Raw genomic sequence first — 53,641 nt, forward strand, 5'->3', positions numbered from 1 at the left:
GCAAGGCTGGCCCTGGTGCTGAGGAGACAGGCCAACAGAGACTAAGGGGGCGATGAAGTGTCGGCCCGGAAGCCGCCAAACTGAGGGAGGGGTTGTCTGCTCCAGTTTCCTTTCCACAGCTGGCTGGCAAGGTCGGGATGAAGCTCTAAGTGTTGGTCCTAGGTATCACCCACCGGACTAACTGAAGAAGCGGGCCAGCCAGAGCGCAGCTGCTCACACGGGTCCCCTCCTGGTCTCCACCAGACTCGCGCTCCTGCCGTCCCCCCGACGCCCCTCTCCCCGGGGTCCCCCCACCCTCCCCGGGAGCCTCTGCAGCCGCCACCCCACCCCCCGCCCCGCGTGGGGACTGCGGCAGCCCCGCCCTCGGCCGGTGGGGGCGAGAGCTGGGTACCGGCCGAAGGTGAGATACCCGCTTGCCAGCTTCCTTGGGGTGGACCACGAGCCCCACTCCGTGTGCCCAGGTAGGCGCAGACCCCGCCGCAGCCTGCGGCGCACCGCTCAGGAACACCGGCCCCGCCCCCGAACGGCGCCCGCCGAGCACAGACCTCCAGCGCCCCCAGCACAGCCCCCGGAAACGGCCAACATCCCCGAGGGACAAAATCCCCAGAAGGCCCCTAGAGGCTCCAGGCGCCCCCAGCTGCCCGCCAAAGTGAGCGCCGGGAGCCCTAGTCCGGAGTCCAGGTGTCCCCACCCCCGCCCTGCTCTGGAGACACTGCGGCAGCGCGCGGGCGGGGCGCCGGGGGCGGCGGGGCGGGGGCGCGGGGCGGGGGGGTGCGGGCGCGTTGCCATGGCGGCCTGGCGCGTGTAGCAGCCCTGAGCGCCGAGCCAGCCCTGGAGCGCGGAGTCAGGCCGGGAGCGCGGAGCCAGCCCGGAGCGCAGGGCCAGCCCCCGAGCAGAGCCGGCCCGGCGCGCGGAGCCTGCCCGGAGCGCAGAACCAGCCCGGAGCGCGGAACCAGCCCGGCGCGCGGAGCCAGCCCCGGAGTAGAGCCTGCGGCCGGGGAGCCGGGACCGCGGGCGGCTAGGACAGGCTGGGAGGGGCGCCGGCCGCGCGGACCTCGGGCGGCGGGGACGCGGCGGCTCCGGCGGCGGCGCGCCCAAGGATGCAGACCATGGATCGGGCCGCGGCGGCTTTTTATGAGGAGGACGGCAAGGACCTGGACTTCTACGACTTCGAGCCACTCCCCACTCTGCCAGAAGACGAGGTGAGCCCCTGCCACACGGCGGGCCCCCCACCGCCCCCACCGAGGGGTTCGCAGAGAGACCCCCCCAGGCCCCCGGCCCCCGCGGGCCAGGTCCCGGCTGCAGGGGACCCCGCAGCTGTTCTCACCTCCCCAACCCGCAGAGGGGCCAGGACCCCGCGCCACCGGACAGCAGCTGTGGGCCGTAGGTGCGGATGCCCTGCAGGGGTGGGCCCGGGGTTACAGATGTTGGGGGGATGAGCGCGAGGCGCTTTGGCCCCAGGCCCAGCCCGGTGTTTCCCCTCACCGCGGTCCTAGGAGGTGAGCGGGGCCTCCGGGCAGAGAGCCCAGTCAGGCCTGTTCGGAGCTGGTGGTGTGGGGGCTGGGGGCCCTGTGACTGATGACCGACTCAGGGCCTTCAATCAGGAGCCCAAGTCTTGAACCTCCAGCCGGGGGTCCCCCCAGCCTGGAGGCTGTCCCATGGGGCTTCTGGCCACTAACCCGGCGATGCACCTCTAGAGCCGGTTTGCCTGCGACCCTGTTGGAGAAGCTGCCCCTGGGCCTGGTTTTGTGCGGTAGCTCTGTAGGTCGGGGTCGAATGGAGACCCCGCGGCCCTTGAAGAGGCCAGTGCCGGCCACAGGAGAGGTGGCGCCGGAGGGCTCAGCTGCTCCCCAGGCTTTGGGTCTTTGCAGAGCCTCCATTCCAGCACATGCCCGTCTGTGGGGTCTGCAGACCCACCTGCCCTCCTGAACTGGAGGGTCACAGCAACGTCGCTGCGGGCCTTGGGGCCCCTGCCCCCGCCTGGCCCCTGCCCACGTCCTTAGCCGAGCTGCTTCTGAGGACAGAGGGGCTCATGCCCTAGAAACAGTCTTTCAGAGTCTGTGGGGGCGGGGGGCAGTGCCTGGGTTGGGGGGGTGCCTCCCTACCCCACCCCCACCTGCCATGGCCTGGATTTGGTGAGAGAGAGAGGGCTGCGGAGGGAACTGCAAGGGAATAAATAACTGTGGGTATTTCCACGGCTTTATGGCGGAGTGAAGGGTGCTCTTGGAACACAGCCTGCAGATGCTCCTGGAGGGGGGATTCCTAAAGCATCTGCTGGAAGCCTCATGTCCCCCGAACCACCCTCGAGGCAGACACAGAACGTGGTTCTCCACGCGGCCTCTCTGCACCGACCGCCCCGCGCCTCCAGGGCCTCCTCTGTGACGGGTGCCCAGTAACCAGGGCAGAAGAGTGGGGTTTGGACCTGCAGCCTCCACCCCGAGTCCGCCGTCCGTCCCACTGCAGATCCCTGATGCCCTCTGGTAGCTGTTGCAGCGCCCTGGGGATGGAGCAGCCCCCCGAGCCCAGTGTGTGGGCCAGGGGTCCCCGCTGTCCGTGGCTGTGACCCCCAGATGTTGTGGGAGGCCGCGGTGGTGGTCTGTCCAGCAAGGAAGTCCAGACAACTGGCCTCTCTCGCCACAGCCTCTCCTGATGGGAGGCACTGCCCCGGGTGTGTTCTAAGCCGAGAGGTCTGTCCCTGGGGCTCCAGCCGATGTCCTGTCCGTGCTCCAGACTCTGGTGCCTGCACACAGTGGGTGTGGTCCGTGTTAAAGGCTTTAAGTCCCCGCCAGGGACGTGGGACTGCCCACGACAGGACTTTGCTGTCAGGGCGATTCCCCATAGCCGTCCCATCTGAGAGGACAGAGGGCCGGGCTGCGGGAGCCCCTGGAGGGAACCCCGGGTGGGGACGTGCAGGAGACGCGGGCGTTCGCTGCTTACACAGCTCACTGTATCAGCTGACTCCCGTGAGCAGGATACCCCAGCAGGAGCCTCTGGACAGTCCCTCCCCCACTGTGACCGAGGACAAAATTCAAATTGCTGGTGAATATATGAGAAAACGTTCGACTTCATTAGACTCAGGGAACACAAGATACACCGCCATGACTACCTTCCTGCCAGCGCCAGGTTGAGAAGTAGAAAGCGGGCGGTGGCCGCTTGGTGGGGGGTGGGGGGTGGCAGAACGCCCTCCCTGTGGGTGGGGGGCGTGGAGCAGACCGACCGCTTTGGAAAACAGTTAGGGGTCTGGTACTGGAGTGTGGGTGCCCCCCCGTCCCAGCAGCTTCTCTCTGGGCACCTTCCCTGGGGACCTGTGGGGTCACGGGGGCATGAGAGCTCAGGGCTGGCCCCACCCAGCAGGGTCCTGGTCCCCAGCCCCTGGCCACCGGCAGGCAATGCCCCTGCCCTGGGACCCGCAGAGGCCAGAGAAGAGCAGGCAGAGCTGCCCGGAGGGGCAGATGTCAGCCACCAGGCGGCCCTGGTCTTCGGGGACCTTGGGGGGCAGGGTGTCCCGGTCCCAAGGCTCCCCTGAGGGAGTGTTCTTACTGGCCCCCCAAGTCCAGCAGGACGTCTGTCTCCCCGGCGCCTGTGGGTCGGGAGCTGGGCTGGGCCCGAGGGGTCTGCAGGCAGAGGAGCAGTGTTTGAAACGCGCATAATGAAAAAAAAAAAAGAAACGCGCACCATGGCCCGTGGAGCGGTCCTGTGGCCCAGGCAGCCTGGCCCACAGCCCACCCTGGAGGGACAGATGCCCCGCTGGCCAGCACCTCGCTGTGACCGGCCGGCGGCAGGAGACGCCCGTCTGGGACCCAGCGTGGCAACAGGGGGCTGCCTGGGAAGACTGCGTCCCCTGCCTCCCCGGCCCTCCTCCCAGCCGGGACAGACGCTGAGCCTCTGCCCACACAGCTGCCAGGGGGCCCACTCGAACCGCCCCGGGAGGCCCGCCCGCAGATCTCCCCGTGCCCACCGGGCAGCGTCCTGCTGGGCAGTGTCCAAGTCCATCAGCCAGAGCCTCACTGGCTTGTCTGTTCCTAATATGTCACTGCCCCCCGCCTCCACCGCCCACAAATGTCTGCCTTGGCTGTGATGCCCCTACCAGCCTCCAAGCCCCGCTGCCTTGGGTGTGGACGGGGGCCTGCTTGACCCGAGGCTCAGGGTCCACGGGTCCCTCGTCACGTGGCAGGACCTCCCCTGGGTGTGCCGGAACCTGCTTCAGCTGAATGCCACCTCCCGCTGCAGTAGCAGGGTTTCGGGGGGTCTGAGACCATCCGCCTGGGGGGCCGGGCTCCTCTGAGTGGAAGCACTGACTCGGGGCCTGTGGGAGTCACCCCACAGAGCCACACAGAGACCCCGCAGGGGCTCCCCCGTCCGTGGGTGTGGTCTCCGGCTTCCCTGAGGGCCTGCCCTGGGCAGGACAGCAGAGGACTGGCCCTGAGCCGGAAGCCGTGAGCCTGCCCTGGGCACCTTCTCCTGGCAGCACGTCTGTTTGTGTGAGCAGGCGAGCCCGGTGCCCGCGTGGCCACGGCCAGTGGGAGTCCGCGAGGCCCCCGCAGTGGCACTGGCTCAGATGTGTCCTCCTTACAGCCTCCTTACACGGGGTCCTCGGGCTGTGGACTGTGCGTGTCTGCGTGTGTGTGCATGGGCCTCTCGGTGTGCGGGCATGCGTCTGTGGGCACACAGTGCCCGGCACCTTTCTAGCCAGGCCCCGTGACACCCCCTGGCGCTCAGGCTGTGAGTCCTCCCTGCACGAGGCGAATGTGGACGACCTCGTACGGGAGAACCGGGCACAGCCGGCGGGTTCGGAAGCCGAGGTTTCGGGTTCACTCTCTGCTGGCCCTGTCTGACCGCGTGCTCCGCTCTTTGCTCAGGATTCTCCTTTTAGGACTCCCGTCCACCTGCTCTGGGAGCCGTGAGCCCTGTGGCCATCTTGTCCTCACCCACCTTAATGCCACACCCAACAGAAAGAGCAGGGCAGGCACCGGAGGAGGCACCGAGCCCCTCCCTGAGCTGAGAAGGTCGTGGACAGTGGGAGAAGCCAAGTCACCCGAGCAGACCTGCCCCATCCACCTCCGTCCCCCAGCACCGCACGCGCATCGCCACCCAGCCTGCTGTCCTTCCCTTTAAACTCATCATCTCCTTGGCCGTGCCTCTGGGGACCCCGTGCAGGGAGGGAAAGTTTACAGGCAGGAGGTGGAGGCTCCTTTCAGGACCTGAGCTTGGCTGCACCTGAGAACACCCAGCACGCTGGGGGTGGGGCATTGGAGGCTGGAGGCAGAAGCTTGGTAGGGATAGGAAGCTGGGGACCTCTCTTCTGTACCACCCTACTCAGCCCTGCTCCCCACCCCCCTCACCCCTACTCCCCACCCCACTCACCCTGCTCCCCACCCCACTCACCCCTGCTCCCCATCCCACTCACCCCTACTCCCCACCCCTGCTCCCCACCCCTACTCCCCACCCCACTCACCCCTGCTCCCCACCCCTACTCCCCACCCCACTCAGCCCTACTCCCCACCCCTACTCCCCACCCCACTCACCCCTACTCCCCACCCCTGCTCCCCACCCCACTCACCCCTGCTCCCCACCCCACTCACCCCTACTCCCCACCCCCACTCATCCCTACTCTCCACCCCCACTCACTCCTACTCCCCACCCCCACTCACCCCTACTCCCTACCCCTACTCTCCACCCCCACTCACCCCCACTCCTCACCCCCACTCACCCCACTCTCCACTCCCACTTCGAGGCTGGGTGTCCAGGCCCTTTCCTGACCACTGCCCGCATGCTCCCCCCTCAGCTCCCAGTCTGGCTCCCTCTCTGCCCCCTCCTCTCTTTAGGTGGGTGGTGTGTGAACACAGACTCACAGGGCTGACCAGGGCATCAAACAATGGCCTGGAAGAGGGCGGTGAGGTACAGGGTGTCTGATGTGTGCACCTGTGTATTGTGAGCGCCTGCTGATGAACGTGCTCATGCAGGTGTGACTTGCGTGGACACATGGGCACAAGCTTGTGGATGTGCATGTTTTGCGTGCCTGTGCCTCTGATAACTAAGTAAATGTCTGAGAGTTTAAGTAAATGTGTGAGAGTTGTGTGTGTGTGTGTGTAGGGGGACAGCGTGTGGCTGTGCATGCACATACACATGACAGTGTGTTAGTGTGTTGGGTGCACACACGTGAGTGCATGTGTGAGTGAGTGTGGGTGCCAGGACCACAGTTGCATCAGATCCAGACGTGGGGGCAGTCACGGGGTCTCGTCCCCAGGCCCCCCGCTCCTCCGCTGGCACCCAGGGCTCAGCCCAGACTGTCTCGGCAGGAGAACGTGTCCCTGGCCGACATCCTCTCCCTGCGGGACAGCGGCCTGAGTGAGCAGGAGGCCTGGGCCGTGTGCCTGGAGTGCAGCCTAGCGATGCGGAGCGTCGCCCACTCAGCCATCTTCCAGACCCTGTGCATCACGCCCGACACGCTGGCCTTCAACACCAGCGGGAACGTGTGCTTCATGGAGCAGCTCAGCGGTGAGGCCCGTGTGGGAACGTGAGCACAGAGGTGCCCGCGGGGGTGCGGGCCCTGCCCTGGGTGCTGTGGTCTGGAGCCCGGTTTCCACAGCAACCTGCCTGGGCCTGGGTGAGGGGAGGCAGGGGGGCTGGGCCCCGCTGGTGGGTGGTCCTGGCTAGGCCCCAGGTGCACATAGCCCCCCATCCAAGAAGAGCCTAGTGGCCCGTCTCACCTGACGTGTGTTGGGGGGTCACCGTGTGAGCGGCACCTTCTCTTCCCTCCCCAGATGACCCGGAGGGAGCTTTTGTGCCCCCAGAGTTTGACGTGACGGGGAACACCTTTGAGGTAAGTGGCAGCGAGGAGGCCACCACCTGGCCCCCTCCGCAAGCAGCGGGGTCCCCCCCCCGCGAGGGGCTGCGTGGGGCACTCACCCCGCGGCTGGGCTCCGGCGACAGCGTGCATCTGGCCACCGGCTCCTCACTGCGCCCCTGGCATGTTGTCTGAGTGTGAACTGACTATATTTAAGATGTTAAAAGCACCTAAAATTACCAGCGGTGGCTGGCAGGAGTCACAGCTCCTCTAAAGGACTGGCGGGGGCTGCTTGTGGGAGGCTTGTGGCCTGGAGAATCCCCCCAAGTGTGAGCCACGGCCACACCAGGGACACCCGGGCCAAGGTCACTGAGGCCGCCGGGCCCCGCCCAGTGAGGTGAACCCCTGGGCGCCCCCAGTGCAGCGAGGCAGGCGGAGACCTAGAGGGCAAGGGTCCACCTGTGCCAGTTCTGCTTCCTGAAAAGAGCCTGCCGCTTGCATCTCAGCTCCTGGAACTTCCCTTTCTGCGCTGGGTGTCACGTCCTTCGTTGGGCAGGGGTCCGGGCCTGCTGGGGTCAGTGCTGCTCTGCGCAGCTTCGGAGTGTCCAGCATGAGCTCCCAGCCCGGGCACTGCAGAGCCGGGAGGGCCCGGGGGCACGCTTCCCCCGCTCGGAGGGACCAGCACCTCCACAGGCCTGCCTCCCCAGGGTGGCCCCGGACGATGGTCGATGGTCGATGGTCATGTAGGTGGGGTGGGGCCTGCCCGCGGGCGGGCCCATCTCTCTCCAGCTCTCTCCAGCTCTTCTACACTTTTCTGCCCGTATTTTCCTCCGTTTTGTCAGGATTGCAAATGTCATATTGACTGTGGAATGTGACGTCTCACTTCCTTGAGGCAGCAGTTCTCAAACTCTTTGGTTCTTGGAACCCTAATACTCCTAAAAATCAAGTACCCAAAGAGCTTTGTGTGTATACCTGCCAGTACTCACTGTGTTACAGGTAAAATGGAGAAATACGGAAAAGTCCACCTACTAACTCATTTAATAATAACGATCATAAACCCATTCAATGTTAACACGTATAACATGTGTTCATGAAAAGTGACAGTATTCTCCCCACAAAAACAGTGAGGACAGTGGCATTGTTTCCGTGTTTGTAACCCTCTCGAAGGCCCGGCTCTCACCGCGGCGCTGCAGTCAGTCTGCCGTGCCCGCGCCCGGCCCACAGCCCTAGGAGCCCCCGCAGCCTTCCGCTGTGAAGCTGTGTGGCCTCTGGAACCATGCTTTGAGAAAAGCTGCCTGAAGGCATCCTCTGATGAAAAAAAAGAAAAAGTTTATCAGTCCGTCTTTTTCTAGAAACTTTTTTCTGGATTTATTTACTTATTTATTGCGCTGAGTCTTCCTTGCCTTGTGCTGGCTTTCTCTAGGTGCGCAGGCTTCTCACTGCAGTGGCTTTCCTGGTTGCCACGCACAGGCTCCAGGCGTGTGGGCTCCGTCGCTGTAGCTTGCAGGCTGGGGGAGTGCAGGCTCGGTCGCCGCTTGCCCAGGGAACTGCAGGCTCAGTAGCTGCGGCTTCCAGCTGCAGAACTCAGTAGTGGCGGTACACAGGCTTAGTTGCTCTCCGGCATATGGAGTCTTCCCAGCCCAGGGGTCACACCCATGTCCCCTGCATTGGCAGGCGGATTCTTAGCCACTGTACCACCAAGGGAGCCTTGTCATTTGTAATAGAGTCAAATTATTGGTGTCGTTGACTTAAAAAAAATGCACAATGTGAGAGTTGCGAGTTAAGTTTTATTTAGGACAAAATGAGACGATAGCCCAGGAGACAGCATTTCAGATATGTCTGAGAAACTGCTCCAAAGGGGCGGGGGAGGTCAGCACGCATGTGATTTGGTGAAGGGGACGTGGCATGGGTGCGTGCTCAACCGTTCAGTCGTGTCCGACTCTGTGACCCCGTGGACCAGGTCCCCCAGGCTCCTCTGTCCGTGGGATTCTCCAGGCAGGAATACCAGAGCGGGTAGTCATTTCCTCCTCCAGGGGATCGTCCCGACCCAGGGATGGAACCCGTGTCTCTTGCATTTCCTGCATTGGCAGGCAGATTCTTTACCACTGCACCACCTATGTGTAGTCAAGCTCCTATTCTTTTTTTAAATTTTTTAGATGTTATTATTTATTCATGTATTCATCAGATGTGCAGGCTTTCCACTAGCTGTGGCCAGCAGGAGCTGCTCTCTCGTTGCAGTCTGCGGGCTCCTCACTGCAGGGTCTTCTCTTGATGCAGAGCACGGGCTCTAGGGCGGTGGGCTCAGCAACTGCAGCCCCCAGGCCCCGTGCACAGGCCCCGAAGTCGTGGCTCACGGGCTTCGTTGTTCCACCACTGGTGCGCTCTTCTTGAACCAAGGATCGAATTTGTGTCTCCTGCATCAGCAGGCAGATTCTTCACCGCTGAGCTACCAGGGAAGCCCAAGCACATATCCTTGCAGGAGGTCTGCTAGTCGCAGGGAGCAGACATCACCGTGCAGGGTTTCAGTGCTTTTCTGGAAATGAGGAGATGCAGAAACTGGGCTCATAAAGTTGGGTCCTGACGGCGTCTAAATGTCTGAAGACCTGTCCTGCCAGCTTCCCCAGAGCAGAGGGCCTCACTCCTGCTCTCCACCCTGAGCGCCTTCAGGAGTGCTGAAAGTCGGCAGCTGCAGCGGCGCCTGATTTAATCCCTGTAGAGGTGGACGGCAGGTGCCAGTCTGTAGTTGACAGTGTTTTCTCTCACTGTTAGTGGCTTGTTTTGTTTTTTGCCTTAAGAAACCTTCCCAACCTCAAGGTCCAACAGATATTTGCTGACATTTTCTACCAAGAGTTTTAAAGGTTTTGTTGTTCACATTAAACCCACCCGAGGTGGGTTTTTTTATGTAATGTGAGGCAAGGATCCAAGTTCATCTTTTTCTGTGTAGAAAAGTCTTTCCAGCTGTTTACTGGCTAGCCTTGGGCACACTCCAGCGAAGCCACACACCCCCCCCCCCCAGTCCGGACAAAAGTGGGTCTACTTCCCGGACCTCTGCTCTCGTCCAGGAGGGTCTGCACCCTGCATTTATTAGCAATCCCAGCTCCACAAGGAGCCTGGTGTCTCACAGGGAAAGGGCTCACTCCCTGTTCCTTTCAGAGGCATCCTGGCTGTTCTGAAGTCTCTCTTCTTCCACAGAGGGCTTGGATTTAGTATCAAGTTCCATGAGAAGCTCTGTTGGCATTTTGACTAGAATGGCTCTGAATCTGTACCTCAGTTTGGGGAGAACTCACACCCTTATAGTATGTGGTCTCCTCTAGAAGCACATTATTCCTCTTTGTTTATTTAGCTCTTATTTACTGTCTCAGGAACAGTTTAAAACCTCTCCTGTGTTTTACTTGAATGTCCTTTACTAAATTATTCTCAGGAATGAGATTCTTCTGATTTTATGTAAACAGATGGTCATCTCTGTAATCACATTTTCCTGCTTTTTGTATCAAGTCTACAGAAATGCAGTTCACTTTAACATCTTAATTTCATATCAGCCCTTGTGGTAAATTACTTAATTATTTCTGATAACTTTCTATTTAACTGATCAAAGTGTTAGTCGTTCAGTCGTGTCCAACTCTTTGCAACCCCATGGACCGCATGCAGCACGCCAGGCTCCTCTGTCCATGGGGTTCTCCAGGCAAGAACACTGGAGTGGATAGCCATTCCCTTCTCCAGGGGATCTTCCTGACCCGGGGATTGAACCTGTATCGCCTACGTTGCTGGCAGATTCTTTAGAGTCTGAGCACCAGGGAAGCTCCCCAGGCAGCTCAGTGGTGAGAAGTCTGCCTGCTGTTGATCGAGTCACCAGCAGAAGGTGCCAGGCTGCGTTGCTGCCACGTCCACCGCCCCAAGTGTCCCGGGTGGGCTGGAGCCAGGGTGAGCAGGGCAGTGATTCTCCACCATCCTGAGAGCGCCTCCCACCTTCCTAGCAGGACGGCTTCTGCCTGAGGCCCCTGCTGTGCAGAGGCATCGTGTTCTATTGTGCAGTGCTTCTGCACTTTTGAAATGATTATTAAGATGTCAGTATCTCCCAATTTATTTTCTAACATTAAATCAACCTTTCCGACTTAGAAATACCTAAACGGGCAGCATCCTGTGTTTTCTTTACGCCTTTGCGTTTGATCGACTGATGCCTGCTTTGCATCTCTGCATATTTTCAAGAGTGGCTGGTGGTTTTCCATTCTGTTGATGTTTCTGACGGCGAGTATCTTTGTCATGTGCAAACGCCCCCGCTTCCTTTGCTGTGTTACAGCTTACATAAGAATGGAATGGACTGGTCCTTGAAAGTCTGGTCAGACTTAGGAAGCCATCTATTTCCTTGGAGCAAAGAGTTTTAATTGCTGTTCTATTTTTAATAATTATAGGACTTTTGAATTTCTTATTGACTCAGCTTTTGATAAACCATATATTTCTAAAAATTTACCCATTTTTATCTGTGTTTTTAAAGTTGCAGGGGAGATCCTTTCTTAATGAATGCCTTATTCTAGGTGTCCCCTTCCACTCCTTGGATGATTTATCTGTGCCTTCTCTTACCAGTCTTGCGGGAAGGAGTACATCCCTTCTATACCCAATATTTTCTTAGTTTTGTCAACAGAAATAATAACAATCCATAATAGAAATGCAAAGGCTGCTATTTGAGCCAAACAGAGGACTGCAGCCTGAAAGACACAGAGTTGAGAAGCACCTGCATCGTGTCCCCAGAATACAAAATGCGGAGGCTCTAAAAGGCAAAACCCATAAAATTTCTTAGGTTGTCTGTCAAGAATTAGGGTTGGAGCTGCAAGAAGGAAGGGTGCTGGTTAAGCAGGATTTGTTGGGGTCTGAAATGGCTGCATAGTCACAGGGGGAGGCTTGAGACCTAAGGTTGCAGGTGGCAGCTGCTGGCAGATACTGTTTTGAGAATGGCTGGTGGTGTCCCTGAGTCTAATAGCAGCATCCCGAAATCCAAGTTCTCAGGGATGCAGGAATGTGTCTGAACCCTCAGCCACCTGGATCCACCCTGGATGCCTGAACCACAGCAACTCCATTCTGATTTTTAAAGGCATCCTCTTCTCTAATGGTTAAAGCAGTCATACGATGTGTGTTCAACAGGCCATAAGTCAAGCTGCTGTAGATGAATGAATAACAAAGATGTAGGGATGTCCCTGTGGTCCAGTGCTTAGGATTCAGCACTTTCACTGCTGTGACCTAGGTTCATCCCTGGTTTGAGAACTGAGACCCTGAAAGCCTCATGGCATGGCCAAAAAAGAAAAGAAAGTGATGTGGTGTGTATATACAACAGAATACTACTCAGTCATGAAGAAGAATGAAATAATGTCCTTTGCAGAAACATGAATGGACCCAGAGATGATCATACTAAGTGAAGTAAGTCAGACAGACAAAGCCCGTATGATAGCACTTACATGTGGAATATAAAATATGACACAAATGAACTTATCTACAAAACAGAAACAGACTCATAGCCATAGAGATCAGACCTGCGGTTACCAAGAGGGATGAGAAGATTGGCAGTTTGGGGTTAGTGGATGCAAACTGTTACGTCTAAGGTGGTAAACAAGGTCCTACTGCGCAGTCGGGGAGCCACATTCAGTATCCTGTGATAAACCATAATGAAAAGGATTTTTTTGAAGTATATATATATATGTATAAATGAGTCACTTTGCTGCATAGCAGAAGTTAACACATAAATCAATTGTACTTCAATAAAATAAATTGTTTAAAAACGCAGGCTTCTCTGGTCAGTACAAAGTTCAAGCCAAACCATGTGTGAGCCGGAGCGACCTCCCCTACAGGGAAGTTTCTCCCATCAGCTTTTCAGAGAGCCCGCTTGCATCCTGCGATGCTTCCTGTGCCATCTGCTCCACCATCGGTCCTGCTCTTCCGTTGCAGTCTCTTTGTTCTTGTGCTTGTTTCAAGTTAATGAGTCGGACACTCAGCTCATTAGTCTGAGCTCTTCTTCTTTCCTAACGTTAGGGTCAATGCCTAAAGCTAAGACTTTCCATCCGAACATGAATTTTGCCTCATAGCGTTTTCAGTATCATTCACTTCTAAGTGTTATGGCCAGGGATTGAACCCACATTACATTTCAAGGCAGATTCTTTAGTCACTGGACCACCAGGGAAGCTCCTGATTGTCTTATTTCTTTTTTAGATATTTCATTGTTAACGTATAAAAATGTAACTGATTTATGTATGCTGATATTGTATCCTGAAATTTTATTTCATTTGTTAATTAGTTCTAAAAGTTTTTTGATGGAATCTAAGATTTTCCAGATGTAAGATCATACCATGCACAGAGACAATTTTATCTCTTCCCTTCTAGTTTGGATGCCTTTTATTTCTTTTTCTTGCCTAATCGCTCTGGCTATCAACAACTTCCAGTGTGTTGAAAAGGAATTGTGAGAATGGGCATCCTTGTCTTGTTCTAAAAAGAGAGAGTTCAGCATTTCACCATTGGGTGTGATGTTAGCTGTGAGCTTGTCGTATGTGGCCTTTGTTATGTTGAAGTACATCCCTTCCATACCCAACTTATTGCAAGTTCTTATCATGAAAAGATGCTGAATTTTTCCAAATGCTTTTTCTGCTTCTATTGAGATGATCATATGATTTTAACTTTTATTCTTTTAATATGGTGAATTACATTTATTGATTTGCTTATGTTGAACCATCTTTGCATCCCAGGGACAAATTCCAGTTGACCATGGCATATGATCTTTTAATGTACTTTTGAATTTAGTTTGCTAATGTTTTGTTGAGGATTTTTACATCTGTATTCATCAGGGATGTTGGTCTGTAGTCTTCTTGTATTGCCTTATCTAACTCTGATGCCAGGGTAATGCTGGCCTCATAAAATGAGTTTGGGAGAGTTCCCTCTCATTTGATTTTTGGAAGAATTTGAGAAGGATTGGCATTAATTCTTCTCTAAATAAATGTTTGGAAAAAGTCACCAGTGAAGTCATCTAGTCCTGAGCTTTTCTTTGTTGTGAGGTTTTTGATTTCTGATTCGATCTCCTTATTAGTAACAGTTCAGTTTATTTCTTCGTGATTCAGTCTTAGTACACTGTATGTTTCTAGGGATGTATCCATTTTTTTCTAGGTCATCCAGTTTGGTGTATACGTAATGGTCTCCTATGATCCTTTGTTTCTGTGGCATCACTTGTAGTATGTCCTCTCTCATTTCTGATTTTACTTGAGTCCTCTCTTGTTTCCCTGGTCGGTATAGCTAAGGGGTCCACAACCAAGCCAGAGGCATGTCTGCCTCTCACCTGAGGAACAGGTGGGCATGACCCCTGCCAGGTCCCTTGGCAAATGTTGCCGGATCCCACAGCTCTCACAGGGGAACTTTGTCCACAGGTGGACCAAAGTGCTGCTGATGGTACAATCTAGAGACAGCCATCCTGCCCACATCCAGGTGTTTTATCTTGCATGATGCAGGTCCTCCCAAATTCTGTAGCATCAGTGCTGTTACACTAAAATCCCAACCATTCTGGGTTTCTTTTTTAAATGGGAATGGTGGAACTTTATATATAAACTTGACAAATGTGAAAATAATCTGCCCCGGGTGCGGGGGGGAAATGGAGAGCAATTTGTCCTCAGGTGTGAGGGTGCACTCTGAAGCTACCATGATTAAAAGAGCACAGTCTGGACAGAGGGAGACACAGAATAAGAGGAGGGGAGGCCAGAGCGCAGGCCCTGGGAGCGAGGGCAGCAGGATGAGGTTCAGGCCGGCAGAGGGTGGGCTCTTACTCAGCTGCGCTCGTGGCTGTCCACCAGGAAACAAACCCCCATCCCTGCAGTGCCCAGCAAAAGGACACATCCCAGATGGGTCAGAGTTCTATGCTTCACAATTACAAATGTATTGGAAAAACACAGAAGCAGTTTTTATTGTCCTGGGCTAGGGAAGGTCCTCCAAGGAAGCCAATAAAAAAGAATTATCTCACTCATGAGCGAAGGTCCTTAGCAGCTGGCCATGACCCTGAACGGCAGGCCCACTTGTAGGGCCTGAGCCTTTGTGAACGTGGTGTGGTTGCATGAAGACATCCACGTGAGGATGGTCACTGCAGTGCTGGTCACAGTAGCAGATTTCACAAATGAAAAATAAACAGTAGAATTTTTGAATGAATGTCAAAGGCACATGAACAAAGTTAAAAGATCAGTGACAGAGAGAACATATATGTGACACAGAGACCAAGATCAGTCCCTTCATGTGAAAAGGGAAAGTGTTCCTCAGTGGTGTCTGTTTGCGACCCAGTGGACCATAGCCCGCCAGGCTCCTCTGTCCATGGGATTCTCCAGGCGAGAATACTGGAGTGGGTTGCCATGCCCTCCTCCAGGGGATCTTCCTGACCCAGGAATCAAACACGCGTCTTTTGTGTCTCCTGCATTGGGAGGCAGATTCTTTACCATCTGAGCCACCAGGAGTGCACCCAAAACAGGCAACCCCTCAGCAGAGAAATAGCGAAGTCCATGAGTGGGCATAGAGAGGAAAAGTTAGGGCGGGAATAGAGATGTCTGGGGGGTGGGGGATGGGGCGGGGAGCTGCCCTGGAAAGATCAGGGGTGCTCCTGGCCCGGAAGAGCAACACCGTGTGCGACAGGTGCTGTGCGCGGACCTGCACGACCGCGACCCCACGGCCCCGCCCCCAGGTCCGCTCCACAGCCCCGTCCACGGCCACGGCCACAGCCCCGCCCATGACTCCACGGCCACGGCCCCCACAGCCCCGCCCATAGCCTCACTGCCATGGCCCCGCCCCACCACGGCCCCGCTCCCAGGCCCGCCCACGGCCCCGCCCCGCCCCCAGGGCCCACACGACCCCACCCCCGGCCCCAGCGGGTCTTTGGTGCTGCAGGCTCACATCTACTCTCTGGGGGCCACGCTGAAGGCTGCCCTCGACTACGTGCCGGAGCCCGAGCCCCAGCCCAGGCTGAGCCAGGAGCTGGAGGCGCTGCTGGGCCAGATGCAGGCAGAGGACCCCGGGGACCGGCCCGACCTCCAGGTAAGCGCTCAGTCCTGCTCCGCTTCACCCCAGGAAATACCCTGAGCCCTGCGCCCCCGGCCCACGCGCCCGCGCTCGCACACCCGGCAAGCACGCGGGTACGCCACCACCCGGTCATCCGGGCTCCTGACTTTTACTCTGCACTTCGGCGATGAAGGGTGCGCCATGTAACGGTCATGGGCGGGACAGAATCTGCGGGTTTGCGTAAGCGCCCCCAGCCCCGACCCGTGACCCCAGAGCCTGGAAGGCTTAGCGGGCGGGGGTGGGGGCCGCCCCGAGGCGGGGGCGCGGGCTGAGCGCCCACCCGCCGCAGAGCATCATCGCCCTGTGTGAGGAGAAGATGCAGCTCACGTCGTCCTGCCGCCTGTGCCGGAGCCTGTCGGCCGCCGGGAGGAAGGTGCTCTCCATTGAGTCCTTCGTGGCCTTCCAAGGTAAGCACGCCCGTCAGCCCGCCAGCACGCGTGCCCAGGCACTACCGCGCACACAGCCGTGCACATGTGGGTGTGCACACATCAGCACCAGCGTACTCACCGTGGAAGCACCCACACTCACATGCACGCGTATCCAAACAGATCACATGTGCCCCACCCCAGCACACACAGAAACATACATGTCCATGCAAACTCGGACACACTTATTTAGACCACTCAGACAGCAGGCCGAGCCCCGCACACACGCAGCGCACGCCCACAAGCTCACACACGCACACATACACACACCCAAGCAGAGGTGAGAGGCAGGTCATCTGGGAAGTGGGTGCCCAGGACCCCTCACCTCTGTCCTGCTCGTGGGCCTTGGGGCCATGGACCCAGCGCAGTCCTCTGGCGCCCACCTGGTTCCTGCCGCACACGCTGTTGCTGAAGAATCTAGGATTTTCACGGCTCTGGGGTGTAATCTCGAGTGGCACTTTGAACTAGTGCCAGCGTCTGCTCTGAGCTGTGCTCGAAGCACGGAGCCTGGGAGGGCCCTGGGGGAAGCAAGGCCTCTGGGGGCGGCAGGGCCCCTTTCCCAGCCAAGCAGCAGCTTTTCCCACCAAGTCTGCATTTGTGGCGCTGCAGTGGCACCAGGCCCGCTGGCGGCTCTAACAGCGGGGAGGCTTCGGGGTGGGGGCTGCAGGCCCCCAGGAGTAGGGGGGCGAGTGTCTCTAGAGCAGTTCACACAGACACATGTGCGCGGAAGATTTTGCGTGAAGACGAGGCGGGGCTGCAGCCAGGTTTAATTTATTCCTTTGGGGAGGATCGCTTGTGTAATTGTAGTAGTAAAACGATGGGCTTTTTGGATGAAGTGATTAGACAGGCCTTAGGAAACGTTTCCCCCATAGGAAGCTCATCCTGGGTGGGGGTGGGGTGGGGGGCGGGGCACTGTAGCCTTGGAGACTCATTAATTAGCCAGGATGGTGCGATTAAGGAGGCAGGCCAGGGCGTTTCTGGGCCAGTACCGGGGTGTTGGGGGGTGCGGTCCGGCGGTCCTGCAGCAGTGCGTTCACTGGTGGCCGTAGGCAGGGAGAGGCCCACCCAGGCCGCCGCCCTCCGCAGTGACTATGCTCTGCTCTCCGCCAGATGTCAGCGACATCACCTGGAGGGGGCGACTGGCTCCCAGAAGTGCAGGGCCCAAAAGGCAGCTGGGGGACCGTTCTGCTTACCCCGAGGCCATGCCTGCCCTGGAGGGCTGGCCCCCGAGTCCCACCAGAGAAGGCCCAGAGCACCCCGGAACCCCGCCCTCCAAGGCTCTGCTGTCTTCTCCTGTGAAGAATGGAGAGAGCCCGGGTCAGGAGGGGCTGGCGCCCGAGAAGCTGGCCTGCCTCCTCCTGGATGCCCAGCGGCCCCCGGCTGACCTGGACAGAGGCTTCCTGGACAGGAGCCGCCTGAGAAAGGTGCGGACGTTCCCCCGGCTCCCGCCGGACGGCCCCGAGTCCGGCGCCCTCTGCCTGTCGCTGACCAGCGTGAAAACCCAGCTGCCTGCATCGGAATTTTTCCCTCCAGACCCCAAGAAGGCCTTTCCAGAGGGGAAGCATGGCCTTTCCAGCTTCCAGGCACAGCCTGCATCCAGACTGTGGCTGGAGCGAGAGCTCGAGCTCCATTGCGGAGGGGACAAGTGGGTGGGCTGCGGCAGCCCCACGCGGGAAAGTCCCCCGCCTGGTTCCAAGGGCCCTCGAGATGCGGGTGGAGACCTAGGGACTCCGGAGCCTGACGAGGGGACTGTGGCCGGAGCTCGGGAGCCCGACAGGGCGGCCGCTGAGCAGGTGGGTGACCGGGTCCCACATGCACTCACGGGCGCCCTCTGAGTGCTGGGCATTTACCCCAAGGAAGGAGGGCAGCCTCAGCTTCACTTCGGCTCAATCTCCAAGCTTTAAGATGGGGAACCAGGCACGCCTTTGCGGGGTTAGTTTTTCTCTCGAAGACGCACAGGGAGCAGCCTTTCCAGAAGGCCCAAGGGCTGTCTCTGGGCTCTGCTTTGCCAGTCTTGGCACTCAGGAGTGTCTCTAAGTTAGAAATTAAAAATGTAGGTTGAGGTTACTTACCTGTCAAGCTTGGTTGGAAAGGTGATAGTCGCTCAGTCATGTCCAACTCTGTGCGACCCTGTGGACTGTAGCCCACCAGGCTCCTCTGTCCATGGGATTCTCCAGGCAAGAACACTGGAGTGGGTTGCCACACCCTCCTCCAAGGAATCTTCCTGACCCAGGGATCAAACCTGGGTCTCCTGCGCTGCAGGTGGATTTTCTACCATCGGAACCTGAGCAGCGTGCTGTGTTTTCCTACTGGGTTCTGAGCATCTGCCCTGACCAGGAGGCAGGGCGTCCCGGGGGTGGGGTCTCCCCAAGGAGGTGGGGTCTTCCGGGTGAAGGGTGGGGCCTCCCTAGGGCGGTTGTTGTGGGGGGGGGGGGGGATGGGGCACGGTGCAGCGATCTTCCAGACCTGGCCTGCGTCCCTTCAGTCGTGTCCGACTCATTGCGACCTTACAAATGTAGTCCACCAGGCTCCTCTGGCCCTGGCACTGGCTGTTTATAAGCTGGGAAGGATGGAGCACTCCTTTAGAGGCAATGTCCGGGAGGTCAGTGTGTTTTTAGCATGACTGCGGGTGATCTGAGTGGCCTGCAGCAGCCATCAGCCCTCTTGTGGGCGGAAGTCTTGGCCCCAGGAAGTCACTCCCCCAAGGTGGGTCCCCGTGAGCGTCTCGGGACAAAGCCAGCTGGGGGTCTGTGGGGCACACACCTGGGGGTCTGTGGGCAAACACCTGGGGGTCTGTGGGGCACACACCTGGGGGTCTGTGGGGCAGTGCCGTGTCCCCAGCCTCACGCCACCACCTCTGCTGACCCAGGGCTTCCCTGGGGGCTCAGACTCCCTGGAATCTGCCTGCAATGTGGGAGACCCAGGTTCAATCCCTGGGTCAGAAGATCCCCTGGAGAAGGAAATTGCAACCCACTCCAGTGTTCTGGCCTGGAGAATCCCATGGACAGAGGAGCCTGGTGGGCTACAGTCCATGGGGTCCCAAAGAGTCGGACACGACTGAGCAACTTCACTGCTGACCCAGAGGTTCAAGGGGAGGGCTGACTGAGTTATAGTTTTATTCATATTCTGACAAGCACCTGAGGGTAATTTACATGAAAAATATGGTTACTTTAAAATGGAAATCTCTCCTGGAGACCCCAGCAGGCACTGACACGCTGGCCACTCCATGCACACTGTCCCACTGCCCCGCCCCACAGTGTCTGCCCACACGGCCACACTCGTGTACGCAGAGCCAGGCTCCGGGGTGAAAACCTCAGGCCTGAGCCAGGGGCCCCACTCCCCTTCAAATGCTCAACAGCCTCACGACAGCCCGCGTCCCAGATGGGTAAACAGAGGCTGGGGACCACGTGCAGAGGGTTGGTGGCGTTGGGGCAGAGCTGACGGGGAGCCCAGCCATCGTCTCAGCCACCAGCTTTTCCACCCCAAAGGCCTCCCGTGACTAAGCCCCAGACCTCTGTAGAGCACGTCCCAGGGGCAAAGCTGGCTGCTCCAGTCCCACAAGCAGCAGGAGGCTTGGGGAGCCCTGTGCCCCAGAACCCAGACAGCCTAGGTGAGGCAGGCAGGGAAGCTGCAGGACCAGAGCGGCTGCACCCTGGGCGTGGAGTGGGGTCCGGGAGCAGTGAAGCCACTACCTCCGGAACCTTCCTCTAAACACGCACATCTGTGTCCGAGGGTGGCAGCTCGGCCTAGCTCCTCCTGTGGCCCCAAAGCAGAGAACTCCCTCCCAGCTGAGCTCAGTCTTCTGATTCTGGGACTTTTATGGGGTCGGGGTCGCAAGGAAAGGGGGACACACGTAACATGAAATCACCGTCTTACCATCTCAAGTGTGCAGGTCGGTGGCATTAGGTTCTCACACTGCTGTGCAGACATCACCACCACCACCTCTAGAACTTTCTCATCTTCCCAAACTTAAACTGCCTGCTTGGAGCATGGACCGCTGTTCCCCTCGCCCAGCCCTGATACCCTCCCATCCGCTTCCTGCCTCTGGCTGTGACCCCTCAGTCCATGATGTGTGAGGAGTCAACGTCCCTTTGTGGCTGGCATGTCACTGACCTGTGTCCCCAGGCTTCATCCGCGTTGTCGTTGTGTCAGGATTCCCTTCCTTGTGGGGCTCAGTGATGTCCCTCGTGTGGATGGACCAAGCATGCTTGTCCGCTCATCGCCCAGAGGCACTGGGCTCTCCCAATTCTCTGCTCTTGTGAATCGCGCTGTTTTAACATGGGTGTGCAACCACATCCTCAAGACCCCGCTTCTAAGTGGGATTGCCAGAGCAGATGGTAATTCCACGTCTGCTTCTCTGAGGGGCCTCCATGCAGTTTTTCCACACTGTTGCACGTTTTATGTTTCTGCTGGCCATGCACAGGGGTCTGGACTCTCCACTCGCACCCCCATACCTGCTGTGCAGACGCGGGGACTCCCCAGCCTGTCGTGTAGGGGGAGGGGCACACCCACCGTGTTGGAGGTGGTCCTTGCTCCATAACCCCTTCCTAGGTTGCCTCACCCTGAATGCGACTCCCCCACCCCCAGGGTGTCTCCCTACAGGACCTCCTGACCAAGCTGGGCCGGCCCTTCAAGGAGTACGAGCTCTGGGCTCTGTCCCACGCGTGCCTCAGCACCCTGCGGACGCTCGGCCAGCACCCAGGTGACCCCCCCCCCGCGGGTCCTCGCCCAGCCGCCCACCCCAGCACGTCTGGCCCGGGCCCGGGGGGCCGCGTGGCTTCCCTTGCCCGTGTGCTGTGTGCATAGCCTGGGGCGGGAGGCCGTGTCCACCCTGTGAGCCGGGGGCAGCCTGGGGTGTCACAGGACCGAGGGGGTCAGAGCGCAGCTTAAAACTTGGGCCTTAGAGCAGGGACCCTGCAGCAGAGCTGGAGCCGTGTGGCGGGCTCAGCCCATGCCCTCTCAGCAGGGCTGACTCTGTCCCCACTGGCCGGTGGGGAGTGGTCTTGGATGTTGTGATGGTGTGTGGCCCCCGAAGCTCAGCCCTGCCAGGCAGAGAGACGGTCTCTGGCCCCACTGTGGTTCTGGCACGTGATGGACGGGGCAGTTGCTGCAGTCTGGCTTCCCCTGGCCTGTGAGCCTCGGCTGCGGGTACATAGGGCCGGTCCCCAGCCTCCCATGAAGCCCCTCCCTGGCAGCACTCAGCAGGCGGGCCGCGTTCCTCTGTCCCCCCTCTTCCCGCAGCACCTGCACCCCAGCAGCCGCCCTGCCCGGGGCCCCTGGAAGGCTGCATCCGGAGGGGAGGGCTGTCCTGCCCTGACTGCGGCTCTGCCAGCCCTCGGGGGCCCTGACCCACCCTCCCCCCGCAGCCTACCTGTGTCTGGACTCCGTGCTGGTGGCCGAGGATGGAGCTGTGTGTTTCGGGCCACCTCCTGCCAATGGTGCGTGAGCGGGCTCACCTGGGGCTGCACCAGCACCCACGGCCGGGCTGAGGAGGCTCATTGGGGTTTGGGGTCTTCTCTCTCAGGCGCTTACAATGCGTTCTTCCTGGCTCCCGAGGTCGCAGAGCAGAAGCTGACGACTGAGAAGGTACCGGGCTCTTCCACCCCTCCCCAGCCCTCCCCGTGGTGTCCACACCCCTCCCCCAGCCTCCCGCACCCTCCTGTGTCCTCCCGCACCCCTCCCCCGACCTCCCGCACCCCCTCCCCCTAGTGCCCACACCTCCCCCCGAGAGGTGGGGGACGAGGAGAGGACGGGCCAAGTGTGAGGACCATGGGGAGCTCAGGCGGCCCCCCCAGCGCAGCCCCTGGGTCGGGAGGCGCTGCGGGGCCGGGGAGCATCCACCTGGTCAGTGCCTCCCGGAAGGTGACAGGATCGCCCAGCCTGCACTTCTCCATGGACCCCAGGACCCCATGGGTTTGCAAGGCACTTGTCAAACATACCCATTATTAAAAATTAACTTGTACAAACTTATAATCAAGTAAATTATGTTCAAAACCAAGGTAGAACTTCTGCTTCTGGGAGCATGGGGGAGGGGTTAGTTCCTGCTCCCCCAAGCACACGGTTCCTAAAGCGGGAGTGGATGGCAGGCAGGTGGGAAGCAGAGACTGCCCAGGGGGGTCCTTGGTCAGGAGCGGTGGTCACCAGAGCCCAGGGGCACCTGCCTCACACGTGGAGGATGAAGGGCATCTGGGAAACCCCAGCGGGCACAGCTCAAGTGCAGGGGAAGCCCACACTCTGGAACCAGAGCGGCAGGACAAGGGGAAGGCAGCCCACTCCGTCCGGGTGCTGGGAGAAGGGTGAGCAGCCAGCCTGTGACCCCCCGCCCTCCTGCCAGCAAGAAGGGCACCCCCACAGCAGGGATGGTCTCCAAGGAGGCCTCAGGAAGAGCTGGGACTTGGCCATTGTCCACCTCCCCTCCAATAATCACTAAAAAATGAAATAGTTTAAGTCTAACAAAGCATGTACAGGACTTGTATGCTGAAAGCTTGAAAAGGAGTGAAGTCTCAACTCAGTAATCTAAGCTTGCACCTCAAGAACCACGGAAATGAAGAGTGAAATAGACCCAAAGCATAAAGAAGGAAACAGGGAACATGAGAGCAGAAGTCAATGAAATGAAAATGGAAAAACAGCAGAGGAAACCAACGAGAAAAGGACCAGTTCTTGGAAAAGACCAATAAAACTAATAAACTTACTGACGGAGCAAAAAGTGAAGGGAGGCACAAACTGCCAACATCAGGAATGACTCGGGACATTCCCGGAGACCCCGGAGGCGTCAAAAGGACAATGGAACAGCACAGATGACTCCACACACATACACGCAACGACTTAGACGGAATGGACCAGTTCTTCAAAAGACATCAACTACCTCAACTCACCCATGATGAAACAGACCTTGAATAGCCCCGTAACTGTTGAGGTGATTGAATTTGCATTTTTAAGCTCTCAAAAATTAATTTCCAGGCCCAGATGGTTTTACCTGGGTGCTCTACTGAATGTTTAAAGAAGAATTAATGCCAATTCTACAGTCTTTTCCAGAAAACAGAAGTGAACACTTCCCAAACCATTTTATGAAGCTGTTATTACCCTGATGCCAAAACCAAAGATAGTGCAACAAATATGCATATAGGTCAATATCCCTCATGAATATAAAGGCAAAAACCCTTAACAAAACATATGCAAATAGAATTCACTGATGTGTAAAAACAGTACACACCATAACCAAGTTGGGTTATTCCACAGATGTGAGTTCAGGGATATATGGTTCAGTGTTTGAAAACCAATCAGTGCGCCCCAACATATAACCAGCTGAAGAGAAACCCCACGATCACATTAATTGATGCATAAAAAGAATTTGGCAAAATTTGACACCCATTTATTAAAAAAAAAAAAGAAACCGAAAAATAGGAATAGAAGAAACTGCCTCAAAGAGCGTCTACCAAAAGAACCATACAGTTAGCACCATGCTTGGTGGAAAGGCCACAGTCCAGAACAAAGTGAGGGCGCCCACTGACTCCGCCCCGTTCAACGTTGCACTGGAATTTCCAGCCACCGCGACGATGCAAGAAAAGCAGGTGAGAACCGTAAACCCAGGAAGGAAGAAATAGTACTGTCTGCAGATGACATGGTTGTGTACATAGAAAATTCAAAGGCATTCCAAAGAATCTACAAAAAAGAAAAAAAAAAGCCTCCCAGAACTTAGAAGTGAGTTCTGAAAGATCACAGGATATACGATAAACATTCAGAGATCAATCGTATTTCTATATACTAGCAATAAACATGTGGACACTAAAATTAAAAACATAATACATTTATAGTCAAAAAAGTGAAATACTTAGATGTAAATCAAACAAAGAATGTACATCCTTTGTATGCTGAAGGCCACAAAATGCTGATTAAAAAAAAAATTAAAGAAAATTTTTGGGATGGAGGGCTAGGCAAAGAGTTGTTAGACTTGACACCAACAGCACTATCCACAAATTTTTCCATAGAAGGAAAAATGGGTAAATTGAACTTTTCATCAAAACTTAAAACTGGCAAAGTGACATTTATTCCATGTGTGGAAGGCTGACTCAACAACTGAAAATCAGTGTAATACATCACATAAACTAAAGATGAAAAATCGTATGTTTGTATCAGTAGATACTAAGCTTTTGACAAAATTCAACACTCATTCATAATAAAAATTCCCAGAAAACTAGGAATAGAAGAAAATTTCCTCAACTTGATAAAGAATATATACAAAAATAGCCAACAGATAATTAACAGTGAGACGCTAGATAATTCACCCCTAAGACTGGGGAAAAGGCAAGAAGGTCCCTTCTCGTCACTCCTATTCAATATCGTGCATTGATTTCAGCCTTTCCACTGAGTGTGTGGTGGTAGCTCATTGTTTTAACTTGCATTCCCCAAATGCCATATGAAGTAGAACATCTTTCACACATGTATAAATGTGTTCATCTACACGTGTACAGATTTGTAGTAGCTCAGGTAATGCAGCATAAGACAAGAAAAGGAAATAAAGTGTATGTTGATTGAGAAAGAAGACTGTCCTTGTTTACAGCTGAGATGATTGAAATCATGTCAGAAAGACCCAGATAATTAACAGAAATCTGGAACCGAGTAGTTATAGGAAGAGTGCAGGGTAGAAGAGGAATGATAGAAACATCCCTTGCTTTCCTGTTTACCAGCAATGAACAATTAGGATTTGAAATTTAAAGAATACCATTTATGCTAGCACCACAAAAATCATTTATGTATAAATATGTGTATGAGAAGGGCTTCCCAGGTGTCACTAGTAGTAAAGACCTTGCCTGCCGATGCAGGAGACGTAAAAGACACGGGTTCAATCGCTGGGTGGGAAAAATACTCTTGAGGAGGGCATGGCAACCCACTCCAGTCTTCTTGCCTGGAGAATCCCATGGACAAAGGAGCCTGGCAGCCTACAGTCCATAGGATCACAAAGAGTCAGATATGCTGAAGTGACTCAGTATGCATGCATGTGTATTAGAAACATATAAGGAAAACTACAAAACTAATATGAAAGAAACCAAAAAAGAACTAAAAAAATGGAAAGGTAGTCCATGTGCATAGATTGAAAGATCAGTGTTATTACTGTGTTAGTTCTTCCCAATTTGATCTACAGATCCAGAAAGTTATTTTGTAGCTATTGGTTTATATGAAGAAGCAGGAGGCCCAGAATAGCGGACACAATATTGAAAAAGAACAGTCAGAGGCCTCATGTCACCCAGTTCTATTGTAAGCGACAGTAATCAAGTGTGGGCTTGGCAAAAGGAAAGATGAATAATAATGGAACAAATAAATGGAACAAGACTGCCCAGAAACACCCTCACAATACAGTCAGTTGGTCTTCAGCAAAGCAGCAAAGGCAGTGCTAGAGAAACAATGGTCTTCTCAACAAGCGGTGCTAGAGCAGGACATCCACACGCAAAAAAAGTCTCTACACAGATCTTGCACTTTTCACAAAAATTAACTCAAAATGGGTCATAGACCTCGAAGCTATAAAACTTCTAGAAGATAATGAAGGAGAAAATCTAGACAAAACTTTAGACAAAATCTAAGCAAAGATTTAGAAACAAAACCAAAAGCATGATCTATGAAAGAAACAATCCATGTTAGACTTCATCAAAATTAGATGCTTCTGCTCCATAAAAGATGCAGTTAAGAGAATGAGAAGTCAGGCCACAGATGGGAGCAAAACCTATATCTGACAAAGGACTTGTATCCCAAATATGCTAAGAACTCTTAAAAGTCAACAACAGAGTGCCTAAAGAAGTATGAACAGAGGTTCTTAAAACTGTACAGAAGGCAGTGATCAAAACCATCCCCAAGAAAAAGGAATGCAAAAAGGCAAAATAGTTGTCGAGTAGGCCTTACAAATAGCTGAGAAAAGAAGAGAAGCAAAAGGCAAAGGAGAAAAGGAAAGATATTCCCATCTGAATGCAGAGTTCTAAAGAACAGCAAGGAGAGATAAGAAAGCCGTCCTCAGTGATCAGTGCAAAGAAATAGATGAAAACAATAGAATGGAAAGACTAGAGATCTCTTCAAGAAAATTAGAGATACCAAGGGAACACTTCATGCAAAGACGGGCTCAATAAAGGATATGGGCCTAACAGAAGCAGAAGAAATCAAGAAGCGGTGCCAAAAAAATACACAGAAGAACTATACAAAAAAGGTCTTAATGACCCAGATAATCACAATGGTGTGATCACTCACCTAAAGCCGGACATCCTGTAGTCCGAAGTCAAGAGGGCCTAAGGAAGCATCACTACAAACAAAGCTAGTGGAGGTGATGGAATTCCAGCTGAGCTATTTCAGATCCTAAAAGATGATGCTGTGAAAGTGCTGCACTCAATATGCCAGCAAATTTAGAAAACTCAGCAGTGGCAACAAGACTGGAAAAGATCAGTTTTCATTCCAATCCCAAAGAAGGGCGATGCCAAAAAATATTCAAACTACCACACAAGTGCACTCATTTCACATTTCTAGCAAGGACATGCTCAAAATTCTCCAAGCTAGGCTTCAACAGTATGTGAACCGAGAACTTCCAGATGTTCAAGCTGGATCTAGAAAAGGCAGAGGAACCAGACATCAAATCACCAACATCCATTGGATCATAGAAAAAGCAAGAGAGTTTCAGATAAACATCTACTTCTGCTTCATTGACTACACTAATGCCTTTGACTGTGTGACTATGTGGATCACAACAAACTGTGGAAAATTCTTAAAAGAGATGGAAATGCCAGACCACCTGACCTCCCTCTTGAGAAACCTGTATAGGGGTCAAGAAGCAACAGTTAGAACTGGACATGGAACAGCAGACTGGCTCAAAATTGGGAAAGGAGTACATCAAGGCTGTATATTATCACAATAATTTTGAACAGACACCTCACCAAAGAAGATACCAGATGGCAAGTAAGCACATGAAAGATGTCGCACTTCGTATGGCACTTGCGAATGCAAAGTAGAGCAGTGAATTCCCACCACACGCTCAGCAGACAGGCTAAAATCAAAACCCTGACAGCGGCAAAGGCCGACAAGGGTGAGGAACAATGGGAACTCTCATCCATTGCTATGGGGACCGAGACAACCCAGACATGTTTCTTAGAGAGATGAAACTTGTGTTCACATGAAGTCCTACACACGACTGTTCACGGCAGCTTTGTCGGCCACAGCCACGGCCTGGAGGTCTTTTGGCTCAGATGTCTTCCCCAGAGCAGCAGAGCCGCGGCAGCAGTGACGGAGCCGAGAGGAAAACGTCAGCCCCGAAGGCTGCATAGCGTGAGGTCCCATTTATGTGAAGTGACACGCTTAAGAAATGGAGAACAGATGAATCGTTGCCAGCAACCAAGGCTGGAGGGGACAGGTCGGATCCTGGTGATGGCAAAGCCCCACATCTCTCAGGGTCCACACCGGGGGCCTGGCTGTAACACTGCACCCAACCTGGCTGGGCGTCCCCGCTGAGGCTGAGGCTGAGTGAGGGCGCCTGGGCCTCTCTGGGTCATCCCCTACAACTGTGTGCATCTAGTTACCTCAAAATTAAAAGTTGATAAGTACTCAAAATTAGCAACTTCCTAGTGATCCAAACTAAATTAGGAACTAAAGAGCCTCTTGAGGAGGGTGAAAGAGGAGAGTGGAAAAGCTGGCTTAAAACTCAGCATTCAAAAGACTAGGATCAGGGCATCAGGTCATGGCAAACAGATGGGGAAAAGTGGATGAAGTGACAGACTTCATTTTCTGGGCTCCAAAATCACTGCAGACGGTGACTGCAGCCATGAATTTAAAAGACTCTTGCTCCTTAGAAGAAAAGCTATGACCAACCTAGACAGCATATTGAAAAGCAGACATATCACTTTGCCAACAAAGGTCCGCCTAGTCAAAGCTATGGCTTTTCCAGTGGTCATGTATGGATGTGAAAAGGCTGAGCACCAAAGAACAAATTATGGTGCTGGAGAAGACTCTTGAGAGTCCCTTGGACTACAAGGAGATCCAACCATTCAGTCCTAAAGGAAATCAACTCTGAATATTCATTGGAAGGACTGATAGTGAAGCTGAAGCTTCAACACTTTGGCCACCTGATGTGAAAAGCCGATTAACTGGAAAAGACCCTGATGCTGGGAAAGGCTGAAGGAGGAGAAGGGGTGACTGAGGATGAGATGGTTGGATGGCATCACCGACTCGATGGACATGAGTTTGAGCAAACCCCGGTAGATAGTGAAGGACAGGGAGGCCTGGCGTGCTGCAGTCTATGGGGTCGCAAAGACTCGGACACAATTGAGCGACTGGACAACAATGACTTGACATAGTTGGCTGTGTCTGTGCTTCGGGGTGGGAGCCCCATAGGAAGAGGCCCCCCGTCTCCCCCCACCGCTCCACGGCACCACCTTGATGGCTGGGACCCGGCCACTCGCGAGTCTTCATGCCATGGAAATCCACCAGTGCCGAACTCAGGGCTTGATTCCTTGGCTTATCAGTTGACTAGACTTAATGACGGGTGTGGTGGAGGAGTCTGACAAGATCGAACTGAAGAGTGCGTCAGGTCTGGGAACGACCCCGGGGGGACTTGGCCACAGTCACCTGACTCGGCAGGTCTGTGGTGTGTCTCTGGTTTCGCTTTCACTTTTCAAGAGAAACAAAGGTATCAGCCACGTGTAGGTCGGAAGCTCTTGTTGGTCACAGGTCGGCTGCAGACACAAGAGCTGGATACAGATCGGAGGGCGCCCTTGGGGAGAAGCGGCCGACCCCACGAGCTCACAGAGGAGCAGCGGCCCTCCAGCGGCACTCTGCAGTGTGTGTGACGCACCTTTGTGTCAGCACGTTCTAGGACAGACCTCTGTGGGCCCCGGGAGGACATGTTTTTGTTCAGACAGCCTGTTTTCAGCATTTAACAGCACAGTAGGGTCTCAGGGGACTCCGGGCCTCGAGCCCCCGTGGGGCCACCTTCCCCTTGTGGAAAGCAAGCTGGAAGGTGTGGCCGGGGCCCAGGTCCTCCTGCTCACGCTAAGGCTCTGACGCCTGTGGGTATTGGTCAGGCTCTGACGCCTGTGGGTATTGGTCAAGCCTGGCTTGCAGCTCAGGGTCTGTGGTGAGACCTCCAGGCTCTGAGGACGCCCCCCACTTGGGGGCAGTTCTGAGCCCACGGCCCGCCCCTCTCCCCACCCAGGCCTCCGTATACTGTGTGGCCGCGGTCCTGTGGACGGCCGCCAAGTTCAGCGTCCCCCGAGACCGCAAGCTGGCCCTGCCACGCAGGCTCAAGACACTCCTCCTGCACATGGCCAGACGCAGCGCCCAGGAGCGGCCTTCTGCCGCGGAGGCCATCGAGGTACCTGCCCCGCGGGGGCCCCGGCTCGAGGCCCGGGGCCGGGACGTGCTCTCGTCTCGGGCAGGGCGGGGTCAGACGGGGAGGGCGCAGGTTCACTTGGGCATGGGGCCTCTGCTGCTCACCTCCTGACCTTCCCCCAGCTTGTCCCCATCTCCAGTGCATCCACCAGCCAGGTGGAAGGGGGTAGCCTGGGCCCGAGCATGGACCCCTGATCCCCTACAGCCCCCCCCACGCCCGACTTCCCCATCCTCTTCCATGGGTCCAGCAGGCTGGGTGTGGCCCCTCGTTCCGTGGCGTCCCAGCTGACCATGGCCAGGACAGCCAGGGATACAGAATCGCAGCCCAGGCCCCAGGCTCTCCCCATGAAGGGGTGCCATGGGGTCTTCCTGCTGAGAAGCTCCCAGGCCTCCGGCTGCCACCGCATGCTCCAACAGGCGTTGCCCCGGGAGTGCCGGGCATGGCCGTGTGTCTGGACGCTGGGCTGTGCTTGCTTTCAGACCTGCAGTGGCTACCTCCTGCAGCGGGGCATGGACAGCCGTAAGATCCTGGCCCACCTGAGGGCGCTGACCTGCCGGGTAAGCCGGGCGCCACAGACCCCACAGACCCTCTGTGCTACCCCGGGCCACAGGGGGAGGCTCCCCCTCTTCCCATTCAGGGAGGTGGAGACCCCGAGCCAGGGTGGCAGGTCACGCCCCATCCTCTGGCCTTACTGTGCCATTGTCGGGGGGCCAGGCCCCCACCCTGGTCTCTGCTGAACCCCTGGCATGTCATGGGGATCACAGAGTGATCCTCAGCCTCCAGGCCTGCTGACCGGGCAGGGCCACATCAAGTGGCAACACTGTCCTTCAGATGTGGACACGAACTGGCTACCTTCGTCCACGTGAGGCCTGGCGGCCCCGGGCATGACCAGCCCCCACCCCAGGAACCAGAGGAACCCACTGCTCCGGGAAGCCCGTGTGCCCCGGGGGCTCCCGCTCCAGAGAGACCGAAGCCAGGCCCGTCAGCACTGGGGGGAGCTTGGGCTCCGGAGGCCATGCCCCCGAGGCCTCACGTTCATCTCAGCAGAGCTCGCCGTGTCCTTCCGTCCCAGGTTTACCAGGAAGAGGAGACCATCGGTCTGCAGCACGCTTTCTCGGTGGCTGAGCTGGCCCCCAGCCTGGCGGCTGCACCCAATCCTCACTCAGGTAGGACTTGGGACTGGCCCTCCCCGCCTCCCCTGCCTCCAGGAGTCCAGCCCTGCGAGGATGCTGGATGTGGCCGAGGACCCCAGATGGCGAGTCCAGAGCTGGCCCCCGGCCGCCCTGCCTCACTACCCCCGGCTCCTCTGACCCTGTCATTCAGGCCTCCCAGTGTCCAGCGGCTGGAGCAGGGACTCGCCCCCCTTCGTGGCCCGTGTCTCCCAGCGCACCCCCCACAGGACCCGCAGAGCCTGCCGTCTGCAGCTGGGTCTCTGGCCTGTTCCAACCTTCCAGCCACTCAGCCAAGCACTGCGCCCTCCCTCCCAGCTCAGGGCAGCCCTGGACGCTCCTCCTTCAGGCTCTCTCCTTGGACTCTCCCTTGCGGCGGCCCTGGGCTTGCTGGCCCATCCAGGCAGCACCCACGCAGGCCCGCACTCCCGATGGCCGGCACCCCCTACGGCCGGCCCCCAGGAAGGCAGCGCCCACGCAGGCCCGCACTCCCGATGGCCGGCACCCCCTACGGCCGGCCCCCAGGAAGGCAGCGCCCACGCAGGCCCTCACCCACCCGAGTCGCCCTGTGTCTGTCCCCAGACCTCGTGTGGCTCGCTGGCAACGGCAGGCTCACGGCTGCGCAGGGGCCAGTGCCCGGTCAGCCCCCTGGCCTCCACGGGGCCGAGCTGCTGCCAGAGGCGCTCGCCTCCCCGGACACTCACTCCAGGCCCGTCGTCCCTGCTGCGGACACAGGTGTCTGCAGGTGAGTGCCGCTCCCGGGGGCTGTTGGGGTCCCAGGCACCCCCTGAGTGTCGTCTGCTCCGCTCACAGGGAGAGGCCCACCCTGACCTCAGGGCCAGCCGAGGGGCCAGAGGACGGAGGCCAGCTGGACCTGCAGGGCGATGGGAAGCAGGCCCCCGGCCCAGAGACAGCTGTGCAGCCGGCGCCCAGCCCCTCAGGGCCCCTCAGGGAGTCAGCACCAAGAGGCTCTGCCCAGGGGTGCCCCTGGCCCCCAGCCCCCACCAGCCCACCAGAGGGGCCCTCAGTGCTGACGCCAGAATCTCTAGCCCCAGCCCTGCCCCTAGAGACACAGGAGTCCTCCCAGGATCAAGGGGCAGATGAGCCTGTCCCAATTCGAGCATCTTCTGTTGGGCTTCGGCCCCAGCCCCCCAGGACCCCCACAGCGCCCCCCAGCCCTCACCACCCAGCTGAGCCACCTAGAAGCAAGACCACCCAGGAGGCAGGCCAGGAACCTGAGGGCCCCCGGTCAGCCCCACAGGGCCCCTCCCCGGCCACAGGGAATCCAGACAGTCCCGGGGACGCCCCAGGACGCCAGTCCGAGTCGCCCCAGCCAGCAGACCGCAAGCTCAGTCCATCCGGCGTGGACGCTCTGCCCCTCCCGGAGGGGGTGGCCTGCCCGTCACTGCAGGAGGCCACGCGCCTCATCCAGGAAGAGTTCGCCTTCGACGGCTACCTGGACCGCGGGCTGGAGGCTCTGATCATGGGTACGAGGGGTCACAGGGCCCAGGAGCAGGGGCGGGCACGCGGGCACGGGGGAGGTCACCACGGGAGCCCGCCGCCACGACGCGGCCCAGCACGAGCGGAGCAGAGCCCTTCCGCGGCCGCGGGAGGAGGGTCCCAGACGCGCCCGCCCCTCCCCTGGCTGTGCGCCCAGCCCCGCAAGCCCCCGGGACCAGGGGGACCCGGAAAATCGCTCACCACATCCTGACTCGTTCCTCCGCCAACGCAGGGGAGTACATTTACGCCCTGAAAGACCTCACCTACGCCACGTTCTGCGGGGCCATATCGGAGAAGTTCTGCGACCTCTACTGGGGCGAGAAGCTGCTGCAGAACCTCTTCAAGGTGGTGAACGGACGGACACCGCCCTCGGGGAAGTAAGACCCCCCCTGGCGCGGACCCCGGCTCCTCTCCCGGGCCCCCGCCTCCACCTGCCCCTGGGGCTCGCCTCCAGCCCGCGTCCAGCTCGGCGGTGCCCGGGGCAGCCACCGCGGGCCCCCTTCCGGGTGAAGTGCTCCCTGCGCAACCGCTCCTCGGGCAGGAAGGGGAGTTGGGCCCCTATGGGGTTGGGCGGGTGCTCCTGCAGGGACACGTCCCGCTGCCCAGCTCCCTCCTGGGTCGGAGGTGAGGCAGCAGCTGCGGGAGTCAGGGCTGGCAGGCTCCCCTCCCGGCCCTCCCCAGCGCTCCCGGCACTCCCCCGACCCCCCCCCCCCCCCGGCGCTCCGGGCCCCCATCCTTCACAGGAGAGGCCGGGTGCCTGTGGCCCAACCCCTCCTGGGGGCTCCAGAGGGCAACGTGGGCGGGGTCCCGGCAGGCCTGTGCCTGGAGCAGCCGGGTGCCCTGATTCCCAAGCCAGCCGGAGCCCCATCTCAGCCCCAGCCCTGTTTTCGCAGCAGCCCCTCTCCCTGGGGGGAGGCAGATGCCCAGAAGGCCCGCTGTCAAAGGGCCCATGTCCACAATGCCTGCAGCCAGGCTCTCCCACAGGTGTGGGCAGGGCCTCCGTCCTGAGGCCCCTACCTCCCACCCGGGGACACCTCTGGTCAGCCTGGGGAGGGGCCCTGGGGGGGCGCCTGCAGGGTTCTCCGTTCTGATGGCAGTGCTTCCGAAGAGACCGGGTCACAGCCCGAGGACAGCGGGATCCGCGCTCCGAGCAGCTGCTCGCCATCGAGCAGAAGGGCCTCACGTCTTGGGTCGGGTGAGACAGGGCTCTGGGGTGAGACCCTCCTCCAGGGGGTCCGTTCTGTGGGGGGCGGGTGGGGAGAGTGCTCCCCAGGCCCGCAGTGGGCAGCAAGGGCGAGGGCTGGGTCAGCAGTGTGGTGATGGTGTGACAATGGCATCTTTCCTGGGCACGAGCCACTTAAGACCCCAAGGCCTTTCCTGCAGCTGGAGTCCCGGGCTCCTGACAGCTGAAGTCTCGGTCATGTCCCCAAACACCGTCTGACGCGTCAGGGCCCTAGGGGCCAGGCAGTGTGGCTGCGCTCACGCCCAGGATGGCCCCCGTACCACGCACACACTTGGATGTGCGCTGGGTGGAGGTGCCCGAGAACAGCCCGCTGCTCGCTGGGACCCCGGGTTCCCAGGTCCCTCTACCTCGTCTGAGAACAGTCCCAGGTTCCCTGGGATCTCCTCCCTGACTCCGCCCTGCACAGTGGCCCACTCAGGGGACCCAGGGACCCCGACCCTGAGGACCCTCCCAGCCCCTCCTCGGGACCTGACGCCTCTCCCAACAGTCAGGGCTGAACTGTCTCCTGGAACCAGCGTCGCCATGCGTGACCCCCTTTCCTTTGTTCAGGGAAGGAGAAGCCGGGTGTGGACTCAGACGAACTCTCTCAGGGCAACTTCGAAGTGGGGTTCCGGCCTCAGCAGTCAGTCAAAGCCGGGAGGGAGCGGCAGCCGGAGGCCCAGCCGCAGGGCGGAGGCCTGGCTAGGGGCACCGAGGCTGAGTCCCGGCCCCCCTGGCCCCCTGAGCACAGCCTGGCTGTGAGCCCCACCCCAGCAGGCGCCCCGAGCTGCAGCCCCGGCTGGTGCAGTGCCTTCTACGAGGCTGACTGTTTCGGTGCCGACGTGCACAGCTACGTGCAGGAGCTGGCCGGGCAGAAGGGCCCCAGGGATCCTGCGGCCGACGCCCAGAGCCCGGTGAGCCCCGTGCTTGTCTTGGCCCGGGGGGCGGTGCTGGCCCCGCACTTGCCCTTGGCTGGGGAATGGGGGGTGGTGCTCGGGCCGGCGTGCCGTGGGCCACGAGGCCGTGTTCCAGACAGGGCTCCCAGGTCCCACCTGCTCCCGCGGCCACCATGCTGGGTGGGGCTCCCACTGTTTGTCTTCCAAGGGGGGTTGTGCTCATCTGCGTGCACCCCCCACCTCGGGGCAGGAACCAGCTTTCCTCTCTTTGGGCTCTTGGTCACCAGGGGCCGGCTGGCAGGAGGTCACCTTGCCCTGGGGACCACAGCCGGGTTTGGGCTGCAGGGCCAGCATCATGAGGTGAGGAGCACCTGGCCTGTGGTGGTCAGCTCGGCCAGGCCCCAGGGTGGCTTCTCTGGTGGGCAGCACACTCTGTGTGCCCCTCCGGGTCAGGGGCAACCCCGGCTCTTCCCAGGTCAGCAGGGTGACGGCAGGCCCTGGACTGGAGTGTCCAGGCCTGGCCAGCCTGCATGCAGGGCAACCCCCCAGAGCTCCAAACCCAAGGTCTCTGCCTGGCCACTGGGGGTCTGCCTCTTCGTGACCAGGAGCCCTGACCTGGACTGCAGCCTCCCCTCCCAAGTGACCAGGGCTCCCACCTGGGCCACAGCCACGCGGGGTGCGGTCGCGGGGGACAGACAGGATGGAGCAGTCAGCAGTCAGGCGCCCCACTCCCACCCGCCCCCCCGCAGCCCCACACCTCAGCACCATCCAGCCACACCTTCCCGGTGTCCTCACCTGGCCACTCAGCCCCAGGAGAGAGCGAGCCTCAGGCTCAGTCCTGGAGAGCCAGCAGCCTCCTGTGCTCTTGGCGACCACGGGTCGTGTGTGTGCTCAGTTGTGCCCGGCTGTGACAGCCAGGCCCCTCTGTCCATGGGACTGTAGGCAAGAACACTGGGGTGGGCGGCCACACCCTCTCCCAGGGATCTTCACACCCAGGGACTGAGCCCACGTCTCCTGTCTCGTGCACCAGCGGGCGGGTTCTTTACTGCTGCACCACCCAGAAGCCCAGACGCACTGTAACTCAATCGAATAGAGAAGAAGCCCTGGGGTGGGGTCCCCGAACCCTGGCGGGCTTCCTTGGCAGCCCCTCAACTCTGAGCCCAGGCACCCACAGCGTCCCACCGACGCACTGCTGTCACACTGATCTCAGCTGGACCGAGAGATGGGGCCCCTGGGCGGTGGGGCCAGGAGGACGTGGCCCCTGCAGAGGCAGCTCACGCCGACCTGCCAACAGCCCCTGCTCGACGGTGCTGGGCAGCGCAGCGAGCCGACCTGAGTGTCCTCTGATGGCACAGGTCACATGCTCCAATGTCACAGGTCATGACCTCTGACACAGGTCACGACCTTGGATGTCACAGTCACAATCGCTGGTGGCATATCAGTGTGGACAGGCAGCCTGTTTCCAGCCTGCGCCGTGCTCAGGGCCAGGGAGGGTGCTGCCTGTTGCTTCCTGGGCAGGTGCCTCGTGGGGTCCGAGGGGCCCTTGTCCTGGATCCCGGGCTCTCCAGGTGTGGCAGCTTCTGGAGGGAGACTGGACCGTGGATGAGCCCAGCTGCCCCCTGCGTCCCATGAAGGTGGTCCTTAAAGGTGGACGCGGAGACCAGCTTGGGTCCCAGACGCGCTGGGCCCCGTCTGTGGCTTGCTGGCAACCCCACGGCTGGGACAAGGCTCCCACGCCGGGTCCCCCAGCGGCTCTGCCGGCAGTGCACACGGGGGACGGTCCCAAGGGGCACGGTGGGCTGGGAAACGCTGGGCGGACGACTGGTGACCGTGTCTTGCCCTTCTTCCTGCCCCTGGAAGGCGTGTCCCCTGGAACCTGAGTGCAGGCAGGTGAGTGCCTGCGCGCCTCTGCTCTTGGCCCGGGTGACCCTGGCCCCAGCTCCACACTCGCAGACCCACCGTGTCTGTTACAGACAGGGGTCTCAGGAAAACACAAAAGGCATAAAAAACCCGTGGACACGTTTCATGTCTGCCACCCAGCAGGCGCGCGTTCATGAGTCTGGGGTGGGCCGAGCCGCAGGAAGGCGCCTGGTCACTCCCGCCGCTGACCACGCGGGGGCGCCGTCCGCCCGGCTGCGTCGCGGCCTGTGGTCTCTCGGTCACCTCCCGCCGCTGACCACGCGGGGGCGCCGTCCGCCCGGCTGCGTCGCGGCCTGTGGTCTCTCGGTCACCTCCCGCCGCTGACCACGCGGGGGCGCCGTCCGCCCGGCTGCGTCGCGGCCTGTGGTCTCTCGGTCACCTCCCGCCGCTGACCACGCGGGGGCGCCGTCCGCCCGGCTGCGTCGCGGCCTGTGGTCTCTCGGTCACCTCCCGCCGCTGACCACGCGGGGGCGCCGTCCGCCCGGCTGCGTCGCGGCCTGTGGTCTCTCGGTCACCTCCCGCCGCTGACCACGCGGGGGCGCCGTCCGCCCGGCTGCGTCGCGGCCTGTGGTCTCTCGGTCACGTCCCGCCGCTGACCACACGGGGGCGCCGTCCGCCCGGCTGCGTCGCGGCCTGTGGTCGGGCGCGTCTCCACTCAGCTGGCTGTCCTAACAAGGCTTTGCTCCGCGTTTGAGTGGGAGGCACTGGTTGCCTTTTCTCTTTGTCCACACTTTCTGGGGTTCCCACCTTGTGCGTCCTGCTTTATTTATTGTCTACCTCAGGTCCACGTAAATCCAGTGGCCAGCAGGCCTAAATTGTGCCTCAGGTCATCCTCGTTTATCTGTCTAATGAACGGATGCTCCTTTAGTTCCATGAGAACAACCCTTGGTCGGGTGGGCAGGAGGAAATAACCTAAATTCAACAGACCCAGTGTTAAACGTGGACCCCTCGCCCGAGCCCGCCTGGGGCCAAGCCCACCAGTGTGGCTGCCAGGCTGTGCCCACGGGGCTGACGCCCGCTCACACCGACCGCCCTGCGAATCCTCATTCACGCATTTATCCCTAAGGTCTCAGCCTGGCTGACGCCCCTGCTGTCCTTGGGGCTCTGCGTGGAAGCGCAGTGCCGGGCTCCTTCCTGGGGGCTGCGTGTGGCTCCAGGCAGGACTGGCTTGGGGGGCCTGCCGGGATCTGCGCTGCTGGGTGTATCCAAGCTTCATGCAAAGCCGGCGGCTGAGCACATGGTGGGGGGCCTCCAGCCCACATCGCACAGGGGTCCTGAGGGGCGGCAAGCGTGGGGTGGGGGCCTTAGTGGATGGGTCTGGGGCCACAGAGGGGCCTCGTGGGACCACAGGTGCCCGTGGACCCTCACTTACGGCCAATCCCCGAGACCGAGGAAACCATGAGAGGCGTGGCCCCAGGTCCCCCCAGCCGGGGACGCGACACCTGGAGTTCTCTCCGGAAGGCCGCCCCTCTGACCTGGATACGCCCACCCTGCTCTCCCTGCCTTTCCTCCTGGGCGGCTGCGGGGAGGCCGGGCGGCCTGGTGGGGAGGGCTGCCGTTCACCGACTCCACACACGTTTGGCTGCCTTGTTTCGAGCGAGTCCATCGAATCTGGTTTTTTCCACTCTACTGAAATGTCTCCCAGTTCCGCTGTCCAGACTCAGACGTCCCGAAGGCCCGCCTCGGCCCTGTGGGCGAGTCTGCCTCCCCTGAACCCCCGAGGGCGGGCGCCAGGGGCTCACGACTCTTCCCTCTCCAGGAGCTGGAGCAGCAGCTCATGATTGAGAAGAGGAACTTCCGAAAGACCCTCAAGTTCTACCAGAAGCTCCTACAGAAGGAGAAGCGGAACAAAGGTAGCTTCACGGGACCAGGGCCGGGCTGGGGTCAGGCGTCCTGAGAGGGTCGGGCACTTCGTGCTGAGTCCGTCCACCCCCAGGCTCCGAGGTGAAGACCATGCTGTCCAAGCTGAAAGGGCAGCTGGAGGAGATGCGGTCCAAGGTGCAGTTCCTCGGGCTGGCCAAGAAGTACCTCCAGGCAAGGCCCCGCCCCTCCCTCCAGAGGCTCCTCCCACTAAACCCTCGGAAACACACCCGCCTCTGAGCGGCCGCCCCAGGTCAGGGACGGGGTGAGTGGACTGCCGGGCAGGCAAACAGCTCTGACTCACACCCCAGGTCATGTACGCGGAGCAGTGGGGCCTGGAGCCGTGCGCGCTGCCCGTGATCGTGAACATCGCGGCCGCCCACTGTGACACGCTAGACTTCAGCCCCCTGGACGAGTCCTCGTCCCTCATCTTCTACAACGTCAGCAAGCACCCGCGCGGCAGCCGGCAGCCCAAGGCGCGCGTCCTGCAGGCCGGCACCCCGCTGGGTCTCATGGCCTACCTCTACTCCAGGTGAGGCCTGGGGGACGCTGGGACCCCTGCACCCCCCCAGGCTCCCGGAGACCAGGGCAGAGCAGGCCCAGGGCGGGGTGGAGGAGGTGGGGCGTCTCCCTGCGCACCTGAGAGGCTCTGCACGTTTCTGTGTAGTTTCCATCAGAAATCTAAGTTTGTGTCAGTGCCCACTGGCCTCCTTGGCCAGGCTCCCGGCTGAGGGGCCCAGACCCGACCGCACGGGTCTGGGGGTCTGGGTCAGGTGTGCAGGGGGCACTTTGAAGGAGACCCCAGGAACCCGGCCGCCATGGCTGACAGCCTGGCGGACTCCTGACTCCACACAGGTGGGACCCCTGAGGCACTGTGACCCCCAAGGCACCGTGACCGCACCCAGCTTCCTAGGTCGGATGCCCCTTAACTAACATGGGGCTCCGGGGCTGCGGGCAGCTTGCACCCAGCCAGCTCTCCACAGCACTGCTGGGCGTAGGCAGGGTTTAGGCTCACGTGCACGCATGCTAAGTCACTTGAGTCGCAATAACTCTACGCGACCCCAGGGACTGAAGCCCACTGGGCTCCTCTGTCCGTGGGATTCTCCAGGCAAGAAAACTGGAGTAGGTTACCATGCCCTCCTCCAGGGGATCCTCCTAACCCAGGGATCGAACCCAGATCTCTTATGGTTCCTACACTGCAGGCGGCTTCTTGACCGCTGAGCCACCGGGGAAGCCCCTTAGGCTCATGCGACCCCAAATAATAACACAGGCGCAAGGGCTCGCCTGCAGTAGGGAGGGGCCAGGCCGCTCTCTCCCAGGGGCCCCCAGGCACCCCTGACCTCCCCTTCTCTCCATGCACCCACGAGCCCCACCTGGGGCTCAGGCTGTGGGCAGCTTCCTCAAGGGTCCACCCCTCCCAGCCCCAACCAGGTTGGACATGGACCTCCTCTCACGCGACGGTGGGAGCGTCACCCCAGGGTGGCTTCCGGGGGCTCAGCACGCCGCTCTGGAACCCCTGGGCTCTTCTCTGGGCTGGAGGCTGTGGCAGCCCCGGAACTGGAGGCTGTTGACAGTCAGTGGGGGACAGGACCCTCTGGGGGCAGCTGCCTCTGCCCCACTAGCCGCCCTCCCGAGGTGGGCTGGCGGGGGCCTCTTCCTCCGCCTCCCCCGCGGCATGGGGTGTCAGCCCCTCAGCCCTCTGACCTGCTCCAGGAGACGTCATGTGTGGCGTGGGGCGTGCGTGTCACGCGTGAGCACAGCGCTCCTGAGAGGGTGTCCCTTCTGTGGGCAGTCAGACATGGCTGCCCAGTCCCACCTGCACCTGGCTGGTGTACGGCAGGGGACCAGTGGGCCCTGGGGCCCTCAGTCCTGGACCCTCATCTCCTTCCCACTCTCCTGGCCCCGGGGGCACCCCGAGGGGGACCCTGCCTGAGGTCGAGGACCCAAAGCCCCCCTGCCTCTTTCCTGACAGTTTGCGGCTGGGGAAGGGCCCCTGCACGCGCGCAGCTTTCTGAATTAGCGGTTTCTACGAGGAGACACGGGGAGAGCCTCAAAAACTGAGATTAAGAAAGTCTTCAGGGACCTCCCTGGCATCCAGTGGTGGAGACCCTGAGCTTCCAATGCAGGGGATGCAGGGCTCGCTCCCTGCTCAGGGAACTAGGTCCCACAAGCCACATAGTGCGGCCAAAAAAAAACCTTTAAAAAAATAAAATTTAAAAAAAGTCTTCAGACTAAAAATGTTAAGGGATTTCTAATGTGATCAGTACCCTCTACCCCCCGGCTCATTGGTTCTGAATGGTGGTCCAGCCAGTGCCTCCAGCACAGGGCTCTCATGTTCACATGCAAGCACTCACACACACACACACGTGCACACAGCCGCACACACTAACACCCGCACACACAGCCACATACCTACCTGCACACACAGCGGTACACTCACACACCCACACCTACACTCACACCCATACACACTCACACCCACACACACCCACACACACCTGCACTTATGCTCACGCTCACACCTGCACACACAGCTGCACTCACACACGCTCACACCTGCACACACGTGCACATAGATGCACACACCCATACACACACCCACACCTGTGCACTCATTGCACACACCACGTGCACACACACACACACCCCCCTGCACACACATCTGCACACTCACACGCTCACACACACCTGCACTCATGCTCACGCTCACACCTGCACACACAGCTGCACTCACACACGCTCACACCTGCACACACACACGTGCACACAGATGCACACACCCATACACACACCCACACCTGTGCACTCATTGCACACACCACCTGCACACACACACCCCTGCACACACATCTGCACACTCACACGCTCACACACATACCTGCACTCAACACCCATACACACCTGCACACACACACGAGTGCACATGGCTGCACTCACCCGCACACACCTGCACACATTTGCACACTCACACCCATACACACCCACACACACCTGCGCGCTCATCTGTGCACACAGCTGCACACTCACATCCATACACACACCCGCACCACACTCATCTGCACACTCACTCACACACCAGGACCCGGTGTTGGCCGGCCCACACTGACCGCCGCCCCACCCCGCAGCGGCGCCTTCCTGGAGGGCTACGTGCAGCAGTTTCTGTACACCTTCCGCTACTTCTGCAGCCCCCACGACTTCCTGCACTTCCTGCTGGACCGCATCAGTAGCACCCTGTCCAGGTACCCCGGGGGCCGGCACCAAGGGCCAGGGCGAAGACAGAGGCAGAAGGGGGCTGCAGACGGGCCAGGAGCAGCCACTGATGCCCACGGTGGGGAGAAGCAGGGTGGGGACAAGGAAGGTGGGACCCCCATGGACTGGGGGATGTAGAGGGATCCCAAGGGCCTCGGCCAGCAGGCAGGCTCAGCACGGGAGAGGGTGGTGGGCAGTGCTGGACGTGCTCTCGCCCTCTCTGAGCTGGCTTGTCCTTGCCCCCAGATTCCCGCACAAGGTCAGGCTGGGCGCCCCAGGAGGGGACTCAGAGACCCTGCCCCCATCTTCTCTACCCACAGAGCCCACCCCACCACTCCGAATGCCTTCCCAACCTCGGGGCAGGCTGGAAGGGACAGTGGTTGCAGCGGCCCCTCTCCTGCCCAGGTGGGAAGGCGGGTGGGGTGGGGCTTAGGTGCCCCCAAAAGACAGAGCCACGCTCCCCCCACCCCCATCCCTTCTAGGGGTGGCGCAGGGGGCCCTGCCCGGCTCAGGACTCCTCTGCCTCCAGGGCCCACCAGGAGCCCACCTCCACCTTCACTAAGATCTACAGGCGGAGCTTCTGCCTCCTGCAGGCCTGGCTGGAGGACTGCTACACCGTGGACTTCGTGAGGAACGCCGGGCTCCTGGGGAGGCTCCGGGACTACCTCTCCTCCCAGGTGAGGCGGGGGGCAGGGGGGGACGCAACCCCCGGGAGGCAGCAGGTGACCCCACGTGCTTCTGTCCAGATCCTGCCTCTGGACGGCTCCGCGGAGCACCTACTGGGCCTGCTGGAGGTGGGCACCGAGCGGCGGGCTGAGGGCACCCTGCGTGGCACAGACCTGGAAGACCCCAAGGAGGTGGAGGAGGACGCCAGGCCCCTCAACGCCCTGTGTAAGAGGCTCTCGGAGGACGCCGTCTCCCGGAAGGTGCGGCCTCTCCCGGGAAGATAGACACTCACACACAGGCACATACATGCATACCTTTATACGCAAGCACAGACAAGCAGAGGTGCGCGCATGCAGTACACAGCCCGTCCTGCGGTTCCAGGGCACTAGCCCTGTGAGGCTGGCACTTCCTGTCAGCCCCGGACAAGGACAACAGAGGACCAGGGCCTCAGACCGCCCCACTTCCCTGACCCGTGGGCCAAGGGCAGGATCGGGATGTGGCCAGGAACAGGGGCAGGGTCTCGGGGGACCTCAGCATGACTCATGCAGACGGCACCAAAGCGCACAGCTCCGTCCGCAGGGGAGCCGCTGAAATCCTGGGGTCAGTGTGGCCGCAGGAGGAGGCAGGGCTCTGCCCTGCGGCTCTCGGCTGCCCGGGCCCACCCTGACCGGGGGGCCCTGCCCTGCAGAGCTTCCCCTGGCGGCTCTCCCGGGGCAGCGGGCCGGCGCTGCCCCACAAGGAGCGACAGTACAGCATCGCGTCGGCCCTGCCCAAGCCCTGCTTCCTCGAGGATTTCTACGGGCCCTACACCAAGGCCGGCGAGAAGGGGCCCTACTTCCTGACCGAGTACAGCACCCAGCAGCTCTTCAGCCAGCTGACGCTGCTGCAGCAGGTGGGGCGCCAGGTCCTCCCTGCTGGAACCGGGCAGGTGGTCAGCCCCCAGGTGCCCCTTCCCGGGCCCCGTCACGCGACGGCAGGGACAACGACCCAGGAACCCCCACCCCCTGCCGCCGTCTGGGTGAACATGGAGAGCCCCCACCCAGAGACCCGGCCCTGAGATGGGGCGCTGCCCGCCCTCTCTGTCCTTGTCCCTGGCAGGAGCTGTTTCAGAAGTGCCACCCCGTCCACTTCCTAAATTCGCGGGCCCTGGGCGTCACGGACAAAAGTGCAGCGGTCCCCAAGTGAGTGTCCGCCGAGGTCTGCGGAGCCTGAGACGCTGGGGTGGCCGAGGGTCTTGAGGCTCCACCCTGTTATTTCTGCTGGGTGGAAATGCCTTTCTGGACACTTTGGCTGACGGGCAGTGCCTTGTGGTTCTGGGCTGGACACCAACCCCTCCTCGGGGTCCCAGCGCCACCCTGTGTCCTGGCTGGGACATGCTGGACCCGTACCTGCATCTCTTGCAGGGCCAGCTCTTCTGAGTCTCTGTCAGCAAAAACCTGCAGCTTATTTCTGCCCAACTACGTCCAGGACAAATACCTGTTACAGCTTTTAAGAAGCGCAGATGACGTCAGCACCTGGGTGGCCGCCGAGATCGTGACCAGTCACACCTCCAAGGTCGGTGCCCAAGGCTGGCCCCAGCACAGGTCAGGGGTGCCAGTGGTGAGGGCACCTCCCTGTGTGAGCCCTCCTGTTGGGGGGGTTGGGCACGGAGGCATCCCGAGCTGAAGCCCCTGGAGCAGGTGTGCGTGAAGGGCACTCACAGCAGGGGACCCCGTGGTCCCCGGCCTCCACCCCACCGATGATGACGAAGCCTGCCGTGCACAGGCCGCACCAAGAGCCTCTGCAGCGTCTCCTCTCCCGAGTCCTGAGCTGTCTGAGCCCTAGGAAGCCCCGAGGCCCACCAGCGCATGCAGAGTTCCCCAGTCTTTCCTCTTTTAGGGAGACTCTTCCAACCTCAGGGGTTTATTAGCTGACAGACTGACCCCCTCCTCACTTGTGCCGGGATGCGGGCACTGGGAGCCTGCCCTCGCCCCCATCTGCTCCAATCCTCAATATCCTTCGAGCAACACCAATGTGCAGCTTTCCCCTCACCCCGTGAGGGGTGTCACACAGGCCTCCAAGCGCTTTGGGGGGACGCAGAGGGGCATTGGCGCCCCGGTAGCAGGCCAGAGCCGACTCCAGACCCACCTGGGCGATGGCCAGGGGACGGAGCCAGCATCACTGTGAGCAGAGGATGCAGGGAGGGCCGTCCCTGGGGCGGTGTGGCCCCTGCAGGGACCGGACGGGGCAGGGACGAGGGCAGGAAGCGCCCTGGGCGGACGTGGTGATTGAGCCTGAAACACACACGGTCCCCGTCAGAACGACCCGGAGACGACGTCTACACGCGTAAGCTCTGGTCTCAGAAAACAGTCAAAACTCAAAAGTTGGGCCAGAGGATGTAGCAGGAAGACTCTACACATGGACATCACCAGATGGTCAATACCGAAATCAGATTGACTATATTCTTTGCAGCCAAGGATGGAGAAGCTCTATCCAGTCAGCAAAAACAAGACTGGGAGCTGACTGTGGCTCAGATCATGAACTCCTTATTGCCAAATTCAGACTTAAATTCAGAAGAAAGTAGGGAAAACCACTAGACCATTCAGGTATGACCTAAATCAAATCCCTTATGACTATACAGTGGAAGTGAGAAATAGATTCAAGGGATTAGATCTGGTAGACAGAGAGCCTGATGAACTATGGATGGAGGTTCGTGACCTTGTACAGGAGGCGGTGATCAAAACCATCCCCAAGAATAAGAAATGCAAAAAAGCAAAATGGCTGTCTGAAGAGACCTTACAAATAGCTGTTAAAAAAAGAGAAGCAAAAACCAAAGGAGAAAAGGAAAAATGGACCCATCTGAATGCAGAGTTCCAAAGAATAGCAAGCAGAGATAAGAAAGCCTTCCTCAGTGATTAGTGCAAAGAAATAGAGGAAAACAATAGAATGGGAAAGACTAGAGATCTCTTCAAGAAAATTAGAGATACCAAGGGAATATTTCATGCAAAGATGGGCTTAATAAAGGACAGAAATGCTATGGACCTAACAGAAGCAGAAGATACTAAGAAGAGGTGGCAAGAATACACAGAAGAACTGTACAAAAAAGATCTTCACGACCCAGATAATCACAATGGTGTGATAACTCACCTAGAGCCAGACATCCTGGAGTGTGAAATCAAGTGGGCCTTAGGAAGCATCACTATGAACAAAGCTAGTGGAGGTGATGGAATTCCAGTTGAGCTATTTCAAGTCCTAAAAGATGATGCTGTGAAAGTGCTGCACTCAATATGCCAACAAATTTGGAAAACTCAGCAGTGGCCACAGGACTGGAAAAGGTCAGTTTTCATTCCAATCTCAAAGGCAGTGCCAAAGAATGCTCAAACTACTGCACAACTGCACTCATCTCACACACTAGTAAAGTAAAGCTAAAAATTCTCCAAGCCAGGTTTCAACAATACATGAACCTTGAACTTCCAGATGTCCAAGCTGGATTTAGAAAAGGCAGAGGAACCAGAGATCAAATTGCCAACACTCTCTGGATCATTGAAAAAGTAAGAGATTCAGAAAAAACATCTATTTCTGTTTTATTGACTATGCCAAAGCCTTTGACTGTGTGGGTCACAATAAAGTGTGGGAAATTCTGAAAGCGATGAGAATATCAGACCCCCTGACCTGCCTCTTGAGAAATCTGTATGCAGGTCAGGAAGCAAGTTAGAACTGGACATGGAACAACAGACTGGTTCCAAATAGGGAAAGGAGTAGGTCAAGGCTATATATTGTCACCCTGCTTATTTAACTTATATGCAGAGTACATCATGAGAAATGCTGGGCTGGATGAAGCACAAGCTGGAATTAAGATTGCCGGGAGAAATATGAATATCCTCAGATATGCAGATGACACCTCATGGCAGAAAGTGAAGAACTAAAGAGCCTCATGATGAAAGTGAAAGAGGAGTGAAAAAGTTGACTTAAAGCTCAACTTTCAGAAAACTAAGATCATGGCATCCAGTCCCATCACTTCATGGTAAATAGATGTGGAAACAGTGGCTGACGTTATTTTTCTGGGCTCCAAAATCACTGCAGAGGGTGACTGCAGCCATGAAATTAAAAGATCCTTACTCCTTGGAAGGAAAGTTATGACCAACCTAGATAGCTTATTAAAAAGCAGAGACATTACTTTGCCAGCAAAAGTCAATCTGGTCAAGGCTATGGTTTTTCCAGTAGTCATGTATGGATGTGAGAGTTAGGACTATAAAGAAAGCTGAGTGCTGAAGAATTGATGCTTTTGAACTGTGGTGTTGGAGAAGACTCTTGAGAGTCCCTTGGACTGCAAGAAGATCCAACCAGTCCATCCTGAAGGAAATCAGTCCTGGGTGTTCATTGGAAGGACTAATGTTGAAGCTGAAACTCCAATACTTTGGCCACCTGATGCGAAGAACCGACTCATTTGAAAAGACCCTGATGCTGGGAAAGATTGAAGGCAGGAGAAGGGGACGACAGAGGATGAGATGGCTGGATGGCATCACCAACTCGATGGACATGAGTTTGAGCAAGCTCTGGGAGTTGGTGATGGACAGGGAGGCCTGGTGTGCTGCAGCCCATGGGGTCACAAAGAGTCGGACACGACTGAGCGACTGAACTGAACAAAAGCCTTAGAGGTAATAGCGCATCCCGTTCGGATCACATCCCTGGGAACGTGGAAACACAAGGTCACAAAGAAAAAGAAACGACGTGATATGTCTGAAAGTAGAAGTGAAAGTCACTCAGTCGTGTCTGACTCTGCAACCCCAGGGACTATACAGTCCGTGGACTTCTCCAGGCCAGAATACTGGAGTGGACAGCCTTTCCCTTCTCCAGGGGATCTTCCCGACCCAGGGATCGAGCCCAGGTCTCCCGCACTGCAGGCGGATTCTTCACCACCCGAGCCACCAGGGAAGCCCTTGTTTTAGATGAGCAACGGTAGGAACAAAGGGAAATGAGGACTCTGGCTTCAGCAGAGGGTGCAGAAGTCACGGGACACAGCAGCTGAGATGAGGACGCCGCCGTTTCCACCGACGGCAAAGGATCAAGCATGCAGCGCACCAGCCATCCCGGGAAGTGTCTCAGCCCCACGTGGGGACAGCGGGGGACAGAGGCCACAGTGCTGAGCCTGGGGCGGAGGCCGGTCACCACAGGAGCCCACCACGGGACTCCAGCGTACGAGCCAGCCCCCGTATGGGGACAGCTCTGCCTGCACTGGCTGGAGACCTCCTGATTTGCATCTGTTCAGACCTGTGAAGAAAACAGACATCAATGGGATAAGCAGGCGTGTAAACGTCCTCCCACCAGGCAGGGGGACGGCCACGTGCTGAGTGACCCCCCAGGCCGTCCCGGGACCCAGGCGCCGGCCAAGCCCAGGAGCAGGGCGTGTGGTGGGTTGCAGGTGGTGTCCCCCCCGGAAGGGCGGCGCTGGCTGTGGCGACAGTCCGCAGGATGCAGCACCTCTGAAAGGAGGGGTCAAGTGAACCCTCCAGAATCTTCCAGAAGTCACTGGAGTCATGTGAAATCCAAGCACTGACTGAGGGGCCGTGCACTGGGTCGTGGGCAGAGACTCCCTCCGGAGTGAGGGGCAGTGCTGGGGGCTCCCAGCCAACCCAGCGCTCTGCCCTGCAGACCAGTGGCCCCGTGGAAGCAGGCGCCACAACCCCGTCCCGCCCGCCAGGCAGACGAGAAGCTGCCGGGCTCCCTGTGGGCCCCACTCCCAGAGGGATGTTCCCTGCTGCCCCATCTGTCCCGAGCCAAGGTTTGTCCAGGGATCACTGAGGGCCCCTGGCCTGCCTCTGTGCCTCTCTCCGTCCCCATCCCTCTCCACCCACTCCGCCCACCCCATCAGCGACCCTGCCCCTCGACCCTCGGAGCTCAGGATGAGTGTCTCTTCCTCTGGTTTCAGCTGCAGGTGAACCTGCTTTCCAAGTTTCTGCTGATCGCGAAGTCTTGCTACGAGCAGAGGAACTTCGCCACAGCCATGCAGATCCTGGGCGGCCTGGAGCACACAGCTGTGCGACAGTCCCCGGTGCGTTCCTCGGGGGCGCGGCCGCAGCCAGGCAGGAAGCCCCTGTGGGGCCGGGGTTTCACCTGTGCTTTTATTTTAGGCCTGGAGAATTCTGCCTGCGAAGATAGCGGAGGTCATGGAGGAGCTGAAAGCTGTGGAGGTACCAGTGTGCATGAGCTCCGGGGAGCTCTCATCCCCCCAGGGGAGGTGGGTGATGGGTGGCGGGACGGGTTGCCTGGCTGCCTGCCTCACAGCGCCCACCCCCACGGCCCCCCAGGACCATGTATGGCCTCCCCGTCTCCCCTGGGGCCACCCCGTCTCCCCGGCAGAGGCGGCAGGGACGCTCCAGGAGCCCTGCCTGGCGACTGTGCCTCACGGGTCTGACTGCCGCGGGGCGTGTGGGTGCCTCCTGGCTGCCTCTCGAGAGACAGTCGGTGAGGACACAGCCTCTGGCTGATGGGGCCAGGTGCCAGGAGCAGCCTGGGTCCAGCCCTGGTCCAGCTCTCTGCTAGCGGGAGGGCTCCCATGTGTCCTCGGCTGACAGCAGACCTGGGGCCCTGCCGCTGGCCAGCGCTCAGTCTGACTTGGGTGAGCGTCCCTTGGGGCCCTGCCGCTGGCCAGTACTTGGTCTGACTTGGGTGAGGGTCCCTCGGGGCCCTGCCGCTGGCCAGAGCTCAGTCTGACTTGGGTGAGCGTCCCTCGGGGCCCTGCCGCTGGCCAGCACTTGGTCTGACTTGGGTGGGTGTCCCTCGGCGCGCTTCTGGAACCAGCACTTCAGCAGCCAGAAGCGCACAGCTTTCTGGGGGGTCAGTGTTCCTCCTGTGCCCACGCGCTGCAGAACCTGGACTCCCCAACCCGGGAGCCAAAGGGCATTTTGAATTGGATGGCAAATCGAGGTGCGGTGCCCCCATGTACCGACTGGCCCTGCTGGGCGCCTGGGACCCCCCCTTACCCCTGCTCACCCCATGCCCGTCTGGGTCCCAGGTCTTCCTGAAGAGCGACAGCCTGTGTCTGATGGAAGGACGGCGCCTCAGGGCCCAGCCCACCCTGCCCTCGGCCCACCTGCTGGCCATGCACATCCAGCAGCTGGAGACGGGCGGCTTCACCATGACCAACGGGGCCCACAGGTGGAGCAAGCTCAGGTGAGGGGCCCGCAGGTGAGGGAGCTCAGGTGAGGGGCCCACAGGTGGAGGAAGCTCAGGTGAGGGGCCCGCAGGTGAGGGAGCTCAGGTGAGGGGCCCGCAAGTGAGCCAGCCAGGTGAGGGGCCCACAGGTGAGGAAGCTCAGGTGAGGGGCCCGCAGGTGAGGAAGCTCAGGTGAGGGGCCCGCAGGTGAGGGAGCTCAGGTGAGGGGCCCGCAGGTGGAGGAAGCTCAGGTGAGGGGCCCGCAGGTGGAGGAAGCTCAGGTGAGGGGCCCGCAGGTGAGGGAGCTCAGGTGAGGGGCCCGCAGGTGAGCCAGCCAGGTGAGGGGCCCACAGGCGAGCCAGCCAGGTGAGGGGCCTGCAGGTGAGGAAGCTCAGGTGAGGGGCCCGCAGGTGAGGAAGCTCAGGTGAGGGGCCCACAGGTGAGCCAGCCAGGTGAGGGGCCCACAGGTGAGCCAGCCAGATGAGGGGCCCACAGGAGAGCAAGTCACGTGAGGGGTCTCCCCATTCCTCCTATTCCTCTGAGGCCTGGACCCGCTGCCCCCACCCAGCCCTCACCCCGGCCCAGGCTGCTACAAGCTCCCCTCACGTGACTTGCCCGGGTTGGGGGGTCCAGGTTCTGCAGCGCGTGCCTCCAGCTCAGGGCCAGCCTGTCTGCAAGGACCCCCCCCACCACAACTCCATCCTGCCCGCCCTGCCCACGCCATTCACACCACAGTCAGGTGGAGGCTGGCCCAGCCTCCTCGGGGTCAAGGGCAGCATCCTGGCTTTGCGAGCAGAGCCCAGGGGGCACGGACCCCACCGCCCCCAGCTGTGCTTGTGAGACCCCTTCAGTCACTGAAAGCGGCGGTTTAGAGATAACACTATTATCCGCAGTGCACACTTCCTGCAAGAGGTCTATGGCGATCAAAGGGGACGCGGGCAGTAAGGGAGGCCACAGTCCAGGAAGGGCCTGGCCAGATTCTGCTTGTGTCTGCTCTTCTGACGTGGTTCACGGGTGCGTGTATTTGCACCCCGTCTCCTCATTAACAATGAAGGCATTCACATGGAACACACCACATCTTCGCCCAAAACCAGGGTGGGCACATGTGTCTGGGGAGTCCATAGCCTCCCCAGGCAGAACCAAGGCCTGCAGCTCAGAGACCCCTGTTTTCCGGATGACGCCCCGCGGAGTGCTGGCTGCAGCCTGACACCCCGCTCTGGGGGGCAAAGGCTGGCTCCCTGCGTGGCCGGTTCCCTGGGTGCCACGTCACTGAACGGGGCTGGGGCAAAGCGCAGAGCACCGAACCCGCCCGGATGGAATGGCCCATGTGCATCTGTTTGCTGCCTCGAGCTGCCTCACGCTTCCTTATCGTGGGGATTTCAGCACTGACCAGGCCTCCCACAGTACATCTCCAGTCAGCGTTTGTGGAATGAAAGCTGGACGGACAGAGAGAGGGAGGGAGGGATGGACAGACATGGGGCAGGTGGATGAACACGCCTGGGCCCTGAAATGAGGTCTGGCCTGTGATTAAACAGCAAACTGGCCCCTCGCGGTTTGAACTCTGACGCAGCTTGGCTGGGACTGGCCAGTGCCCACCAGCTGCAACACTGCCCCCGAGACTCATGCAAACTCATGTCCCGTTTCTTCCCAACACAGAAACATCGCCAAGGTGGCGAGCCAGGTCCATGCGTTCCAGGAGAACCCCTACACGTTCGCCCCCGACCCCAAGCTGCAGTCCCAGCTCAAGCAGAGAATCGCCCGCTTCAGCGGGGCCGACATCGCTGTGCTGGCGGCGGACAGTGGGTCGGGCCCCCGGCAGGGGGCCAGCGAGAAGCACTCCCGGAAGATCCAGGACAAGCTGCGGAGGATGAGAGCCACGTTCCAGTAGCGGAGGTGGCGGCCAGGGCGTGGGGTGCACATGGGGCAGGCCGGGGGTGGACGGGGACCCCCTGCAGCCCAGGAGGGGCATCGGACGGAGCGTGGGCTCAGACCCAGACCTAGTGACGGCACCAGGAGGCTGACTGTAAATTGAAAGATGTAAGATGCAAACCAGACCAGGGTGAGTAGGCTCCCCAGGAGCCGAACCCCCGAATGCTCTTTATGTTTCTCAAGAGACAAACAGCTTCCGCCCAGCCTGCCAGCTGCCCAGCCTGCTTCCAGAGCCCCACACTCCCACACCCCTCGGACTGTAACCTGGATGGTGCCCCCGAGCAGTGTTTGCGTGAGCCTGCCTGTGTCTGCCACAACAGAGGGCCGAGACGGATCCCTGGTCCCCCTGCTAACGACAGATTCCCAAGGGTTCTGGAACCTTCTGTGTGAACCCCTGAGGCTTCCGGGGGCCGCAGCCCAGCCCTGGGCTCACACAGTTCACCCCTGCCAGACATCCTGCCCTCTGCCCCGAGCGCTGGCTGCTCTCTCTGTCCTGGAGGGGTGGGGGTGCCCAAGCCTCGCAGCCTTCACCCTGGCCAGCTTCCTGCTGCCTGCCAGGGCCTCGCAGCTCCCACCTGGCCACTCCCAGTGCCCCATGGCCCCAGTGCCCACCACCCGCCACTGAGAACATGTCCCCATGGGGCGGGAACCCCTGTGCCAAGGCCCCGCGTCCAAGGGCGCAGGACTCAGACGGCAGCTCCAAAGCCGAGGCAGCCTCAGCGGGCTCAGTGGTCCCTCTGTGACCCCACTGGGTGGGGGGCGCCTGGGGGTGGTCCTGGACACCTTCAGCAGTCGTGCATGCAACACACACCTGCGGCGCCCCCCACGGTTGGCAGCCACGGCGCTTTCGGAGAGGAGAGGCACCTGCCGCCTCAGGGGCACCGAGTGCTCCCCAGGGCTGTTTCCATCGGCCCGCTGGTGTCGGCTTGACCAGCGCGGGCAGGACACACTCGGCTGGCGGCTTGGGGACCAGGGCGGATCATCACACCCCCACAGCAGGGAGGCCAGAGCCCCGGACCGTCCCAGGCACCAGCGTTCTTACATTGCAAATCGCTGCAAGACCCAAGATTCTTCTTTTGAGTTTTAGGATTAGTGATTCTTTGGCACAACCAGCTAGTGGTATTTCAAGGAAAACCATGACTGATAAAATGCTGAATTTCTAATGTCAGGGTGTTTTCCCACACACACACCCACTCCCGACACCTAGCTCCTGCATATGTGAAACAACGGGAGGCGCGCGGCACGCCTGGCCCTAACGTGGCTTCCACGCGAGAATTCGGTTCAGCAGACCAGGTCCTAGGTTTGCAGCATTTGAACTCAGCAGGGTCGGCGGCCACGTGAGCACACGCTCCAGCTGAACGCCCTGCCCCGGGGGCGGCGGCCTCGGCTCGCACGCGCCCGTCTGCATGTCGCTGTCACGCAGCCCAGTTTCTAATAAAGCTGTTTCTACCAAGAGGCCGCCACGGCTCCCGAGCTTTGTCCGCCCCGCGGGTCTGGGGAGCTCCTCACAGCCACGACGTCCCCAGGGCTGCTCGTGAGGGCGGGGGGCAGTGACCTCGGCTGACAAGCCAAGGGCAAGGCGGCCCCAGGACCAAGCCCCACACCCTGGGGCCTGCGAGCTGCCTCCAGAGGAGACGGCCAGCCTCCCACAGTCGCTGCCCACAGACGCCCCCGGGCACCACAGCCACGAAGCCTGCCCATTCCAGGGCCCAGCCACCCAGCCCCCATCCACAGCCCACAGGTCGGCTGGCCAGCTTGTCCTCACGGGGGGACTGAGGGGCGCCCCAGGCTTGTCATCACCAGGAAGGGTCCTGCTGCTGCAATGCAGGACTGGTGGGCACCGCGGGTGGGGTCTCTGCTGTGGGGCCTCCCGAGCCTGGGGGTCTTCTTGGCATCTCTGGGCTCCGCCCTCTAGATGCCAGCAGCATTCCCCGCCCCCCACCGCAGCTGTGATAACCTGCAACTCTCCAGACATTACCAAACATCCCCTGGGGAGCAGAAATGCCCCCCAAATCACAGCCCCTAAAGCACTGACCCCCCCAAATCTTGGTTTCCAGATACCATTCAGGTCTCAAAAAAAAAAAAAAAAAAGGAACAGCTAACTGGCTGATTCCAGGGCTGGGGTAGGGAAAGCATAGCAGATGAGTCAGGAGCTAAAGGGGGGAAGGGGACAGAGATAGATCAGGTCAAAAGGTCACAGAACAAGAGGGAAAGAGCTGCTCCCCCAACCAGAGCCGACCACGTGCACCCCACGTGTGACAGTGATGGGCTGTGGGCCAGGAGGAGGGTCAAAGTCTGAGTCCACGCCCGGTGTCAACAACAGCTGAACGAGAAAGGAAGAACCGGGGGAACCCGCCCAGTGTGCAGGGCAGCCCCGAGAGGTGCATCCTCCAGCCTTTGTGTGTTGGGGGCAACTGGACCCCGCGGGGCAGGACAGGAGGAGGGTGCCCTCACTGCGGGAGAC

General features: G+C 59.1%; 1 protein-coding gene across 1 annotated transcript; it reads left to right on the forward strand.

Annotated features, from left to right (window-relative positions):
- Positions 1 to 353: 353 nt before the first annotated feature.
- KNDC1 (kinase non-catalytic C-lobe domain containing 1) lies at positions 354 to 52,633 on the forward strand. The gene is made up of 30 exons (XM_020880005.2): positions 354 to 1,202; positions 6,300 to 6,498; positions 6,765 to 6,823; positions 15,680 to 15,826; positions 16,140 to 16,257; positions 17,386 to 18,068; positions 20,863 to 20,977; positions 21,642 to 21,713; positions 21,800 to 21,861; positions 29,456 to 29,614; positions 30,112 to 30,189; positions 30,705 to 30,798; positions 31,384 to 31,546; positions 31,615 to 32,288; positions 32,534 to 32,678; positions 33,399 to 33,496; positions 34,094 to 34,437; positions 38,099 to 38,192; positions 38,276 to 38,373; positions 38,511 to 38,731; positions 41,325 to 41,438; positions 41,978 to 42,125; positions 42,195 to 42,374; positions 42,803 to 43,006; positions 43,213 to 43,295; positions 43,518 to 43,668; positions 48,023 to 48,145; positions 48,225 to 48,284; positions 49,109 to 49,266; positions 50,905 to 52,633. Exons 1-30 carry the CDS (start codon positions 1,101 to 1,103, stop codon positions 51,134 to 51,136), a joined length of 5,178 nt encoding a protein of 1,725 aa, XP_020735664.2. The 5' UTR covers positions 354 to 1,100; the 3' UTR covers positions 51,137 to 52,633.
- Positions 52,634 to 53,641: the final 1,008 nt, after the last annotated feature.

Source organism: Odocoileus virginianus, chromosome 7 (assembly GCF_023699985.2).
Source record: "Odocoileus virginianus isolate 20LAN1187 ecotype Illinois chromosome 7, Ovbor_1.2, whole genome shotgun sequence".
Lineage (NCBI taxonomy): Eukaryota > Metazoa > Chordata > Mammalia > Artiodactyla > Cervidae > Odocoileus > Odocoileus virginianus.

Excerpts from the sequence above, each read along its gene's own strand:
- KNDC1 (XM_020880005.2), top strand. The coding sequence starts at position 1,101 with ATGCAGACCATGGATCGGGCCGCGGCGGCTTTTTATGAGGAGGACGGC. Across the intron at positions 6,824-15,679 it reads TGACGGGGAACACCTTTGAG|GCTCACATCTACTCTCTGGG; the intron begins GTAAGTGGCAGC and ends TTGGTGCTGCAG. Across the intron at positions 38,193-38,275 it reads GAAGGAGAAGCGGAACAAAG|GCTCCGAGGTGAAGACCATG; the intron begins GTAGCTTCACGG and ends GTCCACCCCCAG.